Source organism: Trachurus trachurus (genome assembly GCF_905171665.1).
Source record: "Trachurus trachurus genome assembly, chromosome: 6".
In the NCBI taxonomy this organism is placed as follows: Eukaryota; Metazoa; Chordata; class Actinopteri; order Carangiformes; family Carangidae; genus Trachurus; species Trachurus trachurus.
The window spans coordinates 35582995-35654387 of NC_139897.1; the positions used below are offsets into that span (position 1 = coordinate 35582995).

The 71393-nt window shown below is 42.9% G+C and overlaps 4 protein-coding genes across 5 annotated transcripts in view; 1 reads left to right on the forward strand and 3 right to left on the reverse strand.

The window, feature by feature from the left end:
- The window catches only part of hsd17b2 (hydroxysteroid (17-beta) dehydrogenase 2), a gene marked incomplete at both ends in the record, with an annotated part of 8374 nt that extends 3744 nt beyond the window's left edge, over positions 1 to 4630 (forward strand). Inside the window, 4 exons of the mRNA XM_083974442.1 lie at positions 1 to 113; positions 664 to 849; positions 3848 to 3985; positions 4227 to 4630. The exon at positions 1 to 113 is cut by the window's left edge and continues 100 nt beyond it. Coding sequence (XP_083830568.1) covers positions 1 to 113; positions 664 to 849; positions 3848 to 3985; positions 4227 to 4630 — 841 coding nt within the window. The remainder of the gene's footprint in view (positions 114 to 663; positions 850 to 3847; positions 3986 to 4226) is intronic.
- Positions 4631 to 13756: 9126 nt separating this feature from the next.
- On the reverse strand, positions 13757 to 17271 carry mphosph6 (M-phase phosphoprotein 6). Its single transcript, XM_083974169.1, has 5 exons — positions 17115 to 17271; positions 16277 to 16389; positions 15466 to 15556; positions 15267 to 15370; positions 13757 to 14084 (listed from the first exon to the last, which is right to left on the reverse strand). The coding sequence occupies exons 1-5, from the start codon at positions 17160 to 17162 to the stop codon at positions 13934 to 13936; spliced, it is 507 nt and encodes a 168-aa protein (XP_083830295.1). The 5' UTR covers positions 17163 to 17271; the 3' UTR covers positions 13757 to 13933.
- Positions 17272 to 21043: 3772 nt separating this feature from the next.
- snx20 (sorting nexin 20) lies at positions 21044 to 26857 on the reverse strand (the record flags this gene model as incomplete). The annotated part of the gene is made up of 4 exons (XM_083973731.1): positions 26763 to 26857; positions 25762 to 25904; positions 22726 to 23070; positions 21044 to 21370 (listed from the first exon to the last, which is right to left on the reverse strand). Exons 1-4 carry the CDS (start codon positions 26806 to 26808, stop codon positions 21044 to 21046), a joined length of 861 nt encoding a protein of 286 aa, XP_083829857.1. The 5' UTR covers positions 26809 to 26857.
- Positions 26858 to 32295: 5438 nt separating this feature from the next.
- rbl2 (retinoblastoma-like 2 (p130)) lies at positions 32296 to 59432 on the reverse strand. Of its 2 annotated transcripts, none has more exons than XM_083974159.1 (22): positions 59009 to 59432; positions 57454 to 57584; positions 55926 to 56126; positions 54747 to 54811; positions 53789 to 53917; positions 50531 to 50691; positions 48974 to 49038; positions 47724 to 47895; positions 46381 to 46544; positions 45192 to 45304; positions 44999 to 45102; positions 43106 to 43243; positions 42307 to 42465; positions 41963 to 42068; positions 40942 to 41193; positions 39314 to 39516; positions 38106 to 38282; positions 36769 to 36840; positions 36590 to 36671; positions 35095 to 35321; positions 33641 to 33805; positions 32296 to 32773 (listed from the first exon to the last, which is right to left on the reverse strand). In XM_083974159.1, exons 1-22 carry the CDS (start codon positions 59177 to 59179, stop codon positions 32600 to 32602), a joined length of 3231 nt encoding a protein of 1076 aa, XP_083830285.1. In that variant the 5' UTR covers positions 59180 to 59432; the 3' UTR covers positions 32296 to 32599. The 2 variants fall into 2 exon arrangements, with proteins under 2 accessions (XP_083830285.1, XP_083830284.1); XM_083974158.1 differs by having other exon boundaries at positions 35095 to 35324.
- Between the last annotated feature and the right edge of the window lie 11961 nt (positions 59433 to 71393).

Below are 71393 nucleotides of genomic sequence, written 5' to 3' on the forward strand. Positions count from 1 at the left end.
GCGGCTCAGAGAGCGAGGAGGAGACAACCTGCAGGTGCTGCAGCTGGACGTGACGGACGGCGTCCAGGTGGAGCAGGTGCACCGCTACGTCAGCGCTCAGGTGGGACACACAGGTGAGTGTCCACCGCCGCCGCTCCCCCCTACTCCCTGATGTCACTTCCTGTAAGAACAACCAAAAATGTGAGCACCAACTATGTTGTCCATTGAGTATTTGTCATGTGTTTTCCTATATGTAGTAACCAGATAGTTATAGTGATTCGTTTAATGAATCCTGTTCATTAATACTATGTATTGCTGAAGCCCTATGATGGCAGCACTAAGAACTGATTATATTATGAGCACTAACTACCTTGTGCCACCGCAAATGTGTGTTATGGCCTCACAAATGTATATTTATTAATGTGAATTGAATGTGTCTTTGGTCTTTTGGTGCTATCGCAAATGTGTGTATTGTCTTACAAATGTAAATTTATTAATATGTCTTATAAGGTTGCCTTTTATCATCAGGCAGAGGGACTGGCGATGAAAACTAGCTTTTTTAGCTAACACGGGTGCATTTACATTTGTTTTTTACAATGTTTTATTAATGTACATTGTCCCTTGTCAATAAGTTAAACTGAAACTGAACGACGCTGTAACCATGGTAACCGTGGCGACCAACAGGTCTGTGGGGGCTGGTGAACAACGCCGGCGTGCTCCACTGTCCGGCGGACGCAGAGCTCCTACCCCTGGCGGCGAGCCGGCGCTGCATGGAGGTCAACTTCCTGTCAGCTGTTCACCTGTGTCAGCTGTTCCTCCCTCTGCTGAGACGCTCCAGAGGACGCATCGTCAACGTGTCCAGTCTGGCAGGTACGGACCGGACCATCACAGGTGGTTCTGATTCCTGCCCTCTCTTCCTATGAACCAGTCTGCCATCCAGTCCTCCCATTAAGCTGGTCTGCCCTCTCTTCCCATGAACCAGTCTGCCATCCAGTCCTCCCATTAAGCTGGTCTGTCCTCTATGAACCAGTCTGCCATCCAGTCCTCCCATTAAGCTGGTCTGCCCTCCCTTCCCATGAACCAGTCTGCCATCCAGTCCTCCCATTAAGATAGTCTGCCCTCCCTTCCCATGAACCAGTCTGCCATCCAGTCCTCCCATTAAGCTGGTCTGCCCTCTCTTCCTATGAACCAGTCTGCCATCCAGTCCTCCCATTAAGCTGGTCTGCCCTCTCTTCCCATGAACCAGTCTGCCATCCAGTCCTCCCATTAAGCTGGTCTGTCCTCTATGAACCAGTCTGCCATCCAGTCCTCCCATTAAGCTGGTCTATCCTCTCTTCCTATGAACCAGTCTGCCATCCAGTCCTCCCATTAAGCTGGTCTGCTCTCTCTTCCTATGAACCAGTCTGCCATCCAGTCCTCCCATTAAGCTGGTCTGCCCTCCCCTCCCATGAACCAATCTGCCATCCAGTCCTCCCATTTCGCTGGTCTGCCCTCCCTTCCCATGAACCAGTCTGCCATCCAGTCCTCCCATTAAGCTGGTCTGCCCTCCCTTCCTATGAACCAGTCTGCCATCCAGTCCTCCCATTAAGCTGGTCTGCCCTCCCTTCCTATGAACCAGTCTGCCACCCAGTCCTCCCATTAAGCTGGTCTGCCCTCCCTTCCTATGAACCAGTCTGCCATCCAGTCCTCCCATTAAGCTGGTCTGCCCTCCCTTCCTATGAACCAGTCTGCCATCCAGTCCTCCCATTAAGCTGGTCTGCCCTCTCTTCCCATGAACCAGTCTGCCATCCAGTCCTCCCATTAAGCTGGTCTGTCCTCTATGAACCAGTCTGCCATCCAGTCCTCCCATTAAGCTGGTCTGCCCTCTCTTCCCATGAACCAGTCTGCCATCCAGTCCTCCCATTAAGCTGGTCTGCCCTCCCTTCCTATGAACCAGTCTGCCATCCAGTCCTCCCATTAAGCTGGTCTGCCCTCTCTTCCCATGAACCAGTCTGCCATCCAGTCCTCCCATTAAGCTGGTCTGTCCTCTATGAACCAGTCTGCCATCCAGTCCTCCCATTAAGCTGGTCTGCCCTCTCTTCCCATGAACCAGTCTGCCATCCAGTCCTCCCATTAAGCTGGTCTGCCCTCCCTTCCCATGAACCAGTCTGCCATCCAGTCCTCCCATTAAGCTGGTCTGCCCTCCCTTCCTATGAACCAGTCTGCCATCCAGTCCTCCCATTAAGCTGGTCTGCCCTCCCTTCCTATGAACCAGTCTGCCATCCAGTCCTCCCATTAAGCTGGTCTGCCCTCCCTTCCTATGAACCAGTCTGCCACCCAGTCCTCCCATTAAGCTGGTCTGCCCTCCCTTCCTATGAACCAGTCTGCCACCCAGTCCTCCCATTAAGCTGGTCTGCCCTCCCTTCCTATGAACCAGTCTGCCATCCAGTCCTCCCATTAAGCTGGTCTGCCCTCCCTTCCTATGAACCAGTCTGCCATCCAGTCCTCCCATTAAGCTGGTCTGCCCTCCCTTCCCATGAACCAGTCTGCCACCCAGTCCTCCCATTAAGCTGGTCTGCCCTCTCTTCCTATGAACCAGTCTGCCATCCAGTCCTCCCATTAAGCTGGTCTGCCCTCTCTTCCTATGAACCAGTCTGCCATCCAGTCCTCCCATTAAGCTGGTCTATCCTCTCTTCCCATGAACCAATCTGCCACCCAGTCCTCCCATTAAGCTGGTCTGCCCTCTCTTCCTATGAACCAGTCTGCCATCCAGTCCTCCCATTAAGCTGGTCTGTCCTCTCTTCCTATGAACCAGTCTGCCATCCAGTCCTCCCATTAAGCTGGTCTATCCTCTCTTCCTATGAACCAGTCTGCCATCCAGTCCTCCCATTAAGCTGGTCTATCCTCTCTTCCTATGAACCAGTCTGCCATCCAGTCCTCCCATTAAGCTGGTCTGCTCTCTCTTCCTATGAACCAGTCTGCCATCCAGTCCTCCCATTAAGCTGGTCTGCCCTCCCCTCCCATGAACCAATCTGCCATCCAGTCCTCCCATTAAGCTGGTCTGCCCTCTCTTCCTATGAACCAGTCTGCCATCCAGTCCTCCCATTAAGCTGGTCTGCCCTCCCCTCCCATGAACCAGTCTGCCATCCAGTCCTCCCATTAAGCTGGTCTGCCCTCTCTTCCTATGAACCAGTCTGCCATCCAGTCCTCCCATTAAACTGGTCTGCCCTCTCTTCCTATGAACCAGTCTGCCATCCAGTCCTCCCATTAAACTGGTCTGCCCTCTCTTCCTATGAACCAGTCTGCCATCCAGTCCTCCCATTAAGCTGGTCTGCCCTCTCTTCCTATGAACCAGTCTGCCATCCAGTCCTCCCATTAAGCTGGTCTGTCCTCTATGAACCAGTCTGCCATCCAGTCCTCCCATTAAGCTGGTCTGCCCTCTCTTCCCATGAACCAGTCTGCCATCCAGTCCTCCCATTAAGCTGGTCTGCTCTCCCTTCCTATGAACCAGTCTGCCATCCAGTCCTCCCATTAAGCTGGTCTGTCCTCTCTTCCCATGAACCAGTCTGCCATCCAGTCCTCCCATTAAGCTGGTCTGTCCTCTCTTCCTATGAACCAGTCTGCCATCCAGTCCTCCCATTGAGCTGGTCTGCCCTCTCTTCCTATGAACCAGTCTGCCATCCAGTCCTCCCATTAAGCTGGTCTGCCCTCTCTTCCCATGAACCAGTCTGCCATCCAGTCCTCCCATTAAGCTGGTCTGTCCTCTCTTCCCATGAACCAGTCTGCCATCCAGTTATGATGGGATGTAAAGCCCTTTGAGACAAACTGGTGGTAAAAACGGACTATACTAATAAAATTGCCTTCCCTTGTTCTCCTGGTTCTGCTGCAGGTGCGGTCCCGATGCCTCGGTTCTCGGGCTACGCGGCGTCTAAAGCGGCGTTGACTCGGTATTCGGAGGTTCTGCGGATGGAGGCGGCGGCGTGGGGCGTCGACGTGTCCGTGATCCAACCAACCGGCTTCAGAACAGGTGGGCGTGGCCTCACTGATGACATCATCCAGCTGTCAGTTTATATGTTTATGTTTACTGAGATCCCCATTAGCATCTGCATATAAGTATCTAATCACGATTAATGGAAGTTCATTTTTAAATAATCTTCTTTTAGAGCTTTTTTGAAAGCATATATACTGTTTTGTTGTTAAATATAACTTGGTAGTGAGTTCCATTCAGTCGCCTGGATGATGTCATCACCTCTGTCTCGTCCTCTCAGGCATCTTTGGGACCAGCGAAGACATCCGTCGCCATAGAGACGAGCTCCTGGCGGCCGTCTCCATGGAGACCAGAGAGGACTACGGCGAGGCGTACATCCTGTCGCTCCCCGGCGCTCTGTCCCAGATGTCCCGTCAGTCGGCGGCGGACCTGTCCCCGGTGCTGGACGCCATGACCCACGCTCTGCTGGCGCCGCGGCCGCGGGCGCTCTACTGCCCCGGCGCCATGGGGCAACTGCTGCCGCTGCTGCACCGGCTCTGCCCCGCCGCCGCCTTCACCGCCATCATCACCGCCGCCCTGAAGGACAGAGAGGCTGAGGGACAGGGACACGCCCCCCCGGGACCGAGGGCCACGGGGAACTCCTCGGCCCTCAAAGGTCAAACTGTGATGTCATCGATCATGTGACTCAGAGCTGCTGCTGCTGAAGGTCAACAGAGCTGAATTTCACAATAAAGTTTGTTTTTAAAGGAGTTAATGTCTTTAAAGCTCCTTCAGAATAAAAGTATACGTTTGTATTAAAGTTCCTTCAAAATAAAAATATACGATTGTATTAAAGCTCCTTCAAAATAAAAGTCGATGTTCGTATCAAAGCTCCTTCAAAATAAAAGTTGATGTTTGTATTAACCTCTTCATGCAGAGGCCATTTTTGGCAATTTCCGCCTGTTTTTGTATCACTGCAATTAAAGCTTAATAGCCACAGAAGTACTAATCCCACAACTATGGTTTATGGCTTAAATGAAAGACAACCTTTGTCCCTTTACATCTATATCTATAAAATATTGAATTGAGTCATTCCATAAAAAAATGGGCTTCTGGAATTGCTATTTTTTTTTGAAAAAAAAAAAAACGAGTTTGAAATTTTTGGTGAAAAGGTGATATATCAAAATCCTAATTATAAAACAGGTTGAATTTTACATATATGGTTCACACACTCCCTGTCCACATGTGTACCAAATTTTAGGTTGATATGTAAAACTACTGAGGCACTATAGAGTTTTTCCAAACAGTGTCCCTTGGCGATGTACAGTGTGCAAAACCTGTCCAAAATTGTCCAATTTGGCTAAAATGCACACTGCAAGATTTAAGTGAGATTTTTTTTTTTCCAACAGATAACCTATTGGGGCCAATCACACACTTGATGGGTTTTAGGAACACCAGTTACATAAGTAAAATGCCATTTGAAAATTTTATTTCTGGGGATGAATATTTAGTGTCCAAAACCCATCCAAACATGAATTTACCTATTTTCGCCTGTATTATATTGTTATTTTCCTTTAAAACTCCAGAAGTAAACATCCCACAACCATCAGTGATGGCTTAAATTAACAAGGACATTTGAAATAGTTCATTTTGTCTTTTATTATTATTTTTAATTAAACTTGGGGCAGTAAAAACACACTTTTTGTGTCGACTTGTATTGCTTACATGTTGACACTAGGGGGAGAGGGAACCACATGAACCAGCTGGGTGCAGGCTTAAGCTTTGCCCAATCAGGGATCATTATATATCAGGTCACACCTTAGAGTCTCTGCTATTGGACCAAAAAGTTTTCACCCCCGTGACTTTGATTGACAGGCGACGAGAGATGCGCAAAGCGGGTGCGCAGTCTGCCGGAGAATGCGAGTAGTATTAGAACTGCGGAGTTACGTAAAACGCCGTGGAATATCTGGTCACGATGGATAAAATCAATCAATGGATTATTTTCGAGCACATGTTCAGCTTTTAAAAAAGGGTAAGCTTGTAATTTTATTCAGTGTTTTAGTGGGTCTATTATTGATTATTGTCCGTCTTTTTCGGCACTCGAAAATGACTTCCGGGTTTGTTTTTGTTGAGTGAGCAGGCTGGTTTAAACCTTTGATGGGGTAAAAACTGCATTTTTGTGCTTTGCTTTTGTTTATATGACAGAAAACGATTTTTTGGTGGTGAAAGAAGAGGTGTACAGATGGTACATATATGTTTAAATCACCTTCGTTGTTGACGTGACGTCACTTGCGGGCTGCCGTAGTCTGATATTGTTTGAGACATTTTCAGTGACTGTGAAAAAACCGTAGCACCTAGAAACTTCATTTTTTTTTCTACCTGTTGCTGAAAGTGTCCTTAAAAGGTCTGTGGTGGAGTTTTAATTACAGCATGCCTACTTTTCGTTATATTAAGGACGCCGTTCGTGTGTTATTGATTTGGGACGCCGGCGTCCCAACCACTAGGGGGCCTGCGTGAACAGGTTAAAGTTCCTTCAGAATAAAGGTCGATGTTTGTATCAAAGCTCCTTCAGAATAAAAGTAGATGTTTGTATCAAAACTCCTTCAGAATAAAAGTAGATGTTTGTATTAAAGTTCCTTCAGAATAAAGGTCGATGTTTGTATCAAAGCTCCTTCAAAATAAAAGTATACGATTGTATGAAAGCTCCTTCAGAATAAAAGTAGATGTTTGTATTAAAGTTCCTTCAGAATAAAGGTCAATATTTGTATCAAAGCTCCTTCAAAATAAAAGTATACGATTGTATTAAAGCTCCTTCAAAATAAAGGTAGATGTTTGTATCAAAGCTCCTTCAAAATAAAAGTTGATGTTTGTATTAAAGCAACTTCAGAATAAAGGTAGATGTTTGTATTAAAGTTCCTTCAAAATAAAAGTATACGATTGTATTAAAGTTCCTTCAGAATAAAGGTAGACGTTTGTATCAAAGCTCCTTCAAAATAAAGGTAGAAGTTTTTATTAAAGTTCCTTCAGAATAAAGGTAGATGTTTGTATTAAAGTTCCTTCAAAATAAAAGTATACGATTGTATTAAAGTTCCTTCAGAATAAAGGTAGACGTTTGTATCAAAGCTCCTTCAAAATAAAGGTGGAAGTTTTTATTAAAGTTCCTTCAGAATAAAGGTAGATGTTTGTATTAAAGTTCCTTCAAAATAAAGGTAAATGTTTGTGTTAAAGCTCCTTCAAAATAAAAGTATACGATTGTATTAAAGTTACTTCAAAATGAAGTAAGATGTTTGTATTAAAGTTCCTTCAAAATAAAGGTAGATGTGTGCCTTAAAGCTCCTTCAGAATAAAGGTACATGTTTGTATTAAAGTTCCTTCAAAATAAAAGTATACATTTGTATGAAAGCTCCTTCAAAATAAAGGTAAATATTTGTATCAAAGCTCCTTCAAAATAAAAGTAGATGTTTGTATAAAGGTTCCTTCAGAATAAAGCTAGATGTTTGTGTTAAAGCTCCTTCAAAATAAAGGTAGATGTTTGTGTTAAAGCTCCTTCAGAATAAAGGTAGATGTTTGTGTTAAAGCTCCTTCAGAATAAAGGTAGATGTTTGTGTTAAAGCTCCTTCAAAATAAAGGTAGATGTTTGTGTTAAAGCTCCTTCAAAATAAAGGTAAATGTTTGTATTAAAGCTCCTTCAAAATAAAAGTTGATGTTTGTATTAAAGCAACTTCAGAATAAAGGTAGATGTTTGTATTAAAGTTCCTTCAAAATAAAAGTATACGATTGTATTAAAGTTCCTTCAGAATAAAGGTAGACGTTTGTATCAAAGCTCCTTCAAAATAAAGGTAGAAGTTTTTATTAAAGTTCCTTCAGAATAAAGGTAGACGTTTGTGTTAAAGCTCCTTCAAAATAAAAGTATACGATTGTATTAAAGTTACTTCAAAATAAAGGTAGATGTTTGTGTTAAAGCTCCTTCAGAATAAAGGTAGATGTTTGTGTTAAAGCTCCTTCAAAATAAAGGAAGATGTTTGTATTAAAGTTCCTTCAAAATAAAAGTCGATTTTTGTATTAAAGTTCCTTCAGAATAAAAGTATACGATTGTATTAAAGCTCCTTCAAAATAAAGGTAAATGTTTGTATTAAAGTTCCTTCAAAATAAAGGTAGATGTGTGCCTTAAAGCTCCTTCAGAATAAAGGTAGATGTTTGTATTAAAGTTCCTTCAAAATAAAAGTATACGATTGTATTAAAGCTCCTTCAAAATAAAGGTAAATGTTTGTATTAAAGTTCCTTCAAAATAAAGGTAGATGTGTGCCTTAAAGCTCCTTCAGAATAAAGGTAGATGTTTGTATTAAAGTTCCTTCAAAATAAAAGTGTACATTTGTATGAAAGCTCCTTCAAAATAAAGGTAAATATTTGTATCAAAGCTCCTTCAAAATAAAAGTAGATGTTTGTATAAAGGTTCCTTCAGAATAAAGCTAGATGTTTGTGTTAAAGCTCCTTCAAAATAAAAGTATACGATTGTATTAAAGTTACTTCAAAATAAAGGTAGATGTTTGTGTTAAAGCTCCTTCAGAATAAAGGTAGATGTTTGTGTTAAAGCTCCTTCAAAATAAAGGAAGATGTTTGTATTAAAGTTCCTTCAAAATAAAAGTCGATTTTTGTATTAAAGTTCCTTCAGAATAAAAGTATACGATTGTATTAAAGCTCCTTCAAAATAAAGGTAAATGTTTGTATTAAAGTTCCTTCAAAATAAAGGTAGATGTGTGCCTTAAAGCTCCTTCAGAATAAAGGTAGATGTTTGTATTAAAGTTCCTTCAAAATAAAAGTATACGATTGTATTAAAGTTCCTTCAGAATAAAGGTAGACGTTTGTATCAAAGCTCCTTCAAAATAAAGGTAGAAGTTTTTATTAAAGTTCCTTCAGAATAAAGGTAGACGTTTGTGTTAAAGCTCCTTCAAAATAAAGTAGATGTTTGTATTAAAGCTACTTCAAAATAAAGGTAGATGTTTGTGTTAAAGCTCCTTCAGAATAAAGGTAGATGTTTGTGTTAAAGCTCCTTCAAAATAAAGGAAGATGTTTGTATTAAAGTTCCTTCAAAATAAAAGTAGATTTTTGTATTAAAGCTCCTTCAGAATAAAGTATACGATTGTATTAAAGCTCCTTCAAAATAAAGGTAATGTTTGTATTAAAGTTCCTTCAAAATAAAGGTAGATGTGTGCCTTAAAGTTCCTTCAGAATAAAGGTAGATGTTTGTATTAAAGTTCCTTCAAAATAAAAGTATACGATTGTATTAAAGCTCCTTCAAAATAAAGGTAAATGTTTGTATTAAAGTTCCTTCAAAATAAAGGTAGATGTGTGCCTTAAAGCTCCTTCAGAATAAAGGTAGATGTTTGTATTAAAGTTCCTTCAAAATAAAGTATACATTTGTATGAAAGCTCCTTCAAAATAAAGGTAAATATTTGTATCAAAGCTCCTTCAAAATAAAAGTAGATGTTTGTATAAAGGTTCCTTCAGAATAAAGCTAGATGTTTGTGTTAAAGCTCCTTCAAAATAAAAGTATACGATTGTATTAAAGTTACTTCAAAATAAAGGTAGATGTTTGTGTTAAAGCTCCTTCAGAATAAAGGTAGATGTTTGTGTTAAAGCTCCTTCAAAATAAAGGAAGATGTTTGTATTAAAGTTCCTTCAAAATAAAAGTCGATTTTTGTATTAAAGTTCCTTCAGAATAAAAGTATACGATTGTATTAAAGCTCCTTCAAAATAAAGGTAAATGTTTGTATTAAAGTTCCTTCAAAATAAAGGTAGATGTGTGCCTTAGAGCTCCTTCAGAATAAAGGTAGATGTTCGTATTAAAGTTCCTTCAAAATAAAAGTATACGATTGTATTAAAGCTCCTTCAAAATAAAGGTAAATGTTTGTATTAAAGTTCCTTCAAAATAAAGGTAGTTGTGTGCCTTAAAGCTCCTTCAGAATAAAGGTAGATGTTTGTATTAAAGATCCTTCAAAATAAAAGTATACATTTGTATGAAAGCTCCTTCAAAATAAAGGTAAATATTTGTATCAAAGCTCCTTCAAAATAAAAGTAGATGTTTGTATAAAGGTTCCTTCAGAATAAAGCTAGATGTTTGTGTTAAAGCTCCTTCAAAATAAAGGTAGATGTTTGTGTTAAAGGTCCTTCAGAATAAAGGTAGATGTTTGTGTTAAAGCTCCTTCAAAATAAAGGTAGATGTTTGTGTTAAAGCTCCTTCAGAATAAAGGTAGATGTTTGTGTTAAAGCTCCTTCAGAATAAAGGTAGATGTTTGTGTTAAAGCTCCTTCAGAATAAAGGTAGACGTTTGTATAAAAGTTCCTTCAAAATAAAAGTAGACGTTTGTGTTAAAGCTCCTTCAGAATAAAAGTAGACTTTTGTGTTAAAGCCCCTTCAGAATAAAGGTAGATGTTTGTATTAAAGCTCCTTCAGAATAAAGGTAGATGTTTGTATTAAAGCTCCTTCAAAATAAAGGTAGATGTTTGTATTAAAGTTCCTTCAGAATAAAGGTAGACGTTTGTATCAAAGTTCCTTCAAAATAAAAGTAGACGTTTGTGTTAAAGTTCCTTCAAAATAAAGGTAGACGTTTGTGTTAAAGTTCCTTCAAAATAAAGGTAGATGTTTGTTTTAAAGCTCCTTCAAAATAAAGGTAGATGTATGTGTTAAAGCTCCTTCAGAATAAAAGTAGATGTTTGTATTAAAGTTCCTTCAGAATAAAGGTCGATGTTTGTATCAAAGCTCCTTCAAAATAAAAGTATACGATTGTATGAAAGCTCCTTCAGAATAAAAGTAGATGTTTGTATTAAAGTTCCTTCAGAATAAAGGACAATATTTGTATCAAAGCTCCTTCAAAATAAAAGTATACGATTGTATTAAAGCTCCTTCAAAATAAAGGTAGATGTTTGTATCAAAGCTCCTTCAAAATAAAAGTTGATGTTTGTATTAAAGCAACTTCAGAATAAAGGTAGATGTTTGTATTAAAGTTCCTTCAAAATAAAAGTATACGATTGTATTAAAGTTCCTTCAGAATAAAGGTAGACGTTTGTATCAAAGCTCCTTCAAAATAAAGGTAGAAGTTTTTATTAAAGTTCCTTCAGAATAAAGGTAGATGTTTGTATTAAAGTTCCTTATAAATAAAAGTATACGATTGTATTAAAGTTCCTTCAGAATAAAGGTAGACGTTTGTATCAAAGCTCCTTCAAAATAAAGGTGGAAGTTTTTATTAAAGTTCCTTCAGAATAAAGGTAGATGTTTGTATTAAAGTTCCTTCAAAATAAAGGTAAATGTTTGTGTTCAAGCTCCTTCAAAATAAAAGTATACGATTGTATTAAAGTTACTTCAAAATGAAGTAAGATGTTTGTATTAAAGTTCCTTCAAAATAAAAGTCGATGTTTGTATTAAAGTTCCTTCAGAATAAAAGTATACGATTGTATTAAAGCTCCTTCAAAATAAAGGTAAATGTTTGTATTAAAGCTCCTTCAAAATAAAGGTAGATGTGTGCTTAAAGCTCCTTCAGAATAAAGGTAGATGTTTGTATTAAAGCTCCTTCAAAATAAAGGTAGATGTTTGTATTAAAGCTCCTTCAAAATAAAGGTAGATGTTTGTATTAAAGCTCCTTCAAAATAAAGGTAGATGTGTGCTTAAAGCTCCTTCAGAATAAAGGTAGATGTTTGTATTAAAGCTCCTTCAAAATAAAGGTAGATGTTTGTATGAAAGCTCCTTCAAAATAAAGGTAGATGTTTGTATAAAGCTCCTTCAAAATAAAGTAGATGTTTGTATAAAGCTCCTTCAGAATAAAGGTAGATGTTTGTGTTAAAGCTCCTTCAAAATAAAGGTAGATGTTTGTGTTAAAGCTCCTTCAGAATAAAGGTAGATGTTTGTGTTAAAGCTCCTTCAGAATAAAGGTAGATGTTTGTGTTAAAGCTCCTTCAAAATAAAGGTAGATGTTTGTGTTAAAGCTCCTTCAAAATGAAGGTAAATGTTTGTATTAAAGCTCCTTCAAAATAAAAGTTGATGTTTGTATTAAAGCAACTTCAGAATAAAGGTAGATGTTTGTATTAAAGTTCCTTCAAAATAAAAGTATACGATTGTATTAAAGTTCCTTCAGAATAAAGGTAGACGTTTGTATCAAAGCTCCTTCAAAATAAAGGTAGAAGTTTTTATTAAAGTTCCTTCAGAATAAAGGTAGACGTTTGTGTTAAAGCTCCTTCAAAATAAAGTATACGATTGTATTAAAGTTACTTCAAAATAAAGGTAGATGTTTGTGTTAAAGCTCCTTCAGAATAAAGGTAGATGTTTGTGTTAAAGCTCCTTCAAAATAAAGGAAGATGTTTGTATTAAAGTTCCTTCAAAATAAAGTCGATTTTTGTATTAAAGTTCCTTCAGAATAAAAGTATACGATTGTATTAAAGCTCCTTCAAAATAAAGGTAAATGTTTGTATTAAAGTTCCTTCAAAATAAAGGTAGATGTGTGCCTTAAAGCTCCTTCAGAATAAAGGTAGATGTTTGTATTAAAGTTCCTTCAAAATAAAAGTATACGATTGTATTAAAGCTCCTTCAAAATAAAGGTAAATGTTTGTATTAAAGTTCCTTCAAAATAAAGGTAGATGTGTGCCTTAAAGCTCCTTCAGAATAAAGGTAGATGTTTGTATTAAAGTTCCTTCAAAATAAAAGTATACATTTGTATGAAAGCTCCTTCAAAATAAAGGTAAATATTTGTATCAAAGCTCCTTCAAAATAAAAGTAGATGTTTGTATAAAGGTTTCTTCAGAATAAAGCTAGATGTTTGCGTTAAAGCTCCTTCAAAATAAAGGTAGATGTTTGTGTTAAAGCTCCTTCAGAATAAAGGTAGATGTTTGTGTTAAAGCTCCTTCAGAATAAAGGTAGATGTTTGTGTTAAAGCTCCTTCAAAATAAAGGTAGATGTTTGTGTTAAAGCTCCTTCAGAATAAAGGTAGATGTTTGTGTTAAAGCTCCTTCAGTATAAAGGTAGATGTTTGTGTTAAAGCTCCTTCAGAATAAAGGTAGATGTTTGTGTTAAAGCTCCTTCAGAATAAAGGTAGATGTTTGTATTAAAGCTCCTTCAAAATAAAGGTAGATGTTTGTGTTAAAGCTCCTTCAGAATAAAGGTAGATGTTTGTGTTAAAGCTCCTTCAGAATAAAGGTAGATGTTTGTATTAAAGCTCCTTCAGAATAAAGGTAGATGTTTGTATTAAAGCTCCTTCAAAATAAAGGTAGATGTTTGTATTAAAGCTCCTTCAGAATAAAGGTAGATGTTTGTATAAAGCTCCTTCAAAATAAAGGTAGATGTTTGTATTAAAGCTCCTTCAAAATAAAGGTAGATGTTTGTATTAAAGCTCCTTCAAAATAAAGGTAGATGTTTGTATCAAAGCTCCTTCAAAATAAAGGTAGATGTTTGTATTAAAGTTCCTTCAAAATAAAGGTAGATGTTTGTATCAAAGTTCCTTCAAAATAAAGGTAGACGTTTGTGTTAAAGTTCCTTCAAAATAAAGGTAGACGTTTGTGTTAAAGTTCCTTCAAAATAAAGGTAGACGTTTGTGTTAAAGCTCCTTCAAAATAAAGGTAGATGTTTGTGTTAAAGCTCCTTCAAAATAAAGGTAGATGTTTGTGTTAAAGCTCCTTCAAAATAAAGGTAGATGTTTGTGTTAACTTTGTGATGTCACAACTAAGCCCCGCCCCCTCACCACCACCTGGACCCACCATCCATCCAACAACAACTGGCAGGATTTTACCTTTACCAGAGATCTAGTGGGTTTTTATTGGATCAATGAGTTGACACATGACACCGCTGGACACTGAGGTGCGTTTAATGACTCACTGTAAAACTCTGTAAAACTCAGCGTCTCATTGGTAAAAACAGGATGTATAACATCCACTCAGCTTCATCTGTACGAGCTGCTGCTGCAGCCGCACACGCAACAAAAACTACACAAAAACAGCAAAAAGATGAAGGTATAAAAATCAGAGTTCAGTCCTGTGGCTTCAGAAAAGCTCTCTTTGGTTCTGTCGAGTCCTGGTTCTGGTTCTGGTTCTGGTTCTGGTTCTGGTCTTGGTCCAGCGTCGCTCGGTCGCGCTTCTTCACAAACTTCTTCTTCATGCTGCCGACCAGACTCTCGTACCTGGAGACGGAGGACACACAGGAAGTGACATCAGCAGGAGAGGACGCTACAGTCCAGTTTGTCCCTCCCGGTGTGGAAAACAACATGGCTGCTTCCACATAAATTTGCTATCTCCAATAAAATCAAAGAAGTTCAATATAAAATTATACATAACATTTACCCCACTAACAAATTTGTGTCAAAATTTGTCAATATTGATGCTAATTGTGTATTTTGTGATGCCGAAGTGGAAACAATTAGGCACTTTTTTTTTTTTTTAATTAATTTTTGCCAGATTTTTAGGAAAAAAATTGAAGCTTACATCACATCACATTCCAACATACCAATTAATTTGATTTTTTTTTATTTTTTTTTTATTTAAAGGTTTATTTGAAATGGGACCTCACATATTCATGAACATACAAAAAAAACAACAATTAATTGCAGTAAATATGTCGGATTTAGCTGGGAGCTAATTTCCATCCGTAATCCCATGACACATAATTAAATACAATTACACTCAGACATTTGAAAACGATAAACATTTAAAACGATAGACAATAACCTCCGTAGGGTGTTTAGCAGCAGTTACAATTACAGTGTTGCAAATTACTCAGCAGGTGACAATGCTAGGCGACGCATTGCCACCTGCAGAGAGAAAAAAATAAAAAATAAAAAGAATAATAATAATAATAATAAATAAATAAAATAAAATAAAAATAGATAGATAATAATGCTAAAGATATACTGTTATACTATAATAATAAAGATAGCAAAATGCAACACTTAATTAATTTGATTATTCTAATTGCAAAATTCCACATAGGCCTACATAAAACCAAGTTTTCCAAAGGTCGACCTTTCTTTCCTGTTTTTGAAGTTGATTTCAAGAACTATTTTGAATGTATTAAAAGAATTGATAATAAGAAATGTATACACACTGTTGACATAACTGAAGAAATATTTGGAGAAACGTAGGCTAAATCTCTTGCCCTTTTCTTCCTTCTTTTTATTTAATTTCATTTATTTTATTATTATGTTTATGTTACTTATATAATGACTTACGCACTTCATCCACTTTATGTCTCATACTGTATTTTTTTTTTTTTTTCTTGATGCCAGACTTTTTGTATTGTCCATGGTCGATGTTCTGACTGTGATTGGAACGTTTAAATAAAGTTTGTCCCTCTCGAGGACCCTTACCTCAGAGCCATCTCCTCATCGGTGACGTCCATCTTCATCCTGCTCTGCTCCTCCTCTTCCTCCTTCTCCTCTTCGTCTTTGGGATTCAACAGCGCCATCAGTTTCTGACAAAACAAACACACACGTTGCCGTCGGTTACGCTGATGATGATGATGTCACAGGTCTGGTCACGTGACCCCCCCAGAGGAGACACACCCACCTCCACGTCGGGGTTGAAGCCTCTGAAGGAGATGCGTCCGAAGTTGAGCTGCTCACAGGGAACGAAGCTCTTCTCCTCCAGCACCAGCGTCCTGACAACCACCACAACAACAACTAAATAAATTTTTTTTTGAGAAGTGTTTTAACTTTTTTTGAGAAATATTACCACTTTTTTTTCCTGAAATTTCACAAAAACTTTTTGAAAAATTCGCATCAATGGCCCTAATGTCAACGTACATTTTACTAAGAAAGTAACTTTATTAAAGGGATAGTTCAACATTTAGTCAAATCGGCCCATCACCATAATCCCTATAGTCATAGCAGTAGATTTGTTACCTTTAATTGTCGGTGCAAGCTGTTTTTAGAACGGCGGAGCAGAGCCGTGAGCTGCTCAGAGCTACGCTACAGAGGCTCATTATGGGATTTCTTGGTTTCCCTCATCAAACTCATCAAATACACAATCCAACAACTCCACAACGCTCTGGTGGACAAGTTGTGAGCTGCACATTCACCACGCTATGAGATAATAACACAACGTTACCACACAGAGTTGTTTTAGAGGGAAATTCATGTAAAACCACTGATGCACGTTGCCTTCAGGGACCTTTTCCTTCAACAGTCTCTGTATTTCCCTCTAAAACAACTCTGTCTGGTAATATTGTGTTATTATCTCATAGCGTGGTGAATGTGCAGCTCACAATTTTGTTTTCAAAATGGGGGTCCATGGTCTAATCTGTGTCAGTTTAAGGTCGTTGATGTAAAGGTTTGAGAGCCGCGGCTCTAGAGGTGAATAAAGTTTTCTCTGGACTCACTCTTTAGCAGCGAGCTCGGGCAGGTCCAGGTACCAGTGCTCGTCACTGATGATCCTCCTCTCGTCCTCCTCCAGCTGCTTCTTGGTCTCCGCATCCAGACCTCGCTGCATGAACTACACACACACACACACACACACACACACACACACACACACACACACACACACACACACACACACACACACACACACACACACACACAGAGGAGATGATTGGTGAATTCAGATTTAGATTCAGATTTCTTTGTCCTTTACAGGAAACTAGTTTTCACCTCCCCGTACAAAAACACACAACCTCAAGATACATAAATACACACATTACATCACCCACCCATACACATTAAACAGGAACACACATTAACAACACAATCTGTTTAGTTCTGTTATAGAAAGTACGGGTTTAGGGGGTGACTGGGGTCTTGGGTGATGGTGAGTGCTCTGCGTGTTATGGCTATGGTGTTGAGGTCAGAGAGGATGGAGGGGGGGGGGGGCAATGATTTTGGCAGCTCTATGTGTGATTTGTGTCAGTCTTTTTGTGTTGGGGGATGACAACATGTTGAAAAAGCATGAGGAGCAGTAATGACTGATTTTGGGTGAACTATCCCTTTAAATGAGCCGGATGGGACCGTTTCTCCAGATCTATAGATCCTATAGAGCTTTAATGAGACCACAGCTCCTCTATAGCAGCGCTCATAGGGAGATGGTCATGCTGCTGATCGTGGGTTCGATTCCCATGTTGACGGAGAAGGAAGCAGCAGCAGCTCAGTTAGTTAGCTCTGGAGCTAACACACACACACACACACACACACACACACACACACACACACACACACGCCTACCTTCATGCGCAGCAGGTTCTTGGACAGTCTCACTGACTCTTTGTCCATGTTTCTGTCCCGGTTTGTCCCTCTGAGTCTCGGTGTCTCAGTGTCTCTTTCAACGTGGAGCAACAACACGAGTCAGACCGGAGCAGCCGAGCACCGAGCGGAGCTAGCAGCTAACAGCTAGTTAGCAGCTAGCCGCTAACAGGCCGGCTAATCTACCGCTGACATCATCGATGAGCTTCCTCTTCCTCCTCTCTACCTCCCCCTGCGGCCTGGAGCTGCTCTTACTTACAGTAATAATAGTTCTTGGTTGAAAGCTGCAGTGAAAGTTAGTTATCAGGCGACTGAGTGAAGTGAAGGACTGAACACAGTGAAGTTAGTCACTAAACACCCTGACGAAGACCGTCTGGTCCAAACCGGTCTGCGTCTCATATTTTAATAAGAGTGAGATATGCCCTCATTTTTTCATGGTTTTTCCTCAGTGGATGTGAGGGTCTAAGGACAGAGGATGTTGTTATCATGGGATGTAAAGCCCTTTCAGACAAACTTTTGGTAAAAACTGCAATTGCCTTGCCTTGCCTTGCCTAATTAAAATAAAGGCTTTTTAAAGAACATTCCTTGGCTCGTCGGAGCGCCTGAAGTAGCCTAAGCTGTTTTGCTTTTGCTCTTTTTACTTTGAAGTTAGTTTTTAGTTGGATATTTGACAGACATTCGCTCCTACTCAATATATTAAAAATTCATAGAAAATATAAGATGTGTTTAAATGCAATAACAACAGGTGTGTGTCATAGAGCAGCTTAGCTCTACCATCCTGTGTTGGTTTAGAGTCAACAGGTCACATGACCTGGGAGTTATTGAGCTCTAATGCGCATAGCCTATTTACTGTATAAAATATTGGCCTATTAAAACTTCATGTGACCTGTTGACTCAACACCAACACAGGATGGTAGAGCTAAGCTGCTCTATGACACACACCTGTTATTGCATTTGAACACATGTAATATTTTATATGAATTTTTTATGTATTGAGAAGGAGCGAATGTCTGTCAAATATCCAACTTCAAACTAACTTCACTGCGTTTAGGACTGAAGCTGTCAGTGTCAGAGCTGAGTTACACTGAAGGAACTCCTCTAAGAATAAACCATAGAAGAAATATCCCAGTTAAATGGTCAGAGGGAGTGAATTTCAACTGTATTTTGACAATAAATTACAAAATAATACTAAATATAAAGGCCTACATTAGGAATCCTTACACACGGTGTCAAAATATGGGGTGGCCTAATTCTAATACTTTAGTTTTAGCCTCAAAAACATTAAACATTTTTGTATCTAGTGGAATTTTAAACAGGTTAATTCATCTATTAAAAGCATGAAACATAGGCTACAAAAGATGTTTCCTAATAGAGAGGGAGGTTATATGATTCAAACTGATTCATCTGCTTTTATTTTCTGAGCTGAAACAACAAAGACAGAAACAGGAAGTGTTAGATAATATTTATTGATTATGATAATATTATATTATATCTCTATATGATCAGAGAGAAACACTCAATCACTTCACTGATTTCTACATAGAAACAACAAGACAGAGTTCAACACAGGTTCAAACTGTGTGTGTGTGTGTGTGTGTGTGTGTGTGCGTGTGTGTGTGTGTGTGTGTGTGAGTGTGTGTGTGTAGTCAATCAGTTCTTCATCCTGTTCCTCGTTGTCGTCGTTGTGTTGAAACATGTTGAGACAGTTTGAGTTGATCAACGAGCAGCAGCAGCAGCTTCCTCTGCAGCATGACACAGCACAACACACACACACACACACACACACACACACACACACACACACACACACACACACACACACACACACACACACACACACACACACACACACACACACACACACACACTTTCTTTTTCTATGGATGGTTGTATTGTTCTTCTATTGTATGATTTGTCTATTTGTCTTATATTGGGATTGCTGCTGAATTCCCGTCTGCACAACAGATTTACCGTCTGGTCCTATTAAAGGTATAGTACGTATCTAGCGGTGCGGTTGCATCTGAACGTATTCTTGATGTTGCATTCAGGTGAAATGGGGTAGACGTCAGACAGACAACAGACGCTGCATGTACACTGCAAAAACTCAAAATCTGTCCAAGAATATTTGTCTTATTTCCTGTCAAAATGTCTCATTTTAATCTCTTTCCACTTAAAATAAGACTCGTCAACTAAAAATGAACTTGTTTTTAGATCATTTTCACTTGTTTCAAACTAATTTTCACTTGAAATAAGTAGAAAAATCTGCCAGTGAAAGTAAGTTTCTTGTGCTTGTAATAAGAAAGAAAAACTTGCTCCACTATCAGATTTTTCTACTTATTTCAAGTGAAAATCTGCTTGAAAGAAGTAAAAAGTGTCTAAAAACAAGCTGCTTTTTATGTGATGAGTCTTAGAAATAAGACAAATAGCCTATTCTTGGTAAGATTTTGAGTTTTTGCAGTGTAACAGGATAAACAAGCGTCTATGTAAACAAGTGGCCTGACAACATGTTGTCATGGTGATGTGGTATTGTGACAACATGTTGTCATGGTGATGTGGTATTGTTTTAGTAAAATGACATCCGGTTGGTTTGCCGACGGCCGTCTGCCTGACTGCACCTGAATGCAACACCAGTGCCTCCGTCCTTCCTCACACTACACAGTGGTGACAGTTTTAACAGGCCGTTTCCGTGGTTACCTACGGTCACGATGCAACATGGCCGCCTCGGTTCGGTTTCCGTGGTTACCTACGGTCACGATGCAACATGGCCGCCTCGGTTCGGTGCGTCGCCCACTTATGTATTTGTAACGACTTGTAACAACTCATTCTAAGGAACCAGAAAGCTTTCATTTGTAGCAGCTGAGATTCACCTTCAGTCAAATACATATTTATGAAAGACAGGTTTGATTGTTTTGTGAACAACTTTTTTATTGCTTTTAAAGGGAAACAAGTAGCCCGATAGAGGTAAAAGGTACATTGCAACATAGTAAAAAGTAAAAAATAAATAAATAAAAGAATTTTAAAAAAGACAGGAAAAAATGGAATCTCTATTAAACTCTTACAGGGCATGAGAGACCATGTTTTAACAACAAATGCAAATACAAAATAGTTAGAGAGAATAGTATCAGCTCCAGCACCGTGCATTCTTGCCACTGAAAGCTCCATATTTATTATGTCAATGTCAATGTGTTAAACCAATGGGGCTTGGTAACTGTATGTGGAGGTTTCCAGCGTAAAGCCAGCATCTTTTTGGCAGCAGTGATGCCCGTTAGGAGAATACGTCTTTTCCAGCATGTCAACTTTAACGAGGTGGTATCATTTAGGAGTAACACAATGGGAGAACAACGACTTCCAGTACATAAAGTAGAGCAAACTTCACCCCAAACAAACTTCCCAGTACATATGTAGATATGAGCCTAGAAGTCCATCTGAGATGAAAGACAGATTTGATTTTTGATAATAAAAAGCCCAATAAGTTACACACTTGGGCTTTAAAGGGACAACGAGGAGTTTTGTTAAAGTGAAGTGTTTCCACACTACATTTATGAGCCTCCGCACCGTGAAATTCTTTGACCGGTGCAAGACAGACTCATGTTTTCATTCATCAAGAATTAAAGTCAGAGGTTGGAAGACGATCACATACCGTCGTAGTTCCCACCATAAACGGAGATTCGGCGGCGTTATTCTCATGACTCGCCACGAAACCGAAAGTAAAGAAACGCTGGTCGGCTCGCCCAGCATTTCCACCACCACTAATAATAACAAAATAACCATAGAGACAAAACCATAGATTTATCTAAAATGGACCATTAACAAGTGGTAACGGAGATTCATCCACATTAATATCAGACTTTTTTATAACCAAATAGAAACTCCTGGTTGTCCCTTTACAGAGACTGTGAGCCTTGGACCAATCAGAGGAAGTCCTGCACCACCAGCTCCTTCAGCGTGCGGGCCGTGACCTCTCCTCGCTCGGCGTCCCTCAGCAGCCGCAGCTCGTCCTGTATCTGGGCGACGGGCCGTCCCAGCTGGTAGCCCAGCTCCAGCTGCAGCTCCAGCAGCGCGGCGCGGTGCCGCCGCAGCCCGTAGCGCCGCGCCGCCGGCAGCGCCCGCTGGGCCGCCGCCACCGCCTCCTCCGGCTGCTCCAGGTCGCGGTGGCACACGGCCACGGCACACAGGGCGGGGACCAGCAGCGTGGGCCGCTGCCATGGCAACAGCTTCTCCTGGATCTCCACAACCAGCTGCACACAGACACACACTTCATCAGCTGTTTCATCAACGTGTGTTTTCAAAAGCAAAGCATCTGGACTCATGTAGCTTTATATAAGGACATTGAAGAAAATCTAGACGATTATACAGTTTTTCTTCTACAACTAATCCTGTTACTTGGGAAATTTCATATTCACAAGAAAAAATGGACAAACTGTAAACCAAATGCTGATGTTTATTTTTTAGAACTGCAGCAATATGCTGCTAAAATAAATAAAAGACTATAAAAATAAGAAGCTATCAGAACAAACCAAGTTCTTGAAAGCTTCAATGTGAGTAATTATTGTTTCAATTTTTTTTCTTTTTTAAATTTTGCCACTTTTCCTAGAATTTTTTTGACAAATTTTACCAGTTTCTTCTCAAATTTTCTGTAATACTTTTTACATTTTTTTAAAATAAATTTTACCCATTTTGTATTATTGTTTGCCCCCCTTTTTTCTTTCTTTTTTTTCTTTTTTGAAATGTTACCACATTTTTGTAATATATATATATATATATATATATATATATATATATATATATATATATATATATATATATATATATATATATATATATTTTTTTTTTTGTTTTTTTTACCACTTTTTCTGGAATATTTGAGTAATTTTACCAGTTTCTTCTCAATACATTTTTTTTATTTTTTAGTATTTACTATGTACTATTTTGACTTTTTTAAAATGTATTATTGTTTGACTTTTTTTTTGGGGGGGGGGGGGGTTACCACTTTTACTAGTATTTCTTTGAGAAATTTTACCAGTTTCTTCTAAAATTTTTAAAACCTTTTTTTTTTTTTTTTTGAATTTTACCATTTTTCTGAGAAATTTTACCAGATTTAAAAACAAAAAAATGTTTTACCACTTTTTTCTAAACCATTTTCAACTTTTTTTTGAGAAATTGTACCACTTTTCCTCCAGAAATTTCTCTATAATCTTTCAAAAATGTACGCCTAATTTAAACGTACATTGATTGTTTGTGTATTTCTGCTGTTTCTGGGTTTATTTTATTTTATTTTATTATTATTTATCATTTATTATGACATTTAGTTTGTTTTTAGGAAGGGGCGGGGGGATTATGTGTGCATATTATGATCCGTACCGGTTATGTTTGTTGTTCAGATCAGATCAGATGAACTTTATTGTCCCCAGAAGAGGAAATTCGTCTTGGGCAAAAGTGCACCGTGTAGCAACAAGACATGTAAGCAGCAATAAGCAGTGACAGTGTTGTTGTTGTTGTTGTTGTTTGTTGTTGATATGTAGGCTATGTGTGTATGTTTGTATCTATATTATTATTACATTTTGATATGTATGTGTGTATATATGATCGGTACCTTGAGCTGCTGCAGCGCGGCGTTGAACTGCCCGGCCCTCAGCAGCCCGTGGCCTCGCCGCTGCTCCGCCGCCGTGAAGAAGGCGGAGAACAGCGGCGAGCGGCGGACGCAGCGCAGCGCGTAGAGCCGGGCCAGGTAGTCCTGCAGGGAGCGCCGGCGCTCCGAGATGACCTCGGCGCTGAAGTTTCCCGTCAGGTGTTTCCGTGGCAACAGCACCTCCTCCAGCTCCTCCACGAACTCCTCCTGCAGCCGCTGGTGCAGCTGCAGGAAGTCGCTGTAGCGGCGCTCCACGGAAACACGGTGCTGGTCAAAGCTCCCTGAACGCATCACCACCACCTCGTACACCTACACACACACACACACACACACACACACACACACACACACACACACACACACACACACACACACACACACACACACACACACACACACACACACACACAGGCTCTGAGCCTCTCTTCTGATTGGCTGACTGTTTCCTAAACTGGTCCAATCCACCACTTTCCGGAGAATGCCGCTGGGTGTGGCCATGACGCTCCATTCCACCGTTACTGTATTGTTGACAGCATAGCCTGGTTGATAGACATCGGCCGTGACGACTTTATTTATAATCATCACCTCATTTTAATGAGAACAATACGGACGAGGTTTTAGCTTTATGTCACATTTTCACGTCACTATATCACCGCTGTGACTACTCTGATGTTTATGAAGTCTATAAAACCAATTGTTGAACAAACATTTTAGATTAGCTGGGCTAACCGTTAGCTGTTAGCCGTTAGCAGTATCTTAAAGGTTGACTATGTAGAAATACAAGAACAACAACAGAAAAAGAATTCCAGCAGTCGATTGCCAGACCGTTACTAGGTAAAACGGGCCGTTGCTAGGGACTCCGCTCTGATCAGAGGACACAGAGGAGGAGAACTAAGCAGGATATTTACCTTATGTTTCATTTTCACCGTCATTAACAGCATAATAAATGACTTGTAGCTTGTTACAGGGACAGTGGAGGCTCTCTGCCTTCACACCGCTGCTGCTCAGAGCCTCAGAGCCTCCGCTGTCACTGCTCTCCTCAAGTTGGAAAAAAAAAAAAAAAGGAGCTCCGTGGCACCGAAAGTCCGCGACGATAAACGTGTTTATGACAGAGAAGACTACACAAATACACCCATCCTAACATGTATATGATAATCCATTGATCCACCGATTGATTATTAAAAAGGCTTGGTTGGAAACAAACGCATAGGACCGGGAGGAGGCAGGAAAACAGCTGAGAACTGAGCCACATGTCGGCTACAGGCAGGTACGAATGTAAACAGAACGTTGACAGAAAGTCAGTTGTCGAGCCCGTCAAAAAAAATTTAAAATAATAATTCAGACTAAAAAAAATTTTTTTGTGGAAAAGCAATACTTTCATTCTGTACCCCTCTAAAGGCCCCATGGATGTATTATTTTTGAAAAAATATAGCTTTTAATAAATATTCTACATATTCAACCTTTAAATAACTCAATAAACGGCCCATGAAATAAATATTTTCTCCAGCGGATATCCTGGACCTAGTTGCTGTTAGCTGTCAGCAGCAGCAAAGCTAACAGCTAAGATAACCATGACTAATTACAAAAACGTGCACACAGAAATAGTAATGTTTGTTCAATAATTAGTTTTATAGACTTAACAAACATCAGATTTAGTCTAAACGGTTTTGGCGGCCCGGAGCCCCCACATGTGGTACCTACACCGGTGGCTAACGCTACCAGTTAGCCGCTAACGCTACCAGTTAGCCGCTCGCTAGAATGCTACTAAAACCCACTTCCGTTGTGGTGTGACGCAATGGATCATGGGAAAATAAAGTGGTGGATAGAATCAGAGCAGATTTCAGAATAAAACACTCAGAGAAACTAAATCCTACAGGTTGTTGGATGGTGTTGTCCAGGTGCTGGGGAGGGAACCGTGTTTCTAATCCTTAACGATTCTGGATCAATTCATAATTTTCAAAAATAGGCTAGTTTTTTTTATGAACTCTCTGCGTCCTGACAGGCTTCCGTACCGCGCTACAGTGAGCCAATCGGATCGTGAGACACCCAACGATTCCCAGCCCTATCCACCTTCTTCCCAACGTCAAAAACGTAGCCTGTTTTGCCGGTTTTTTGCTCTTCCGGTGGAATTTTTATGTTTACGTTTCCATGGTTTCGGTAGTCGCTGTAAATGCATGGATTTTTTTTCATTTTTTTTCAATGAAAGTCTGTAAAACGCATGGATCATCACAGCAGCTTTTAACAGTGGATATCACACAAACTGACATCCGTGTTAAAGCAGTACTAAAGAACTTTCAGTTTTGGTTGAGTTTGGCGGCGCCTGTGGACCAAAGCGGTAGTGTTTTGCCTGAAGGAAGACTCCATTTCCCATGAACACTAGCATGAAGCCCCGTAAATATCCTGCATTAAAATTAACAAAAGACATCAAAACTAAGTTTCTGTTTCCAGTGGATCATTTCAAAGTGAAAACACAAACATAATCCATTGCTAAAGTGCCGTTTTGCCTGTTCCCTCCTTGTTGTGACTCGCAAAAGTGAAAGTGAAGGAAGACTCCATTTCCCATGAACACTAGCGTGAGAGCAGGGTTCCTACCATGCTCCTCAAAGCTGCTTAGTGCCAGAGAAAGAGATACAGACCATAATGATACAGACCCCCTCAGGCCATGACAGAGGTGTCATTCAACTTGTTGTAAGTCGATGTATCATCACAAAAGTTATGAAAATATTTTATGAAGGTTGAAAAGTTCCTTAGTGCTGCTTTAAAAGCCAGCATTAATAGACCCATGCGTTTACCGTAACTACGACAACGACTGAAAACCATGGAAACGTAAAGGTACAATTCCACCGGAAATGTAAAACCAGCTTCTGGTTTTGACCATATGTGGATTGGATGGAAGGTCCAGGTGGTGGTGGGCGGGGCTTTGCTGTGACATCACAAAGTGACAGGAAGTCCTGACGGCTGTGTGTGTGTTTAGTGTGTGTGTGTGTGTGTGTGTCTCACCACGTGTTTGGACAGCGTCTCCTCGACGACGCGGCTGCTCGGGATCTCGAACAGGAGTCGGACCGGTCGCTCTCGCTGCTTCACGGCCTTCAGGTTCTGCTGCAGCTGATTGGTCGTTAGGCTGGAGCAGCTGGGGGCTTCGTCTGCACACACACACACACACACACACACACACACACACACACACACACACACACACACACACACACACACACACACACGCATCAGAAGGTGTGTTTTACAGTGATGTCACCAGGTCACTGCACTGCAAAAACTCTAAATCTTACCAAGAATATTTGTCTTATTTCTAGTCAAAACAAATCTCATTCTACTTAAAATAAGACTCATCACATTAAAAGCAGCTTGTTTTTAGACACTTTTTACTACTTTCAAGCAGATTTTCACTTGAAATAAGTAGAAAAATCTGATAGTGGAGCAAGTTTTTCTTTCTTATTACAAACACAAAAAACTTGCTTTCACTGGCAGATTTTTCTACTTATTTCAAGTTTTCAATTCAGTTTTATTTGATAGAGAGGGACAGTACCAGTTCTAGCTACCAAGCTAATTTCCATTGCCAGTCCCCCTATGCTCAAATAGAAACAAACAGGTTAAGAAAAGTACAAGTAGCCTACAATATACTCCTTATTTTTTTAAAGAAAAGAAAAAACAGAGAAAATAATACGATCACATTCACATTATAACACATTTACAACACATTACAATCGTGGTTCACAGTAGGCACAGGTAAAGTGTTAAGGTGGTGGTTAAAGTGCTAGAGTTAATAATTAAAGTGCTAGGTTTCTAGGACAAAGGAGGAGTAAATAAGTGAAAGTTTGTTTGAAACAAGTGAAAATGATCTAAAAACAAGTTCATTTTCAGGTGATGAGTCTTATTTTAAGTGGAAAGAGATTAGTTTTGACTAGAAATGAGACATTTTGACAAGAAATAAGACAAATATTCTTGGACAGGTGTTTAGTTTCTGCAGTGTATGAAGTTCTTACCTGCGGTCCAGGTTCTGTCGGTGCTGGTCTGAGGTTCTGGCTCCATGGCAACGGATCAGCTGGTCCCCTCCTCCTCCTTACTGTGAGTGCTGCTGGTCCTGGTCCTGCTGGTCCTGGTCCTGCTGGTCCTGGTCCTGCTGGTCCTGGTCCTGCTGGTCCTGAGCTCACAACTCGGTCGGTGCTGAGACAACAGGAAGTTTCGGAGCAGCTCGGAGCAGAAGAGGGAAGTGAAACTGAGCTGAGCCGAGACGGGGAAGTTGGTTTCATGGCTGCTGTTGCTCCGGGCGGGCGGAGCTTAGAGTCAATGGGGTGGGGGGTGGGGGGGGTGGGGGTTTATTCAATACATCTTTATTGACAGAAATATATTCAATACAAAGGCAGTTATTATTAATGTACCTTCAAACAAACAATTGAACAACAGCCAGGGGGCTAGGAGGCTATAGGCTATTAAATAAATACAGAGAACAAAGAGCACAAATCATATGTTTTCATAGCTTTCTTATTATTCGAGTCACAGATGCTTTGCATGTACTGTTCCATTTCCTTTTGGAATGCCACAAAACAGGGTTTAGAGTGACTAAATTTAGCTTTGTGTATGTGCTATTTCCCTAATATTATTATCAAGTTTATGACATACAGTTCTTTCTGTTTCTTACTTTTGACGTCGTGGACACCAAAAAGTACATTGTTCCAATCTAAAGAAAGATCTGAGTCAATCTTCAATGTGATGTAACGCATTACTTCTTTCCAGTAGGTGGCAGTAGAGTTGGGGGAAGTGAAGTCTCACCTCAGACTCAGCTGTGACAGGTGTGTCAGCTACACTGGACAGGAAACTCTTCAAAATAAGAGCAGGGATCAGGGAACCATGAAACATTTATTTTGAAATCTGAAGGAAGTGAGTTTGTAAAGACAGAGGAGAAACACTGAGATGAAGATGATGAATGTGACAGAATCACACACACACACACACACACACACACACATAGTAACACACACACACACACACACACGCACACACACACACACACACACACACACACACACACACACACACATTCACACACAGTAACAACACTCCCATATGGTCTAGCGGTCAGGATTCCTGGTTTTCACCCAGGCGGCCCGGGTTCGACTCCCGGTGTGGGAATCAACCTTTAACCGAACAGAACCAGAGGAACCGACCGGCGCCGTCGACTGAAACCACAACACGCTCAGAACCTGAAGAGTCGGTTCTCATGGTAACCAAGAAACAGTTGGTTCTTCCCTGTGGATGGTGACGTCATCAGTGGGCGTGTCTTATTCTAGTTCTGTGACATCATCAGTGGGCGTGTCTTATTCTATCTAGGCTGTGACGTCATCAGTGGGCGTGTCTTATTCTAGACTGTGACATCATCAGTGGGCGTGTCTTATAGACCGAATCTCCTTGTTTACATTCTACTTCCTGGTAGAAAACCAGCTATGTGAATGAGATCAATAGTAACGAACGAGAGTTTAGCTATATATCATATTTTTCACGCCCTATCACCGTTTAGACAAATCTGAAATGATTGAAGAAACATTACTATTTCTGTGTGTGTTTTGTGTTGCTATGTGTTGTATTTATTCAGTTTGGGGGAATCACAGTGTCTAGAAAGCATCAGTGGCTCAGCTGACAGGGACAGCTAACGGTAGCTAAGCTAACGGTAGCTAAGCTAACGGTAGCTAAGCTAACAGCAGGACGTCAGCTGTTAAAACCCTCCCGTTGTGGGACACGACATGAAACTACTCCAGTTAGCTCAGTCATGTTGGAACTCAGATATCCGCTGGAGAAAATATTTTTTCATGGAGCGTTTATTGAGTCACTGAGTTATTAAAGTTAAACAGGTAGCTAACCGTTAGCCCGGCTAATCTATGATAACCATGACTAATTACAAAAATGTGCACACGTAAATAGTAATGTTTGTCCAATCATTGGTTTTATAAACTTTACAAACATCAGATTAGTCTAAACGGTGATATAGTGACATGAAAAAGTAGATAAATATAGCGAAACTCTCGTCCGTCACTATTGTTCTCATGCTGGTTTTCTACCAGGAAGTAGTTGTAAACAACAAGGAGATTCGTCCTATACTAGTTCTGTGACATCATCAGTGGGCGTGTCTTATTCTAGTTCTGTGACATCATCAGTGGGCGTGTCTTATTCTATCTAGGGTGTGACATCATCAGTGTGTGTGTGTGTGTTCTTGTTCTTACTACGTTGTGAGGACGAGTTTTTCACCAACAGAGTGAGGACATTTTTTATAAGTGAGGACATTTTGGCCGGTCCTCGGTCCTGTGTGTGTGTGTGTGTGTGTGTGTGTGTGTGTGTGTGTGTGTGTGTGTGTGTGTGTGTGTGTGTGTGTGTGTGTGTGTGTGTGTGTGTGTGTGTGTTCCCGCCCCCTTGTGGTCACACACTGAAACATCAGGTCACTTTAAAAAGTTTTATTACATCTTTTTTTTGTGTGTTTTTTTTACAATCAAGAAAATCTAGTAAAAGTCAAACTGTTGCTTGTAAAGAAACCAACAGGTGTCGGGTATAAAAGGCACTTTAACTTTAACTTTAACTTTAACTTACATCCTCCATAAAATAACTCTCTTCTCTTTGTACAGGTATTTACAGACAAACACACGGCACAACGTCATCTGCTGTTGCCACGACGACAACGACGATGATGATGATGACGATGATGATAAAGATTCAATCATTAGACATAATCCATCGGAGCCCTTTGACCGGTGTCGTCATGACGATGAAGCTTGTTAACTACAGAAACTAAACGACTGCGTTTTGTTTGTTAGTTAGTTCAGTAAAAACAGGAAGTAAAGGACGACGACAACAACAACAACAACACAACTCAGGTGACTTCCTGTGTCAGAGGAAACGGACGGAATGAAAAGACACACACGCGCGCGCACGCACACACACACACACACACACACACACACACACACACACACACACACACACACACACACACACACACACACACACACACACACACACACACACACACACACGGAGCAGAAGATGACGTTGGATCTTCTTCATCACTTCAGACCTGGAGACTTAACAACAATCTTTCTATAAAAGGAAACTTCATTTTACAGAACTTCAAAATAAAAGTCCTGATGTGTTGTTTAACCTTCCTCTGGTGTTCGGGTCGGCACCGACCGGTTTTTAGGTTTTTAATGTGTTAAAATATCACATTAATGTGTTTATTGCATCACGGCTTTTTGAATTAGGAGCCGTCCACATGAACCCGGGTATTTTTGAAACCGTGTGTTTCTCTTCACGGTTTGTTCTTTCATCCACACGTACTGTAACCGCAGTTGTCGGCTCCTGAAGCCGGAGTTTTTTGTAACCTGAGTCCAGGGTGAACTGTTTCTAAAACTCCGGTTTCAGCTTCATGTGTGGACAGGAAAACCGGACCGCCCCCCCTTAGTTACTGTTGCTAGCACGTCAAGCTTCTCGACACTGACCCATAGATCATCATGTGCTGACCGCTCAGACGCTGAGTGGACTATTATGGCTACTGTGAATATCAATAATCACTAAACATGCGGACACTATAATACAAAATCGTGTGGTCACCATATGTAAACATAATGTTGATATGGTGAAAATCGGCTTTTATCAAATTGTAAATTGCGGTCACTTCCCCACTGTTTTGCTTCCTCCCGTCCTTACATTTGTTTTCAGTGAAGCCTTTCAGAATCAATCAGTGGATCGATGGATTATCGTTACCATGTGTGTGTTTGTGTGTTTTCGTATCCGTCATAAACAAGAGATTAGGGGCGAGGTGTTAGTAGCGCGGATCTGGATGATGAGAATATTCACAGACTCTGGTTAAAATGATGACATTTGTCTTGTTAGGGCTGCGGTATACTCGCTGCTTGATCGAACGTACGCGTACACGTCGCGTCGCGTCTGTGCCGGTCTGTGCATATACCTGTTGCAGTTCTACACAGCCAAAACGCACAATACCGGCGGTCTTGGTTTGACTCCCTGATGAAGGTTTGATGCCGAAACGCGTCATAGTCATTTTCAAAACCAGATTAATTGAAGGCATTTTTATTAACTCAAGAGAGTGCCTTGGAGTTTTTCTTTGTTTTTCCACATCCCTTGGATCCCTCTCCAAAGAGCACCTCTAGATTTGAGAAAGAAGTCCACGTAGCGCTACTTGCTTTGAACATTTTTTGACTGGCGGTCTCCACTTGGGGCAGACAACAGAAATATGACCCAGAAATTGTGAGAAGCCGCATCGATCTGTCACCAACTATACTGACAGGCGCCTGTCACTATGTAATAGCATGAAAACATTGAGTTTCACACCAGGGGCCTCATTTATCAACCGTGCGTAGAAAAGGTTCTAAATTCTGTCGTAGGAATGAAATTTAGAATGTGTGTAAGTACAAAAAAAATCTGTATTTATCAAACGTGCGGACACCGGTCGTACGCACACTAGTAAGTAATCAGTGATGATAAATCCCACCTGTTCCTAACTACCATGGTTTGGGTCGTTTGCATTCAGAAACGCCCCCAATTGACCATATATGGTAGCAACAATCCCTTTAATAATGCGTGAATGGATTTTTTTCCCCCCACACCAAAATCATGGCAAAGAGGGCGGAGAAGAGGAGTTTCTCTGATACCGAGATTGAGGCACTTGTAGGAGAAGTTGAATCAAACCAAAAAATACTGTTTGGACACTAAATGCTGCAGGTGTGACCAACAATTAGTAATTTAGCAGACATTTTGAATGATTGGTGTGACAAGCTATAAAAGTATGCAGGTAGATTTGTGTCGTTATTATTCAATCAAAAGATATATTTTCAATTAAAAAAAAAAAATTTATTATTGAAGTGGAGGTTTTTTTATTGAAAATATATTTTTTGATTGAATAATAACGACACAAATCTACCTTCATATAAAAGACAGCTATTTTATTTCTCAGTGATCTTTCCTCTGACCAACAGAATTAACAGTAGTTGTTACTTTCTCCTACGCAGCATTTTTTCTTTTGAGAATTTTTTTTAAATGAGGAAACAGGGAACATGTGTGAAGTTTGAGATTGCTGAACACTGTGACTCCTCCACTGGGTTTTATTTGTCGTTTCACTGTTCTACCACTAGGTTTTGTGTGTACGCTAAACATGGTCAGAGTTGTGCTTCAATTTACGCACGTTTCTAGGCACAAGTACAAGTTGATAAATTCCATACTTTGCGTGGGAATGTTCCTACACACACATTTGTGCGTACGCACGGTTGATAAATGAGGCCCCAGGTCTGTCAGCCTCTCTTCAGAAGTTTCCACCATCGCTCCGACAGTGACTTGTCTGTTCTGGTCTGATCTCATCACCGTGTTCATTCACCAGCGCCTCTAGTGGTCATGTCAATATTGCAACTCGTGCACGCGTCGCGTTGCGGCACCTCACATCGAGAGGTGGTCACGGCCGACGCATCGAACGAACGCAGGTAACGCGTGGCAGCCATGATCGCGTTGTTTGCAGCAAGTACATCACGGCCCTTAGAGTCGATTCTAACGATAAGAACTAAACTGAAAACCAACAATCCACGGACGAGGAAGCAACAACGTGACAACAGAAGAGAAACTAATGAGATGATAAATAACTGTTTCTACTGTTTCTGCTGCCGGTTGAAGACTTGAACCGACCTGAACAAAACGAAGGTTCAACCAGTTTCCTGTCGCTCTGTCATGTGACCATTATTATTATTATTACAACTTGTATAAAATGTGACATCACACACTCTGAACTCTGGAGTGTGTGTCTCAGTGTGTGTGTCTCAGTGTGTGTGTGTCAGTGTGAGGAGCTGCGGTCGTTGGCGACGTCCTGTAGCCGGCGCAGCAGAGCCGAGTGGTTGTCGGGGCAACAGAGCCTCTTGGGCGAGGTCTGGTCGTCCAGCGCCAGGCTGCGCTTCCTGCTGGGGGGGGTCTCCCCGGTGCGGATCATACTGTTGATCTCCTGCAGCCGCTAGAGGGGGGGATGAGAGAGTGTTAGGGGTGGAGCTACAGACAGTGCTCTAGTCGGATTCGGATTCAGGCTTTAAAAAGAAATTTGTATTTGGGAAGAAACCGGAAGCGGGCGCACCGACTACAGCTGGGCTAGGCGGCTAACTTCCGCTTTAGCTCTCGGCTAACTACAACGGGAATAAAATGATTTAATCGTCTAGTCCAGTTGTTTTCAAACTTTTTTTTTACAGTAAGGACCCTAAATTGACACAAATTAGGCCACAGACCCCCATTGGACGAAATTTTGAAGCAAACAAAATTAGGGCGAATGGCGTGAATTTGTGGAAAAGTTGTAGAGAAATTTCTGGAAAAAATTGTAAGATTTCTCCAAAAACATCTAAACATTTCTAGGAAGAAGTGGTAAAAATTCTCAAAAAAAAAAAAAATTCTTTTAAAAAAAAGTGGTAAAATTTCTCGTAAAAAATGTTCAAAATAAAAATAAAAAAGTAAAAATGTTCTAGAAAAAAGTGGTAAAATTTCTAAAACAAAAAAAGTTTTTAAAAAAATCTAGAAAAAGTGGTAAAAAAAAACAAAAAACTTAAAAAAAAAGTGGTAAAATTTCTAAAACAAAAAAGTTAACCCCACGTTGAGAACCACTGTTCTAGACTGACCAAACGTAATCGGACTGAATGGATCAGATTCTGGTAGTGAAACGAGTCGTTTCGCGGGGTTGTGACACTCCACTGTTTTATAGCCGCTAGCTTCTTTTCCCATTATTGTCTATGAGAAAAATGCTAAGTTGTTGAACGGTGACCCTGGAGGTATCGGTGAGCACTTCCTGTCTACTGTGATGCAATGCATGCTGGGAGTTGCTGTGTGTGTGTCTCACGTTGGGGGGGCTGCTGCAGATGTAGTAGTGGATCTTGTCCCGGGGGGTGGGGGGCGAGGGGGCGTGGCCTCCCGTCTGGTGGGGGGAGATGTAGATGGAGTGTTTACTGGACAGGAGCATCCGCCGGGGGGAGCCCATCCTGAGGGAGGGGTAGGGGGACTCCACCTGCACACACACACACACACACACACACACACACACACACACACACACACACACACACACACACACACACACACACACACACACACACACACACACACACACACACACACACACACACACACACACACACACACACACACACACACACGTTAAATGTCAAGTCCCGCCCTCCATGGTTACTGTTGCTAGGTTGGACAAACAACGGTCACGGAAGGGTTAACTAACTCCCATTGGAAACCATTGGAAATGAGGCAGATTTAAATTGCTAGTAAGGAAAATTTGAATGAACTTATACATCAGAAAAATTATGTCGTGATAGAAGACAGACGTGGCTAAAGAGCGAACTGAACGGCGTTACACGACTTTAATGAAAAGTGGTGAAAAATCATTGTTTTGGTCACTAGTTAGCTAGTAGCTAACGGCGCTAGCTAACGTTAGCTACTAGCTAACTCTTAATCTCCACCGATCTCCAGTTTCTCCTTGTAAAACTTCACAAAGTTCAAAAGACATTAGCAACAGTAATGTTACGTTGGCTAGATAACTTTGAAGATATAGGCTAAGTATGTTTATTGATGTCTTGGGTTTGGAGAATGGGATAAAATTGACTCTGGGAATACGTTACGGATATCGTGAGTCGCTATTGCAGGAACCTCAGGAACATTTTAACTATATTGAAAAATTATAAAGTAGTTTTTGCTGAACAAATGTCTGTCTACCTATCTAGTTTCATAGGGTTTCATCCCAGGGTCGTCCAACCTTAGAACGATGCACAACACGTGACATGGGGAGAAGCGCTCTGATTGGTGGAACAGCAGACCAATAGAAGGCCAACAAAGGGTCAATTCCGGCCATTTTTGACCCCTAAACCGTTGTCCTGATGGTCACCCAGTGTTGGGGGCAAAAAACGCGACTAAACTTGATGCAGGCAAACCAGAGTTACACCATAGTAACTCTGGTTTAGTCACATTTTTTGCCCCCAACACTGGGTGACCATCAGGACAACGATTTAGGGGTCAAAAATGGCCGGAATTCTCCTTTAACTGACTCAAACTTAAAGTCTTATCACCATTTTATACAGAATGTAAAACTGACATGTTCGGTATCAGAAGCCTAAAACAATCACCTGACCAAGAGATTATCTTAATGTTGTTATCAATTTACATTTAATATTGTAAATATTGTGTGTGTGTGTGTGTGTGTGTGTGTGTGTGTGTGTGTGTGTGTGTGTGTGTGTGTGTGTGTGTGTGTGTGTGTGTGTGTGTGTGTGTGTGTGTGTGTGTGAGACTCACCCCGGCCGGGGGGGAGGAGGGGGAGTATCTGAGGGCGAAGAGTCTCATCTGTTTGATGTAGACGTTGTTGTAGAAGTGGATCAGGTCTCCTCGCTCCTCCTCCTCACCGGGGGAGGAGGGGGAGGAGGAGGGGGGGAGGGGCTTGTTGGGGGTGGGGGGGGCGCTGCCGGGCCGGGGGGTCGGTAACGTGGAGCTGGACCGGACCGGAACAGGACTGATGTCTTCACCTGCTGGAGGAGGAGGAGGAGGAGGAGCAGCTGTGATTCATGCTCCTACCTGAGCTTTTATTGTGAAAAACCCACCAGACAGGAAGTCCCCACAGAGCAGCTGATTGGCTGATTGATTAACTTGAAGATGTGGCATATTCTCTTCAATCTGGTAGAATCTGATATTGGTTCTGCTAAAATTTACAGAGTTGTTGGGCTTTTTATTTTGCTGTCAATCCAGAAAAGCTCTGTGAAACCAAGGCAACGTGCAGTATCTGCAAAGAGTAACTCTACTCCCTACATCCTATAATTTACTCTATGATTCCACTGGAGTAAAACCAAGCCAAAGTGCAGTATCTGTAGCTAAAACGGTCAAAATTGGTCAGAAAGACAAACTACAAACTACATCAGTCCACCTTTATCTAATCAATTATAGACTTGGTAGTTATTCATCATTTGATGCTTAAAGGACAATTCCAGGCAAATTCACCTCAGGCTGTATGTTCCTAACATTTTAGGTCTAACAGAAGGAATCTGAAGGTTTTCAGTTTAATTCTCCTGTTTTGCGGTAGTTGTGTCTGTCCCCGCGTCGCCACGGCAGCGATGAATGGGAGCGGATTGAAGTTCTGCTGCTTAGGCTGTTTCCATCCCTCAAAGCCACAGACAGCGTCAGATGGAGACTCAAACATGCAGCCAGAAGTTTATTCACTTCAACAAGCCGACATGTTTGTAAAACTAGATCTAATTCAAAGTCTGGCGGAGTCGAGACCCAAGTTGACGCTCGGTGTGTTCAGGTGCAGTGGGAAGCTCCCGTTTGTGTTGACGCTCGGTGTGTTCAGGTGCAGTGGGAAGCTCCCGTTTGTGTCAGAAACACAGGAATATCAACTCTGGACTTGCTTCAAGTAAATAAACTTCTGGCTGCATGTTTGAGTCGCCATCTGACGCTGTCTGTGGCTTTGAGGGATGGAAACAGCCTAAGCAGCGGAACTTACATCCGCTCCCATTCATCGTTGCCGTGGCGACGCAGGGACAGAACACAACTACCACAAAACAGGAGACATTAAACTGAAAACCTTCAGATTCCTTCTGTTAGACCTAAAGTGTTAGGAACATACAGCCTGAGTTTAATTTGCCCAGAATTGTCCTTTAAACCTGACAATGAAAAACACAAAAAGCTGTTTTTCTCAGTTTGGCATTTTTACAGATACTGCACTTTGCCTTTTAGGGCAGCGTTGATCAGTTTATTGATCAGTTTATTGATCAGTTTATTGATCAGTGTGGTGCGTCACCTGGATCCAGAGCGGCGTCAGGAGGGTCGTTGCCGCCGGAGACACGCCTCCTCCTCCCGGAGATCAACACACTCCTGTACACCTGCAACACACACACACACACACAGTGAGACGGCTGTGTGTGTGTGTGTGTGTGTGTGTGTGTGTGTGTGTGTGTGCTTCCTGTGGGCGGGGCTTACGTTGCTGCTGGCCTGAGGCTGCGTGCGGTAACACTTCATGATGTTCTGGAAGGATCGGTCCTCTTTGGTCACCTGACACACACAGAACAGTACACACACCTTTACTTCAACACACACACACTAATTTTGACAAGACAGGGCTCCAAATGTTTTTTGCTTGGTCGACTATTTGACTAGCCTATAAATCTCTCTGCCCCCTAGCAGCAGCAGCAGATCTCTTTGCTCCGTAGGTGGGTCTAGAAACGAGCCATAGGAACTTTTTGAGTCTCGAACACCGTTTGTGTTGACCAATCACAGCGCTCTATCTGTTTAGAGAGTCGTTGGGCAGCTTAACGCCATGACGACATACTTGCGACGGTGAAAAACATGACAAGAAGAAGATGGCTTTGGCAAAGGAATCGTTTGAATCGGCGTTGGCATCAACTTTGAAAGAATTAAACTTGTCATTTCCTTTAAAAGTTGAGCCAGAAACTGCACTGAAGTCGTTCATTTAGAAGAAGGATGTAAAGTTTAATCTACCGACGTCATCCTGCTCTTTGCTCTGATTGGTCGTAGCGCTACCCTATTGGTGCAGAGGCAGTTTGAAAGACAGCCTTCATCCCGCCCCCTGGATTGAGCCGAGGTCTACCGCTCGTTGACACACTAGACATGTTGATGATGTAGTCTGGATGGTCAGGCTAACATTTGGGGGGCAGCCCGATTAAATTCTGTGCAAAAAGATGTTGAAGCACAGTCATGTTAGATACTTGACAGTGTGAAACAGTTTGGGTTCTGGTTTTTTTGGGGTTTTTTTTAAATCGTGGTATCAAATTAGTATCGAGAATCGTGGAAATTCACAGGTATTGGTATCGACTACTGAAATTGTGGTATCGTGACAACCCTACACTGCAAAAACTCAAATATCTTACCAAGAATATTTGTCTTATTTCTAGTCAAAACAAATCTCATTCTACTTAAAATAAGACTCATCACATAAAAAGCAGCTTGTTTTTAGACACTTTTTACTTCTTTCAAGCAGATTTTCACTTGAAATAAGTAGAAAAATCTGATAGTGGAGCAAGTTTTTCTTTCTTATTACAAGCACAAAAAACTTGTTTTCACTGGCAGATTTTTCTACTTATTTCAAGTGAAAATTAGTTTGAAACAAGTGAAAATGATCTAAAAACAAGTTCATTTTTAGGTGATGAAGTGGAAAAAGATTAGTTTTGACTAGAAATGAGACATTTTGACAAGAAATAAGATACATTTTCTTACAAAGATTTTGAGTTTTTGCAGTGTATCTGTGACACACACACACACACACACACACACACACACACACAGACACACACACCTACCTTGGCCATGACGTACACAGCGCACATGAGCAGCTGGTCCAGGTGTCGGTCCTTCAGCAGCTCGGTGCAGTGAACCACCGAATACTCGAAGCAGGTCCAGATCTTCCTCCGCAGCTCTGACTGGATGTCCAGCTTCACACACAGGTCTCTGAGACGCACACTGGAGAGGTGGTACACCTGCACACAGGAAGTAACACAACACTAACACACAGGAAGTAACACAACACTAACACACAGGAAGTAACACAACACTTCCTGCAGTTCTATTTTTGCAGCGGCCAGTGTTAAATCGTGTCAAGCTCAACAGAGCAGATTGCACCAGACAGGAAGTCCGACACAGAATCAACAAAATAAACTTCCGCCCCCTTTCAAAGTAAAACACAATGCGCTGGTCAAATAGCCAATCACAGCTCGTCATCAACATTACATAATCCAGGGGCACGTACAGTAGTTCAACAGCCATTGATCAGAGGGTCTCGGAGTGACGGCAAGATCTAGGGATCTCCCGTGAACGGCGAGCAAGGCAGCGCTGCCTGACGCTGCACTGCCACCAACAAGTTGCCGTGTGTGGTGTGTTCATGTGCAGTGGGAAGCTCCCGTTTGTGTCATAAACACAGGAATATCAACTCTGGACTTGCTTCAAGTGTACATTTTTTTCCACAGACAGCGTCAGATGGAGACTCAAACATGCACCCAGAAGTTTATTCACTTGAAGCAAGTCCAGAGTTGATATTCCTGTGTTTCTGACACAAACGGGAGCTTCCCACTGCACCTGAACACACCGAGCGTCAACTTGGGTCTCGACTCTGCCAGACTTTGAATTAGATCTAGTTTTACAAACATGTCGGCTTGTTGAAGTAAATAAACTTCTGGCTGCATGTTTGAGTCTCCATCTGACGCTGTCTGTGGCTTTGAGGGATGGAAACAACCTAAGCAGCAGAACTTCAATCCGCTCCCATTCATCGCTGCCGTGGCGACGCGGGGACAGACCATAACTACCACAAAACAGGAGCCATTAAACTGAAAACCTTCAGATTCCTTCTGTTAGACCTAAAATGTTAGGAACATACAGCCTGAGGTGAATTTGGCCGGAATTGTCCTTTAACCTGTTAGCTTCTTCCCTAACCTCTAACAAATCAGTGTGTCAGGTGTTGTAAGAAGACAGGTGAACAGGTGAGACAGGTGAGACAGTTGTTCAGGACTCGTACCTTCCTGAAGAACAGCGACAGCGAGCCTTTCTTCAGGGGACTTCCTGCTGGTTTGGCGGCGGCCGGTTTGGAGGCAGCTGATTGGATGGTGAGGGCGCCGGTCAGAGCGTGGGCGGACAGCGGCTGCAGCGTGGCCCCGCCCCCTCCGGTCACACTCACCTGGACGGGGATGAAGGTGATTCCTCCGCTCTCATTGGCTATACCTGCAGAGGGGGAGGGGCTTGTTACTAGGGCTGAGGGACGATATGCTTTTCTCCCGATTCGATTCTTCTACGATTTTTTTGGATGGTGATTCGATTTAAATTGTGATTCTACGATATTGCCGATTCTCTCTATTTTTAGTCTTTAGCATTTTTAACATTTATCTGCACACAAATACTGTAGGAGCCTATAAATTAACATACTCCATTATAAAGTGAACTTAAACCCTTTTCAAAACCTGGACTCTCTGGATGTAAAAAAGGCGAACAAATGCACATTGCACAATATTTAAAGGCCCATGCTGTGCACTTTTCTCTGGGTTTATTTCCCTAACAAGATGTATCATTGGTTTTGAGTAGCTGTGATCTGCTTCATATGGTTTCTACTGCCCCTTTCTGTTGCCTCTTTCTGTTGCCTCTTTCTGGAGCTCTCCTCTGATTGGCTCACTGTTTTTGAGTGACATGTGGTCGGGCCAATCACAGGCAAGTAACTGAAACCTAAGCTGCATTCATAAAGATTGAAAAAAAAAAAACTGGTCACGGTGGGCGGAGTTACCTTGTGTGTGACATCACAGAAAGGAGGAAGTGCTATCTGCTCGTCTTAAAGGGACAGTTCCTACAAATGGGCGGTGTGTGTTTCTCCGTTTATGACCAGTTTGATGCATGGGGCAGTATATACGTCTATCTATATACATCTATATCATCTATATACGAGGCCCAGAGACCTCCCCATGCACCAAAAAATAACCAAAATCAAATTTTTCATGCCATGGGGCCTTTAAACAAAAAAATAAAGAAAAATCGATTTTTGAAAAAGAAAAAAAATGATTTAAAGCAGAAGTAAGTGATATATTTGTGTTAATATAAGTCTTAAATAGTTGTATCTTCCGACAGCAATCACTTCTATAGAGTGTTTGGTCTGAAACACGGGTCTGTCAGTCACTCTGCTCTGCTCTGAGCCCAGGAGAAAACTTTCCTTGTATCCTACAACCTTTATCCAATGAGGAGAGAGAACGGCATGCAGGGCTGTGTGTGCAGCCAAGGAACGCCGTGAATGTGGTGACGTAGCGACGAGGACTGTTATGGTGCGTTCAAGGAAACTCGTATTTTTCCGACCGTGAAGTGGTACCAGTTCGATCTGGTACGAGTTCACGGGTCGGAAGTTACGAGTGGCCGTTATAGTGACTTTCACCGGTAAAACAGGTCGGAGAAACACGAGTGGGTTGCCTGGAACGCTACAAAGTCGTAAGTTGTGACTTGAAGCTGTAATTTACGATTTCAAAAGCCTGCCTGGAACGCAGCATTAGCCAAAACGACCGGATCGCTTACTTCTGCTTTAAAAATCGTCAAAAAAGCGATATTTATGTGAATGGATGTGTCCTCCCGCCCCGACTTGTTACTGGTCCTGTCCGTCTCGTCTCGTCTCACCTTGCACGGGTATGGTGACCGTCTGCCCGTTGTTGGCGGTGACGGTGGCGGTTGCCATGGTGACCACGGTCTGCCCGGCTGGGATGGCGGTGACCAGGCTGGCCTGTCGGGTCTTGGTTGCCGTGGCGGCGCTGGTGGGCGTGGCCTCTCCTCCGTCCACCGGGTCCATGAAGAGGCGGCGGCGAGCGGCGGCGGCGGCGGTGGGGGAGGAGCTGTAACGGTCCAGCAGCGTGGTGGGGGAGGGGGGCACTCCTGAGGGGGGGGGGGGGGGGTCATTAATAGTGACTGAGATAATTTAACCCTCCTGTTCCCTTCCTCCATCCTTCCTTCCTTCCTTCCCTTCGTCCTTACTTCTTCCTTCCTTTTTGACCCAATCTGTTCCTTCCCTCCTTCTATCTTTCCTTCCCTTTTCCCTTCCTTCCTTCCCTTCGTCCATCCTTCTTCTTCCTTCCTCTTTTGATCCAACTGACCTGATCTGTTCCCTCCCTCCATCTTTTTTTCCTTCCCTTTTTCCTTCCTTTTCCCCTTCCTTCTTTCCTCCCTTCCTTCCTTCTTCTTTCCTTGAATGAATCTGTTCCCTCCCTCCATCTTTCTTTCCTTCCCTTTTCCCTTCCTTCTTTCCCTTCTTCCTTCCTTCTTCTTTCCTTGAATGAATCTGTTCCCTCCCTCCATCTTTCTTCCCTTCCTTCTTTCCACAATCCTTTTTCCCTTCCTTCTTTCCCTTCATCCTTACTTCTTCCTTCCCTTTTGACCATATCTATTCCTTCCCTCCATCTTTCTTTCCTTCCTTTTTCCCTTCCATCTTTCCTTTCACCCTTCCTTCCTTCCTTCCTTCCTTCCTTGACCCAGGAGGGTTAACATCATCTTCAGTAATTAAAGTTCAATGCTTTTATGCTAATGAGGTGTTTGGCTCCGCCCCCTGAGAGACTGCACTAATACAGCGGGGCTTTTATTTTGAAAATATAGGGAAGCGTAACACTGGTGTACACACACACACACACACACACACACACACACACACCTTTGATGGTGCTGCTGGTGGTGAGTTCAGGTCCGTGGGTCACGGGAGTGTTGGTGCTTCCTGTGCTGCTGTCGTCGTTCTGCTCCAGGTACTGAGGAGGCATCACCTGAACACAACACACACACTCTGTCACTGTGAGTCTGTGAATACATTTGTACAAATTACACCTTTGCGATACACGTTTGTATCGATACGTCTCAAAAACCACCTCATGAGAGCGTAAAAACCTTTTAGCGATATTTGAGAGTTTCCATTACCAGTTTTTAATTTCGATATTTAGGTTTTGCGCATTTCAAGAGGTAATGGAAACGCACCTACTGTGAGTGTGTGGTGCGTTCACTGACCTCCTTGCAGGTGGGGACCTTGGCCGCTCTCAGCCCGTCCCAGAGCGGAGAGCCGCTGGTCCAGGCCAGACTCTCCAGAACCGACTCCTCCACCTGGTTCAGGTGCTTCACCACCTCCCGGAACAAACTCTGCTCCGACCGCACCAGCACCTCGATCACCTAGACACCATCAATAATCAATACCATCAGTCGTATGGACCACTTGCACAACGTAGTGTGACGTACTTCCCCTTTAAGAAGTTACAGTCCGCTCACTTCTGGCGGCCATCGTTACCATAGCGTTGCTGTATTTAGATTAGCTACATGTAACACTTTACACCTGATATAACTCTCTCATTCTACATTCATAGTTATGTTTGTACATGTTGTTAATAGTCAGTTCAGTTTGTATTTTTATATATAGTAGTCGAAGCAGTTTCTATCATTTAATCATTGATCGCATTTTACCGTTAGCCGCTTGGCTAACTTAGCATACTGGCTAAATGAAAATTAGAGGCTAAATAAAATGACCTTGTAGAAGCGTTTAATAGTATTGATACCTTATAGAAGTGGTCAACAGTATTGATAGAAAGCGATCAACAGTATTGATACCTTATAGAAGTGGTCAACAGTATTGATAGAAAGCGATCAACAGTATTGATACCTTATAGAAGTGGTCAACAGTATTGATAGAAAGTGATCAACAGTATTGATACCTTATAGAAGTGGTCAACAGTATTGATAAAAAGCGATCAACAGTATTGATACCTTATAGAAGCGATCAGTAGTACTGATAGAAAGCGATCAGTAGTATTGATACCTTGTAGAAGTGGTAGGCCGGCAGCTGGAAGACGTTGATGACGTTGGGGAAGTCTCCTGGAGGTCGGTAGGAGAAGGTGACGATCTCCAGGCAACAGGCCAGAAGAGAACGGTGGAAGACGTCCTGCTCTAGGATACACTGACACACACACACACACACACACACACACACACACACACACACACACACACACACACACACACACACACACACACACACACACACACACACACACACACACACACACACACACACACACAGTCAGTGGCTGTATTCAAAACCGCAAAAATAATTTAACCAGCCGGTGGTAAACCTCTAAAAACCTGCGGGTAAGTTAAAGCAGATATCAGTGGAATGTTTTTGTTAATATAAGTCCTAAATAGTCCTATTTTCCGTCAGCAATCACTTACATGAAGTATTTCAGCCTAAACACGAGTCTCTCCGTCACTCTGCTCTGCTGTAACCCGAGGAGAAAATTTTCCTTGTGGGATACAAGTGTTATCCAATGAGGAGAGAGAACGGCATGAAGGGCTGTGTGTGCAGCCAAGGGATGCGCGTGAATGTGGTGACGTAGCACGAGGACCAATTGATGCCTGACAAGGGCGGGGGCTGCTAACTCATGGTGCGTTCAAAGAAACTCGTACTTTGTGTTTTTCCTTCCTGTGAAGTCATACCAGTTCGATCTGGTACGAGTTCACGGGTCGGAAGTTACGAGTGGCCGTTATAGGGAACTTTCACAGACAACAGGATGGTAAAAACACGAGCTACGGGTTACCTGGAACGCTACCAAGTCGTAGTTGTGACTTGAAGCTGTAACTTACGGTTTCAAAAGCCTGCCTTGAACGCAGCATTAGCCGAAACGGCCGTGAAGCTGATATCTGCTTTAATTAGTGATCGTTTTTTCCCCCGGGATGACGACGGAGGTTGGCCGGCCGAGCAGCTCTGCAGACCGGCTGCTGCCTGGTGGAGCTTCACTTCTCCGAAAAACATCGGAGCAAACTTCTAAACAGCCGTCGTTTGGATAAACTGGCCGTATATTTGGGATCTAAACAGCTACTTTCTCACATGAAAACATATTAAAACTTAAAGCAGAAGTAAGTGATATATTTGTGTTAATCTAAGTCTTAAATAGTTGTATCTTCCGACAGCAATCACTTCTATAGAGTGTTTGGTCTGAAACACGGGTCTGTCAGTCACTCTGCTCTGCTCTGAGCCCAGGAGAAAACTTTCCTTGTATCCTACAGTTTTTATCCAATGAGGAGAGAGAACGGCATGCAGGGCTGTGTGTGCAGCCAAGGAACGCCGTGAATGTGGTGACGTAGGGACGAGGACTGTTATGGTGCGTTCAAGGAAACTCGTATTTTTCCGACCTGTGAAGTCGTACCAGTTCGATCTGGTACGAGTTCACGGGTCAGAAGTTACGAGTGGCCGTTATAGTGACTTTCACCGGTAAAACAGGTCGGAAAAACACGAGTGGGTTGCCTGGAACGCTACAAAGTCGTAAGTCGTGACTTGAAGCTGTAATTTACGATTTCAAAAGCCTGCCTGGAACGCAGCATTAGCGAAAACGACCGGACCACTCACTTCTGCTTTAATAAAGTTCCATAATAACAGCGCTAGAGCGGGAAATAAAACAGCTTTTAGCCTGTTTTACAGCTACCGCTGCCGGTTGCTGTGAAATGCATTCTGGGAAACTTGTATACTGTTACTGCGGTGTGAACGGTGTCGGTCTGCTGAAGTAGCAGACTGAATCCTACATTCAGTATGCAGTATACAGTACATACTAACGCAGTATGTAGTAGGCAGTATGGTAGTATGTGGTTTCGAAAACAGTCAGTGACAGGTCGTGTTTGGGAGGAGTCAGAGGTCAGAGGTCAGAGGTCAGAGACTCACAGACAGGTCGGCGTCTCCCAGGATCATCTTCTCCCTCTCGATGATGGACTCCAGGATCCGGTAGTAGAGCGCCTCGGCCAGGTGGAAGTACTTCACCGCCATGTCTGTGATGTCATCGACCAGCAGGAAGTGAGAGGAGATAAAACACACACACACGTCGTGCTGCAGACTAGAGTGTGTCCTGTCCACCTACCTCTCCCCATCCCGCTCCTCTCTGCTCCCACGCTGTCATGATGCTGAGAGAACAGGTCAAACATGTCCCGCAGGCGCTGGCTGATGACATCACTGGGGTCTCTGGCACACGCCCTGAGACACACAAAGATGGCCTCACTTTTTGCTAATTTCATTCACTACCTTTTACAACTGCGCAGACACCGTGTGTGATACAGAATACATTCTCAATGTCTTCGTTCTTATAAAATGTGAAATTATAATTTCAACTCCACTTTGCACTCAGTTCCTTCAGGACAGTCTTGGTAAAAGTCCTTGGATTGTTTCCAACATCTCGCTTGATCTTTCTGACCAGCTGAGGTGACACTGTCATCCTTTGAGGGTTTTCACTGTCTTAAAGGTTTGGTACTTCTTGATGATAAGGATGTGAGCACTGATGTTGTTATCGTTGTCCAAATGTGTATTTATTATGTATGTATTTATGGACAATTAGTATGTGTATAGAATGTGTTCTACCCTACGTGGTACAATATTTTATTCCACTGTTGTTCTTTTTAAAGGTTGCCTTGTACAATCTGGCAGAGGGACAGACGATGAAAACTGGCTTTTTAAGATAATTCGGGTGTATTTAGCCTACATGTGTTTTTTCTACAATGTTTATTAATGTGCATTGTCCCTTTTCAAATAAACTAAACTGAAACTGAAACTTTACGCTGTTGACACTGGCACCTTTCTGGCTTTTACACTGTGTCCTCCTCACTGAGCTCTCTGGTCTTTGCCATAGCAAGTCTTGCGTTGACATGAAAATGACTGAAATGTCACATCAAGTCAACTCTGACAGTCAGAAAACTGGTCAAAAAACCTCCAGAAACATTGAAATAATAATAACCCTTAAAGAGAACCGTTTGTTCCAACATCCTATGGCTGTTTGTCCTGGTATCACCAGGGTATGGAATAATTTTGGACATGGTGATTTTTGTTCAACATTAAAATAAACTCCTTTAACAGTGTAAATTTACTTAAATAAACTGGTCATGGCTCCAGTCCAAAATGTCCTATTTATGTCAAATCTGAGTTGAAATACTGATCTGTAACTGACTAAATGAAGAAATTCCCTGTATTTGCCAGAGGTATGAATCATTTTGGGGCTTGACTGTACATCTGTGGATAATATATGTGTGATTCAAACTGTCTGGTGGACCGGGACCAACCTGAGCGTCTCTGCCAGTTTGGGGCTCGGACCCTGTTTGGTCCCCGACAGCAGCGTGTGCAGACGTCCGACGCTCTTCATGGCCGAGGACACGGGCGACGAGAGGCTGTTGTCCTGGACGAACTTCCTCCCCGTCAGCGGGGTGGACACCTTCAGGGCCGAGGCCTGAAAAAAGAGCGAAATAGACCAACCGTCAGTGTTTTTTCAAACGTCTTCCCCTCAGGCATACTTTCACCTAGAAACTCCATTTAAACTTTATACAGTAGACATAAGTCTTGTGTATTATTGTGTTAATCCACATTTTGATAGGTATTATAGTTTTTGATCAATCCCTGATCAATGACCATGATGACTTTTGAAGAAATTATGAGATTATAATGGGTGTGGGAGAAGTTGTCTGAAATCATATGAAACTTTTCTCTTTCCACGCTGCTCACAGCCACAATTTACACTCTACACACGTGATTTTTTCCAAATTTGTAGACAAACTTGTTCTGTCTCTCACCATGTGCTCAAAATATCAGAGAGACTTACAGAATTTGAATTATCAGCCTCTGAGTTTGGCCATGTCTGTCTCTGCTCCTCATTGACTCCAATACAAAGATTTTCTGAGAGAAGCAGAACGGCCTGATGTTTTAAACTCGCATGTGTCTCCAAAATATTTACTGTAGAAACACCAAATCATACCAAATCGTTCAGGAAGTCCTTATGATGCTCACGGTTTTGGTTTATTCTGATAGGAGTTACCGTTTTGTCACAGTAAGCCTAAATGTGAGACCAGAGCAGAGGCAGAAAATGGCTCTTTTTCTCCACGTTTCTGTCTGCCTCAGCCTGGGGGGCCCCTATCGTCATTGGCAACCAGCTCAAGTTGCTGTGGTAACTTCTGATTCTCAGGCCAGAGCTCGTTAAGCCCCCCTGTGGTCCTATCAAAATTTCCCAGAGGAAATTTTCTAATTAAAGGTGATGAACCTGCTGCGGTTTGCCTTGTCGTACTTTGTTTTACATCTATTGTATTAGTTGCTATTGATGTTACTAACCTATTATTGTTGCTGCTGCACTAACTTATTATTGTTGTTTTATTTAACTGTTTACCCTCCTATGTGCAGCACTTTGGTCGACTGCTGTCGTTTTAAATGTGCTATACAAATAAATGACTTGACTGACTTGACTTGCTATGACTATAGGGGTTATGGAGAGAGGAGGATCTGACTAAATGTTGGACTGTCCCTTTAACTGTTGTATAACTGTGACTGTGGCAGCTGACAGGAAACCCTCTACAGGAGGTGGATGTGGTCTGTGATTTATGATGTGATGTTATATATTTTCAGGCTGCCTGTGTCTCACCGTGAGGCTGGAGTGCAGCCTGTAGGCGGCGCTGTCCCGGTCGCCCCCCCCCTCACACAGACACGGCCCCGGCGTCCCGATGTCCTCGCTCGCCGCCTCGCCGGTGAAGATCCTCTCATCCAGACTCCCCGTGGCCAGGACGTGTTCCTCGTACACCCGGCTCAGAGACAGGCTGCAGGGGGGGGGGTTGTACTTTACTTGAGTAATAGATTACTTTGGTACTTATTACTCTACTTGAATACATTTCCAAGACAAATATTAGTACTTTTACTGGAGTTAATTAGTAGTACGGCTGAAAAGTACTGGTTACTTTCAGGTCTTTTTCTAAAATCCTATTGGACACAAGTTGTGTTTGTCAGAGAAGGAAACCCTAACCCCTAAAAGCAGCACATCAGTGCAGCTGCTTTCAAAGAGTTCATTCTCACTAACAAGAGTTAAAGGAGAATTCCGGTCATTTTTGACCCTAAATCGTTGTCCTGATGGTCAACAAGGACAAAGTGTTAGTTTCTCTCTGTGATGGGATAGTAATGTCTTTCTGGGATGTTTCAGAGTTGGGCTATCTGAGGTGAGTGGCTAAATGCAAAAACACAAAGTTTCTACTGTTTCTACTCTACACTATATGAGTTCAGTGGTGTCTCTAAGGATTCCAGTCATGTACCAGAGATATCTGATTGTTTTCTGAGTGGTTGTTGTGGTTGAAAGAATTGCCCCCATGGGTTAGCGTTGTGGCTAATATCCCTAGCGCCGGGTAGCCATGGTAACTCCGGTTTGCATCAATTTTAGTCGCCAACCAACACTGGGTGACCATCAGGACAACGATTTAGGGGTCAAAAATGACCGGAATTCTCCTTTAAAAGGTCCTTAAATTCATTTAGAAAAAATTATAGTAATTCACCGATGTGAAGAATAAGACATTTACTCTTACTCTTACTTTTACTTTAAGTACCTTTAAAAGCAAGTACTTTTTTTACTCTTACTGCAGTAACATGTCGACTGAGCTACTTTTACTTGTAACAGAGTAAATCTTGACCAGTAGTATTTGTACTCTTACTCAAGTACTGGGGTCGAGTTACTCTGTCCATCTGTGGTTGTCATGGAAACAGAGAGACAACTAAAGACACACACACACACACACACACACACACACACACACACACACACACACACACACACACACACACACACACACACACACACACACACACACACACACACACACACACATGACGACAACAGAGCTGAAGACTCACAAACTGTCTCCAAAGTTCATGGGGTCCAGGAAGCCGGTGAGACTGTCCTCCTTCCCTCGGAGGATCTGTGGAGACACGACGAGACACGACTCATCACGGTGGGCGCGGCTTAGAGGAGGGGCGGGGCTTAGATAAGGGGGTGGGGCTTATGCTGCGTTCAAGACTCGGACTCGGAAGTCAGAATAAAACGAGCTCCGAGTTGTAAAAAAAAAATGAAGTGAACGGCGTTGAACTCTGAAATTACAGGTCGTACAAACTCAGGCATCACATCAGAGCTCCGACTTTCTGACTTGACGTCACGACAACATCAAAACATGGCGTCATGCCCTCGTCTTAAACGGTTAGAATTTAGACATTTTAAGTTATTTGTTGAGGTTTGAATTCATATTTTAGTGTATTATTGCAGTAGCCTCTATGAAATACGTTTATATGAAGCTGTGATTGTTGTACGGTGTGAAATTGTGGTTCCTCGTATGTGACAGAAATAAGGTTTAACTGTTATCAAGGCTGTAACATTATATGTGCACTCTCTGCAGCGTCTCCTCTCCTCCAGAATAAACATCATTTACTGCTGCATTGATTTTTACTATTCAGCTCTGAGCCACAATACGACAAACTTCCTTCAGGTATCCAGGTTTTTCTCTTCCGAGTTCCTGCAGCGTGAACACAATGATGTTGGAAGTCGGAAATTTCCGAGTTGGGAATTCCGACCTCCAAATTGTTTTGAACGCAGCATTACGCCGGGTTCACACCGGACGCAGAAGCGCCGCGATCGCTCACGCCCTGCAGCGTTCGTTTCGGCGTCTGTTCTATTTTGTGCGAGAGCTGTGAGGGATCGCGTCAATCTTGGCAGGAAGTCACACATGAAACAACGAGAGAATCCGACCAATTTTCAAAATAAATCACTTTTCAAAATAAAATACAGCGATTGACAAATGCGACCGTATTTATATTTGTCAGACTCTCAACAGAGAGCGAGAGAGATGAAAACACACACACACACAGGATAGGGAGACACGGAGTGGGCTGGCTGCAGGGGGGGAAACAGGGAAAGAGCGAGAGAGAGGAGGCAGAGACGAGTTGTTGTCAAGTGAAGGACGACGTGAAAGTAATCTTGGAAGTGGAGAAGTACAGGGAGTTGTTTGACCCACAGCGCACGGCGTTATAATGAGGTTATTTACTTATCCATGACGTAAAAAATAGCTCCGAATGTGAGTAAACAACAGCTGAAGCGCTTGCGACCGCCGCGGAGAAATTAGCATCTGGTGTGAACAGGAGGGACGCGGCTCGCGCGCGATTTTTTGAACCCAGTGTTGGTCTGACTGACAGCTGGCTGGGCCAATCACAGCCTGAGGCCGGCTGAGGGGGGATGAGCCAATAGAAACAGGTCTGGTCCTGCAGCCAGTCAGAGGAGCAGGTGGTTGTTTCCCATGATGCCTCACAGTAACAGGTAGTTATTATTTCCCATGATGCCTCACAGTAACAGGTGTTTATTATTTCCCATGATGCCTTGCAGCAACAGGTGGTTATTTCCCATGATGCCTTGCAGCGACCCACCCTCTTGTGGAAGAGCTTCTTGATGAAAGGTTTCCAGAAGTGTTCTTTCACTCCTTTGGCCTCCAGCACCAGACCCTCGTGCAGCTCACACAGCTGCTGGATGAAGCAGTGAGGACCGGACGACGGACGGAAGTCTTTGCTGCTGAAGTCCTCAGGCAGACCTGGGGGGGAGGAGGGGGGGGGGGGCAGGTTACCATGACGACCGGTGATGGGAATAATGGCGTGATAAATAAACAGCGTTACTCACGGTGCTACTTTTTACAGTAACAGTAATCCACAAAGTTACTGTTTCCCTGTTATAACTCTGTTACCGTTACTGACAATAAAATGTGACGTTACTCGAGTCAAGAAGTCACTAAATAATAAAATAATACACCTGTTAAAGGGATAGTTCAACATTTAGTCAAACTGGCCCATCACCATAACGCCTATAGTAATAGCAGTAGGTTCGTTACCTTTAATTGTCGGTGCAAGCTGTTTTTAGAACGGCGGAGCAGAGCCGTGAGCTGCTCAGAGCTACGCTACGGAGGCTCATTATGGGATTTCTTGGTTTCCCTCATCAAACTCATCAAATACACAATCCAACAACTCCACAACGCTCTGGTGGACAAGTTGTGAGCTGCACAATCACCACGCTATGAGATAATAACACAACGTTACCACACAGAGTTGTTTTAGAGGGAAATACAGAGACTGTTGATGAAAAACTGTCCCTGAAGGCAACGTGCATCAGTGGTTTTACATGAATTTCCCTCTAAAACAACTCTGTGTGGTAACGTTGTGTTATTATCTCATAGCGTGGTGAATGTGCAGCTCACAACTTGTCCACCAGAGCGTTGTGGAGTTGTTGGATTGTGTATTTGATGAGTTTGATGAGGCTTGTACAATTAACTCATTGAGTGCCAACCACGTAATTTCTCGTTTTTCGTTCCCATGCGTTGAGTGCCAAAAACGAGATTTTTCGTTTTTTGCTTTTTTTTAAAATTATGAAAATAGACACTTTAATACACATTATATGTAAATTTGGGGACTCTACGACGAGGAGAACTGAAATAGATGACGATCAAAGTCACATGACAGCTCATGATCTGGAAGTTTTTATCATAACTCGGCTTCTGCAAACGGAGTTCTGCATGCAGATGCAGCAGCTGCTGCAGCGCAGCTGCTCTGCTCTCACCCGCGAGGCTGCAGCAGCTGGGAGCTGAACCAGGAAGCTCTCAGCCCACAGTCCCGCCCGGTCTTCACCTCGAGCAACACCGTGTCCTCCCCAAAGTCCCCCCGCGGTAAAATATGATGGTCTCTGGGCCAAAGCAGGCCACCGGCACCGACCCGAACCACAGCAGGACCGCGACCACCGGCGGGACCGGTCTTCCCGCGGCGCTGTGGCCGACTGACCCTCACGCTCCGCGGGGAGAAGCTGTGACACGGCACGGTGCGTCTGTGTTATTGTTGTTTAGTGGCGCCCCCCCCCGCCCCCGATGGTGGTTTTGTGAATAGAACAACCATTGTTGTATATATTTATCTTATACGAGCCCTTTGATCCAGAAATGCGAGTGTGAGAAGAGCGACAGGCACAAACAGCGCACCTTTCATAAAAGACGCTCTATCTCCTTTTCTAGAAAAAAAGGAGGGATTTTGGTGAAACCCAGCCATGTTTAGCTTGACTTTTCTCAGGAACGGAGGCACGTAGAAACAAACGGTTTGTGGTCATTTGAAGCATTAAGTTAAACCTTTCAATTGAGCTACAGTATGTGTTGGTGGCAATAATATAAGAATACACTATGGCTCTACATAAAAAGTCAAAAATGGTCTAAATTGCCGGTACACTTGACTAAAACTTTGGAAAGGAGCGCGGCACTCAATGAGTTAAAGGTAATGAACCTACTGCTATGACTGTAGGGATTATGGCAATGGGCCAATTTGCCAAAATGTTGAACTATCCCTTTAAAGTGTAGGATGTTATATAGATTACACATTGTTTTTCAGTTCATCAACTGGTCGAAAAAAGGTCACAGTGAGTTGGTTAGTTCCAGAGCGATAGATATTATTGCTCTGATAAACGGAGGTTAATAAAGGGGCAGGTCAGAGTAATTTAACATATTAGAGCATTTTATAAAAAAAAAAAAAAAGTAATACAATAGTTACTTTTCCTGGTAATTATTTCCCTCCATATTGTAATAATTAAGTTACTAACCCTAACCTTTGGGGGAATGTAACTAGTAACTATAACTAATTGCTTTTCTACAGTAACGAGCCCAACGGTGACCATGACAACCAGTGACTGACAGGACGATGTAAACTTCCACATCTACCAACTGTAACGGTGTGATGTCACTTCCTGTGTGGGAGCAGAGACTTCCTGCAGCCGACAGGAGCAGGAAGCTGCTCTTCCATGTTGGCTCGGACTGATAAACAGCTTCCTGCAGGCTCACGCTCTGATAACGGCGAGAGGGGCGGAGCCTACGCCTCTCTGAATGACGGGAGGTTTGTAGTGGATGTTAAACACTCGGCATGGCGAGCTGCTCACGCTGTAGGAGAGCGTTAAGTAACAGCCCAGTCATTTTATGAAAAAAGGTTGAACAAACTGCAACAGAATCAAACTCAACTGGTTTTGTATCCTCAACATGTCCTGAGTGAGGGGAAAAAAGCCCAGAAGAATCCCATTAGGGGAAAGTTTAGAAAAAGACCCAAATATAGCCCATTCATACACCTATTCATTATGTTTCTCATGTGTATAGGGTAACATTTTTAACCTTTAGATATCTCCATGAAAATCCCTGAGTTGATTACTGACATTAAGACAAACTAAAAATGTATTACAAGTTTTTTGAAATTCTTTGTTAACATGAGTAAATTTGCATAAATTCCACTGTTTTGACGGCACATGTATATATAAAGGTGCTGTGGTGGTACTAGCATGGAAATTGGAATGAGTTGACTCATCAAAAATTACTGGACTATAACTGTATGAATGTCATCACAGCACCAGGCGCCACTTAAAGGAGAAGCAGCGTTTTTTACAAAAATAATTTTATAATACATTTTTTATTTATTTGGGGGCGGGACTAGATAAGCTTTTGCTTCTCCTGCTTTCCCTTTCGGCCATGTGTATTGTATTATTTGAACTAAGATGAAGTGTGATGATGATGATTTAAATTGACATGCCGGAAATAAACAAATTGATTGATTGAAACACACAGGAATCGGCTGCAGGTTTCAGGATACAAGTGTAACAGCCCCCCCCTCCTCCCTCTGTACCTGTGAAGTCGGGGTTGAGCAGGTCTCTCCGGGCGTGGCACAGCAGAGCGTTGGTGAAGACCAGGTCCAGAGCGCAGAGCAGCAGGTGGTAGGAGTTCACCAGGTCGTCGCTGATCATCGGGAAGTTCCCTGAGGAGGAGCAGGAGGAATATGAGGAGGAACAGGAGCAGCATTTCTACTGCAGATATTAGACTTGTGGCCAATTCCAATTCCTATCTTAACCCTCAAGCTCAACCCTAAATTTTAGTAGCCCTCAAAACCAAGTGTTAAAGGACAACTCCTGGCAAATTCACCTCAGGCTGTATGTTCCTATCATTCTAGGTCTAATAGAAGGAAACTGAAGGTTTCCAGTTTAATGTTTCCTGTTTTGCGGTAGTTGTGTCTGTCCCCGCATCGCCACGGCAACAATGAATGGGAGCGGATTGAAGTTCTGCTGCTTAGGCTGTTTCCATCCCTCAAAGCCATCTGACGTTGTCTGTGGAAAGAAATGTACACTTGAAGCAAGTAAAGAGTTGATATTCCTGTGTTTATGACACAAACGGGAGCTTCCCACTGCACCTGAACACACCGAGCGTCAACACAACCGGGAGCTTCCCACTGCACCTGAACACACCGAGCATCAACTTGGGTCTCGACTCCGCCAGACTTTGAATTAGATCTAGTTTTACAAACATGTCGGCTTGCTGAAGTAAATAAACTTCTTGGTGCATGTTTGAGTCTCCATCTGACGCTGTCTGTGGCTTTGAGGGATGGAAACAGCCTAAGCAGCAGAACTTCAATCCGCTCCCATTCATCGCTGCCGTGGCGACGTGGGGACAGACCATAACTACCGCAAAACTGGAGACATTAAACTAAAAAACCTTCAGATTCCTTCTGTTAGACCTAAAATGTTAGGAACATACAGCCTGAGGTGAATTTACGTCTGAATCAGGGCCCACGTTGTCTAATAAATCTTCACCTTTAGCGTGGACGAACAGGACCCAGCAGAAGTTGAAGACCTCGGGGACGGTGCAGGGATGACGCCTGCAGACAGAGTCAGAATAAGAGTCAGAATAAGGTCACACAGGTCAGAGGTTTCATCCCGTCAGTCGCTTTCTTGGTCTCTTGATTTTTTTTTTTCATTTCTCCTTTATTTATTCAGGGAAGGTCAATTGAGAGTGAGCTCTCTTTTTCAATGACGCCCTGATTACAAAAACACAATTATACAGTATACAAGGTCATGATTCACAATTACATACAGGTTGTAAAACATTCGATAATACGTTTTTAAAACTATCTAAGGAAATAAGATGATCCAGTTTCAGACAGTTTTGTAGATTATTCCACTTTTGGGAGCATAAAACTGAAAGGCTGAAAGGTCTTCCCTAACTCTGTCCTGATACTGGGAATTTGTAAAACCAAGGTGTCCTGTGAACGAGTGTGTAAGTTACAGATTCTAAGTGAGATTAAGCTGGTAAGATAAACAGGTAAAATTTCAAGTAAGGCTTTGTAAATAAAAACCATGTAATGTTGTTCCCTCCTTACTATGAAGGATGGCCAGCCAACCTTATTATAAAGAACACAGTGATGGGTTCGGAACACATCTCCAGTAATAAAACGAAGAGAGGAGTTGTAAGAGCCATTCTGGGCTTTTATTTTGGTATGTATTTGTGTTTTATTTTTGTAACTTCCGCTCACACAGGAAGTGAGGTGGGGCATACGGTCACGGGGCTTATTTATTTAAACTGAGCTGAACTATCGGCAGGTGTTGCTGATTGGGAAGCAAACAATTCTTTGACCGTGACATGCTGTGCTGTGACATGAAGACCTGTTCCACTGGTTTGTACGAATAAATCCCTTTTTTATGGTAAACTTCGTTGTGGCAATTGGTTTACTGGCACCATGCACGCGTCAACTATAAGCTACTACATCAGCAACAGTGAGTGACTCTCTTTTATGGCAAGAGGAAAAGAAGTCACTACAGGAGTGATAAAGTGCATCCAGGGGTTTCAATGTAGAGAGAGCAGCATGCATGTAAATGACATCACCATAATCAAGTGCAGATAAGAAAATGGCCTGAACAAGTTCTTCTCTACATTCCATTGACAGACAAGATCTATTACGATACCAGAATGGTCTCTCGGTGAGTGGGTCTCACCTCTGCTTGCGGCTGCGGTGGACTCTTGCCGGCTCCTCGGACGGCGCCTTGAACATGGCCTTGAAGATGGGCACGTACTTGTTGAAGACGACGGCGGTGACGGTGAAGTTCCTCTCCAGCTTGTCGGTGCTCTGGCGGAAGTCGTGGTGCAGCTCGGCCATGTCCTGCCACTTCTTCATCTTACTGAAGAACTCAATCAGGCTGTGGGGGGCATCATCATACAGGCGGAAATTAGCAATTGTTGCTATAACCTGGCTCAAAGCATCTCTTCTTGTTTTACAAGATTAATGTTTTTTGTGCATTGTCCCTGTTTTAAATAAATAAATACCGTAAATTAATTAATTCATTCATTTATCAGACCTTCATGTATCCACCACTTTATTTTCCCATGATCCATTGCGTCACACCACAAAGGAAGTCGGTTTTAGTAGCATTCTAGCAAGCGGCTAACTGGTAGCGTTAGCCACCAGTTCTAGCGAGTGGCTAACTGGTAGCGTTAGCCACTGTTCTAGCGAGTGGCTAACTGGTAGCGTTAGCCACCAGTTCTAGCTAGCGGCTAACTGGTAGCGTTAGCCACCAGTTCTAGCTAGCGGCTAACTGGTAGTGTTAGCCACCAGTTCTAGCTAGCGGCTAACTGGTAGCGTTAGCGGCTAACTGGTAGCGTTAGCCACCGGTGTAGGTACCAAATGTGGGGGCTCTGGGCTGCCAAAACCGTTGTGACTGAATCTGATGTTTGTTAAGTCTATAAAACGAATTATTGAACAAACATTACTATTTCTGTGTGCACGTTTTTGTAATTAGTCATGTTTATCTTAGTTGTTAGCTTAGCTGCTGCTGACAGCTAACAGCAGCAGCTAAGCTAACATCAGGACGTCAGCTGTTAAAACCCTCCCGTTGTGGGACACGACATGAAACTACTCCAGTTAGCTCAGTCATGTTGGAACTAGGATATCCACTGGAGAAAATATTTTTTCATGGAGCGTTTATTGAGTTATTTAAGACACTGCTAACTGCTAACGGCTAACAGCTAACGGTTAGCCCAGCCCCAGCTAATCTAAAATGTTTGTTCAACAATTCGTTTTATAGACTTCATAAACATCAGAGTAGTCACAACGGTGATATAGTGACGTGAAAATGTGACATAAAGCTAAAACCTCGTCCGTATTGTTCTCATTAAAATGAGGTGATGATTATAAATAAAGTCGTCACGGCCGATGTCTATCAACCAGTTTATGCTGTCAACAATACAGTAACGGTGGAATGGAGCGTCATGGCCACACCCAGCGTCATTCTCCGGAAAGTGGTGGATAAAGCAACACAGGTGAGGAGGAGGCTGCACAGGTGCATTGTGGGTAGGTACAGGTGCATTGTGGGTACGTACAGGTGCATTGTGGGTACGTACAGGTGCATTGTGGGTACGTACAGGTGCATTGTGGGTAGGTACAGGTGCATTGTGGGTACGTACAGGTGCATTGTGGGTAGGTACAGGTGCATTGTGGGTAGGTACAGGTGCATTGTGGGTATGTACCTCATCTCGGAGCAGCGCAGGATGCGGGTCAGAGAGACGAAGTTTCCCTCCACGGAGCCTTTCCCCACGGTGGGAACGGCCGAGCGGCAGGACACGTAGAGGGCACAGGCCAGCCAGTGCAGCTCACTGCCCTGTTATTACACAGTTATTACACTGTTATTACACAATTATTAAAGGTATTACATAGTTATTAAACAGTTATTAGAGTTATTACACAGTTATATATATATACACTGTACTTTCTGGACTATAAGCTGCTACTTTTTCACCCGCCCCGGTCTGCACCGCAACACAAACGCGCTCCGTAACCTGTAATCTTTTGTTTCTGGCACAACACACACCGTAACATCATATATGTTATGTAACTTTTTCCACCGCTCCATTTATTGATGTTTCACCGGCTTCGTTGTAAACAGATGCACATGGAGGAGAGGAGCGGAACCAGAACAGACTGTCACAGTTCCTACTGTCGTTATGTGGAAATATCTCATGTTACAACATGAAAACATGACGCTTATATTCAAGTGCAGCCTATATATGTATTTTCTTTTAACATTTAGCTGGTGCAGCTTACACTCAGGTGTGCTCTGGATATTCGGAAAGTATGGTAAATTCGCTAACATATGGGATACTTTTTTATTTTTTAATCAGCTAGCTATATATTGGGGGGCGGTGTCCCCCCCCAATATATAGCTAGCTGATATGGTAATTACGGCCCTGGATCTCAGCTGTCAGGGACTATAAATAACCTGAGGTTGATTTAATGAACAGGTTCATTTATCGATCACCTGTCTGACGTATCCGGTTACACACACACACACACACACACACACACACACACACACACACACACACACACACACACACACACACACACACACACAGTCATACTGTTGTTGTTACGATGTAACTAGGTGACAGTTAGCAGTGTGTGTGTGTGTGTGTGTGTGTGTGTGTGTGTGTGTGTGTGTGTGTGTGTGCTCTTGTACAGCTATACATGTGAGGACCAGTGTCAGTTTTAAACCATCAGAGTGAGGACATTTTGGCCGGTCCTCACTTTCTCAGACTCCTTCCGAGGGCTGTTTGAGGGTTAAGACTTAATAATAACTAGGTTATTATTATAATTAGGTTCATATTAGGTCAAGAGAGGTGGTTATGGTTATATATTAGGCATTTGTTTTGGTAAGGCGCTAGGGAACACATTATGTCAATGGGTGTCCTCACAACGACTGCTGTACAAGAGTGTGTGTGTGCCGCCATATTTAAACCCCTCTTTACTCGTGACTCTGTTATTTTCTATTCCACTGGGTCGGTCTCCTCCGGTACCAGCTCCGGTCCGTTAGCACCGACACGGAGCAGCTGGCTGAGTTAACTGAGTTAAGTTGTTTATTTGTCTGTCTGTCTGTTATTGGACTTGGAGTCTGTAAAATAAAGCTATAAGTTATATTAACCCCCCCACGGTGCTAACGGACCGGACTGGTACCGGAGCTGTGGGCTCGTAACGTAACGTAACGTAATGTAACGTAACGTCGCCTAGTACCGTTAAGTTACCTACCTCCAGGGTGAAGTTGGTGCTGATGTTCTGGTAGCTTCTCCACGCTTCGCTGCTCGCCTCCTCGTCCATGTTCAGAGCCCGACACAGGTCCTCGAACCCGGTCCTGGCGGCCCTTTGCGTCGCTGCTGCTGCTGCTGCTGCTGCTGCTGCTGCCTCGTCCTCCTCGCTCATCCTGAGGCTCCACGGAACCAACCGGTACCGACACCGAGACCGATAGACACTGAGCTCCGGTACCGAGCTCCGGACAGCGGGCGGAGGTGGACACAGAGCCCGGGGAGAGACGCTGCTGAGGCGGCTGGCTGCTCTCTGCTCACCGGTACCGAGTTATCACGGCTCGGCTCGGTTCTGTGTTGTTATCACGGCTCGGCTCGGTTCTGTGTTGTTATCTTATCTCGGCTCGGCTCGGCTCGGCGTGGCCATTTAAATGTCCTGTGACTGACAGCTTCTCTCTCCTGTATCTGTTGTTCTGCGTGGACGCTGCCGACGTAAGGACAGCAGGCGCCGACGCAGTGAAACGTCACTTCTCTACGTAACCCAGTCAGCGAATACGAGAATGAGCGTAACTCTCCCCAGCCCACTAAACGTGCGTAGCTGAGCGTAAACCGGTGGCCGACGTCACCACGCACACTACAACTGCTTCCGGTTGTTTCTGTTTTCTGCCATAGACATATAAAGAGTATACATAATGTCTATGTTTTCTGCTGTCCTCACGATACATGTATTAAAACTGATTTAAACCTCAGTTTATTTTGGGTTTCTGATAAATATGTATTGATTATAATAATAAAAAATGTTTATAAGCCTGTCAGTTTCATTCAGAATACCTTATTTAAGTTTGTCTGCGCTCCTCTTTTTCCTATTTATTGATCTAATTCTATTTATTTCATTTTACTATTCTTTTTCATCTCTCAATTCATGTTTGTCTCATTTGTGTTTTACAATTTGGAAATGTCTGATTGTTTGTATGTATTGTATAACTACTGTTGTACTTTGTTCATGTTGAACATATAGGTTACATTCAACAAGATTTTTAAAAAATTGCAACTGTTTATCTCGTATTATTATTTTATTTTGTTCACTACTATTTTTTTTGTCTCTTTAGTCTTTTTTCAAATTTATTTCATTGCTGTATTGCTATTCGGAGATGTCTGATTGTTTGAATAAATCATTTATCTACTATTATACTTTGTTTATTGTTGAACATAAAGATTGATTTAAAAAAAAAAAAAATCAGAACTGGTTTTAACCTGCGACCATAAACACAACTTTAAGACAACTCATTATATACTAATATGATACTAATAAATATAAATATACCAATATATTCATTAATGAAATGGTCAGAGTGGGAGAGAGCCCAAAAATTCCAGATTTTTTCTCTTTCCACACTCCTCCTGGACACAATTTACACTCTACACATGATTTTTTCCTAATTTGTAGACAAACTTGTTCTGTCTCTCATCATCTGCTCAAAATATCAGAGAGACTTACAGAATTTAAACTCTGAGCCTCTAAGTGCGGCCACGTCTGTCTCTGCTCCTCACTGACTCCAATATAAATATTTTCTGAGAGAAGCAGAACGGACTGATGTTTTAAAACTGCCAGCGTCGCCAAAATATTTATTGTAGAAACACCAAATTGTACCAAAAGTTTCAGTAAGTCCTTAGAGCAACGTGATCTGTGTTTTGTTCTGATAGGAGTTACCGTTTTGTCATGCTAAGCCTAATTGTGAGAGCGGTGCAGAGGCAGAAAATGGCTCTTTTTCTCCACGTTTCTGTCTGCCTCAGCCTGCGGGGGCCCCTATCGCCGTGGTAACCACCTCGAGTTGCCGTGGTAACGTCTGAACCTCAGGCCAGAGCTCGTTAACTTCATAAACAATCCACCTGGCGCTCGTTAACATGTTTATAAACATACACAGCTTCAGCCTGGAGCTCCTTCAACACAAACAGGTTTCATCCAGTTCTCAGGTCAGACTTTATTCCTCCTGCTGCTCCCAAAAAGCTCTGTGCTTATTATGGGCTGCTTTTTTAAAACTTTTATACCATTGCTTCAGGCACCTTCATCAGGTTTAGTTCTCTGTCAAACACAACCACAGATGATCATCAGCTCTGTCTTGACCTTAAAGGGACATTTTCTAATTTTGTATGTAACACTAAATAAAGGTTGAAAAAAACAAAAAAACAACACAATTAGCATTAGCTCCTTCTCACAACTTTGTTAAAAAAATAAATAAAGCTGAATTCAAAGTTGTGTAAAAGTTTAAACATCATCAGCTGAAACAGTGGAGACAAGTCCGTTCTTTATTTAATAAAGTTTGGTGGATTTGAACAGTGAAATCATCATCTCATTGAGGTGTGATGTCACTGCACAGGTGAGCTGCTTACTGCTGCACTATGACATCACTCAGCTCACCTGTCTCACCGTCTCCATGACGACGAGAAGTGTCTGTCCTGTGTGTACGTTCATGTTCTTACCCCCAATTCCAATCCGCCCCCTAAAGACTCTGAACCTTCACTGACTAAAGTGACGTCAGCTCTAAGTGACAGAGTGTGAGAGTCTGTGAGGGTCCAGATGCTGTAAACATGAATGGAACAGCACTTACCCACTCTCACGACACGTTACCTTGACAACAAAATGTTTTTAACTCCGCCCTTGGACCGACAAATTTACTGTACTTTCAATACGCACAAGGTGTGTGAGGGAGGCGGACTCAAAACAAAATATTCCTGGATCAGATCTGATCAAATCATCATCAATAATCACAAACTGCACGTTAACACTGACAGTAAACTGCTTCTTTTCTTTTTATTTATTCCTTTTTTTTGGCTCCTGTCCATTAACAATAAAGAGACTGGCGGAGCTCTCTGACTACGTGTGTTAATTTCTTTTTTTTAACACTTGCGTTCCGACGGCATCCCCTGTGTTATGGTTTGACTTCACAACGCTATGAACTGTGGGTAATTCCCCTACCCAAAGTCAGCATCGGTGCTGACTTACGGTAAGGAGGGGGGGGGGGGGGCAGTAAGGGCTCATTCACTGACTCACTGACTTGATGATCTGACAACGGAACAGAACTCACACACTCACGGACTTCCCGTGAACGCACCTCTAAGTCAGTGAGTCCGTGAGGGGTCGGATTGGAATTGGGCCTTAGTGTCAGTTCACCACCGACACACCAGCTGCTCTCTGAATGGTCCACAGACACAGGCTGCTCTCTGATTGGACCACAGACACCGGCTGCTCTCTGATTGGTCCACAGACACCAGCTGCTCTCTGATTGGTCCACAGACACCAGCTGCTCTCTGATTGGTCCACAGACACCAGCTGCTCTCTGATTGGACCACAGACACCGGCTGCTCTCTGATTGGTCCACAGACCCCGGCTGCTCTCTGATTGGTCCACAGACACCAGCTGCTCTCTGATTGGTCCACAGACACCAGCTGCTCTCTGATTGGTCCACAGACACCAGCTGCTCTCTGATTGGTCCACAGACACCGGCTGCTCTCTGATTGGTCCACAGACACCAGCTGCTCTCTGATTGGTCCACAGACCCCGGCTGCTGCTCTCTGATTGGACCAGAGACACAGACACCGGCTGCTCTCTGATTGGTCCACAGACCCCGGCTGCTGCTCTCTGATTGGTCCACAGACCCCGGCTGCTCTCTGATTGGCCGGCCAGCGTGGAGCCTCAGCGCTGCAGCATGGTGAGCAGGTTGTAGGTGATGGTGTCTCTGATGACCTCGGCGGCGCTGTAGGCGTCGGCCTCGAACACGTCGCCGTGCGGCTGCGTGGGCCGGTTGGTCGCCGCGGCGTCGACGCTCCACTCGGGCAGGAAGTCGTCGCCTCGCCGCTCGCACACGTTGTGCAGCACGCAGCACGCGGCCGCCACGCGCGGCGTCACCGCCACGTCCAGCTCGCTCTTCTTCAGCAGGCAGCGCCAGCGGCCCGTCAGCCGGGCGAAGGCCTCGTCCGCCACGCGGCGCGCCGAGCCCAGAGCCGCCGTGAAGCGCCGCCGCTCCGACGACAGCTGCTGCTCGGCGCCGTAGCCCTTCATCAGCCACGGACGCAGGGGGAACGAGGCGTCGCCGATCAGGTGCACCGGGATCTCCACGCCCTCGGACAGCAGAGACCGCTAGAGACACACACAGAGAGAGAGAGAGACACACACACACACAGAGAGAGACACACACACAGAGAGAGACACACACACAATTAAAGTACTAGTAGTAAAAAAAGGAGGAGTAAAAAACTAGTAGTAAAAAAATCAAAGCTTTGAAGCTTCTAATCGATCATGAAGTCCGTCATCGATTGTTTTTTTTTCCCTGTTTGACACCGGTTCTCATCAGCAATTGTTACATTAAAATGAGTAGCTACTTGGCGTCCTGGAAACCTGCCTGGTTGTGGAGATATGCAGTGTTTGTTTGCCCTAATTTTCATTATCTCTGCTACGACCCCCCCCCCCCCCCCCCCCCCCCCCCCCCGGTCAGACGTTACGATCGCCCACCCCCCCGGCCGTCGAAGCTTCGATTAAAATCGATTTTATGTCCGCAAAGCTTCGATTATCAAAATATGATAATCGGGTCAGCCCTATAGTAGACCACAGGCAGATGGAGACACACTGAGACAAATGGACACTGGACAATGAAGGACGTTTCATTAAGGTTAAACATGTGATCCACCTGGTCACCTGTATTCAATTCAATGATGTGTGATGTCATTCTACCTGTGCACTGCAAAAACTCTAAATATTTCCAATATTTGTCTCATTTCTAGTCAAAACTAATCTCTTTCCACTTAAAATAAGACTCATCACCTAAAAATGTACTTGTTTTTAGATCATTTTCACTTGTTTCAAACTAATTTTCAGTATATAAGTAGAAAAATCTGCCAGTGAAAGCAAGTTTTTTGTGCTTGTAATAAGAAAGAAAAACTTGCTCCACTATCAGATTTTTCTACTTATTTCAAGTGAAAATCTGCTTGAAAGAAGTAAAAAGTGTCTAAAAATAAGCTGCTTTTTATGTGATGAGTCTGATTTTAGGTAGAATGAGATTTGTTTTGACTAGAAATAAGACAAATATTCTTGGTAAGATTCAGAGTTTGTGCAGTGTGTGTGTGTGTGTGTGTGTGTGTGTGTGTGTGTGTGTGTGTGTGTGTGTGTGTGTGTGTGTGTGTGATGTCACTGACCTCTGGTGGGAACAGGTATCCGTCGGTCCGGTCCTCGGCCTTCAGGTACAGGTCTGAGCTGGACAGAACCGCGGCGCTGCTGCTGCTGCCGGGCCAGCCGGCGTACACGTTGGTGAAGCTGCCACACACACACACACACACACACACACACACACACACACACTATTACTGTATGCTTCCAGTATGCTGTTGTTGGAAAGATTGTTGAGGAATTTCTGGAATAAAAGTGGTAGGCTACAATTTCTCCTAAAACGTTAAATCATTTCTGGAAAAAAGTGGTGAACAATTTTCTGGAAAAAAAAAGTTATTTAAAATTCTAGAAAAAACTGATAAGATCTAAAAATTAAAAAATAAAAAGTTAAAAAAAAATTCTAGAAAAAAGTGGTAAAATTTTTCAAAAAAATAAGTAAAAAAAAAATAAATAATAGAAAATGTGGCAAAATTTCTATTATATATATATATATATATATATATATATATATAAATATATATATATATATATATATATATATATATATATATATATATATATATATATATATATATATATATATAAAAGAATTATAAAAAATAAAAATAAAATGTTATTTCCTAGAACAAAGTATTAAACAGGGGTATTCCTCCTCCTCCTCCTCCTCCTCCTCCTCCTCACCAGCCGTCGTGGTCCACCGCGGCCTGCAGGATGACCGAGTGCCATCCGCAGCTGTTCCGGTAGTGGTCCGGGTTCTGGCGGGGGGGGGCGATGGGGATGTGAGTGGAGCCGAGCGCGCCCCCGCACTGCGGGTAGCCGCGCTCCCTGAAGGCGCGCAGCGACGCGTCCAGCCGCGCGCCGCTGGGCAGCGACACGAAGCGCTGCAGCAGAAGCTCCACGATGGCGGACGACACCTGGCGAACTATCATACACACGGTGGCGACGCCCACGGCGAACATGTCGGCGATGGTCCGGTACTCGCCGCTGCGCGCGAACCACCACAGCGCGACGGCCAGGCGGCGGCGCGGCGCGATGGGCGCGCGGTAGTTCGTCCGCCGCCGCTTGATGGCGGGGCCGATCAGTTCGAGCAGGAAGTCGAACGTCGCTCGGGACACGCGGAACTGCGCCTTCCACTCGTCGTCGTCGAAGGCTTCGGCCGCAGCCCAGAGGTTCTGACCCGGCAGCCGGTCCCGGACCCAGACCAGGCGGCTGGTCCCGCTCAGGAGGCTCAGCGCCGCGGAGAGAGACGACAGGACGAAGGCTCTTCGCCGCCGCAGGTACTGCCGCCGCCGCGCCGCGCGCTCCAGCAGCTCGCGCCGCCGGTGCCGCTGCAGCGCCGCGGACTGGACCCGGTACAGCTCCAGAACCCGGTTCAGCTCCAGGACCTGGTCCAGCTCCAGAACCCGGTCCAGGCTCAGCAGAGACCGGAGCAGCTCGGTTCGCTCGGTCTCCGGGTTCGGCTCCATCTGCAGCCGCAGGTAAACAAACAACAAACCGCGCGAAGCGAAGCTGCTTCTACTTCCGGGTCACAGAAGCGGTGTTCGGCTCGGTGCTGGACTCGGTGCTGCCGCCTGCTGCTGCTCAGCGGCAACAGTCACAACAGTGACTCCAGTGAAACTTGACCCATTTGTTTTATCATTTTGCCCTAACAGTGAAACTGTTTGGCTCTGGCCTGTTGTGTAAAAACTATGGAGTGATATTTGTAATTTTGTTCTTCTCAATGTTGATGGTGATTTTATTTTGTTTTGGAGTTTGGTTAGACAAGGAAACCAAGGAAAAAGCCAACATAACTTTTATTATCAACCTTATTATTTTAATGGCAAAATTTCATATACACAAATGTAAGTTCATTAAAAAAACACCTTCCTTTACTGCTCTTAGCGGTGAGCTCAAGTAATATATAACCTCCATCAAACTCTCAAGCAACCAGAAAGCGATTACAGTAAGACTATTAATATAGGTAGGTGTGAAAACTTGAACTTTTTTTTTTGTAAACTTGTAAAATCCCCCTGGCGTATAATATAATATACCGTAGATGTGCTTTATAGATTGCATTTTATTCTGAAAGACTGTTTTGTAATGTGAAACAAAGTTTTGAATTTAAAAAAAAGTTTTAAAAAAAGTTAAAAAAAAAAAAAAAAAAAAAAAGCGTCAACATGGCCGCCATCTTGGTCAGGGGTTTCTGACCAGCAGTCAGACCCTGTAGAACACATTTCACTGTATTTATGCATGTGGGTGTGTGTCTGAGCATGTAAGTGTATGTTTAATAGCCTACATTTAAAAAAATATATATGAGGTCCTATCGACCTATCACAGTGAAGCTCCGCTCTCCTCCACAAGATGGAGCCCAACACCTGAGAACCAGAGAGGAGGAGAAGAGGAGAGTTCACCTGGTTCAGACCGGAGGAGGAGGAGGAGGAGGAGGAGGAGGAGGAGAAGAAGAAGAGAAGGAGGAGAAAAGGAGAAGAGGAAGAATAGGGGGAGAGGAGGAGTGGGAGAAGAGGAGGAGGAGACGAGAAGAGGAGGAGGAGGAGGAGGAGAAGAGAAGAGGAGGAGGAAGAGGAGAAGAGGAAGAGAAGGAGGAGAAGTGGAGAAGAAGAGGAAAAGAGAAGGAGAGGAGGAAGAGAGGAAGAATAGGGGGAGAGGAGGAGGGGAAGAAGATGAGAAGAGGAGGAGGAGAAAATGAGGTGTTGATGTTGATCATCACTGGTCATTGATGATTTGACTCAGTTGTTCTCCTCCTCCTCCTCCTCTTCTCATCTTCTCCTCCTCTTCCTCCTCCTCCTCCCCCTCCCCACCTCCTGGGGTTGTGGCTGCAGGCCTTCAGGTCTTCTCCTCCTCCTCTCTCCTCCTCCTCCTCCTCCTCCTCCTCCTCCTCCAGGGGGGTTGTCATGGCGCTGCAGCAGCAGGAGGCTCCGCCCCCACTGAGTCGACAGCTGCTGCTCCGGAGGAATGTTCAGCGTCTTCCTCTTCTCCTCTTCCTCCTCCTCCTTTTCTCATCTTCTTCTCCTCCTCTTCCTCCTCCTCCTCCTCCTCTCATCTTCTTCTCCTCCTCCTCTCATCTTCTTCCTCTTCCTCCTCCTCTTCTTCCTTCTTCTTCCTCCTCTTCCTCCTCCTCCTCTTCCTCCCTCCTCCTCCTCCTCCTCCTCTCCTCCTCCTCCTCCTCCTCCTCCTCCTCCTCTTCCTCCTCCTCCTCTTCCTCCTCCTCCTCCTCCTCCTCCCCCCCCTCCTCTGTGTCTGAGGAGTTCCCAGCATGCACTTGACTGTCTCAGGTGGAGCGTGAGGCCGGGCCGTCTGCTGCGGGGAGGCTCAGACACAGACAAACAGCCCATAATAGTCTGCATCATCTTAAAGGGATAGTTCACCCTAGAATGATATTTCGCTCATTATCTACTCACCCTCATGTTGACTAAGGGCTGGAAGAATTATCAGAGTCCACCGTCCCTTCTCTTAGTTACAGGGGGTCTTGGCGTCGCAGTGCATTTCAATGCAACGGTTGCAAAGGGACACTGGAGCTCTTCGTAAAAAAACACACACAAAAAAACATCCAAATACCTCCATGATGCTCGTATGTAATGTCCGTCTTGTGCTGAAGCCCCAAATTGCGTAATTGTCCCGAAAAAAATTAAATAAGTCTATATTTTAAGCTTGTTTGTAGCGGAAGCTTCTCGTCTTCTTCTTCTTCTCCTCTTCCTGGTCCGTCCAAATCTCGCGTGATTCGCAGTAACCGCACTGACGCCGGCGCAAATCACGCGATATTTGGACGGACCAGGAAACCTGAAACCTTCAGCACAAGACGGACATTACATACGAGCATCATGGAGGTATTTGGATGTTTTTTTGTGTGTGTTTTTTTACGAAGAGCTCCGGTGTCCCTTTGCAACCGTTGCATTGAAATGCACTGCTACGCCAAGACCCCCTGTAACTCAGAGAAGGGACGGTGGACTCTGATAATTCTTCCAGCCCTTAGTCAACATGAGGGTGAGTAGATAATGAGCGAAATATCATTCTAGGGTGAACTATCCCTTTAACAGCCCGTAATAGTCTGTCTGCATCATCTTCCTCATGTGTTTGGGTTTGAGTCAGTGCCGTGTTGTCCCAACTGCACCTGAACGCACCAGATGAAACATGTCTGTTCACCTGAAACAGCAGCTTCTGGATCAATAATCTATAAATAAATGTATCGGCCTAAATCTAATTTTTCATGTCACTATTTCACCGTTTAGACTAATCTGATGTTTGTAAAGTTTATAAAACCAATGATTGGACAAACATTACTATTTCTGTGTGCACATTTTTGTAATTAGTCATAGTTATCATAGATTAGCCGGGCTAACGGTTAGCTACCTGTTTAACTTTAATAACTCAGTGACTCAATAAACGGTCCATGAAAAAATATTTTCTCCAGCGGATATCTGAGTTCCAACATGACTGAGCTAACTGGAGTAGTTTCATGTGGTGTCCCACAACGGGAGGGTTTTAACAGCTGACGTCCTGCTGTTAGCTTAGCTACCGTTAGCTTAGCTACCGCCGTTCGCTTAGCTACCGTTAGCTTAGCTACCGTTAGCTGTCCCTGTCAGCTGAGCCACTGATGCTTTCTAGACACTGTGATTCCCCCAAACTGAATAAATACAACACATAGCAACACAACACACACACACAGAAATAGTAATGTTTCTTCAATCATTTCAGATTTGTCTAAACGGTGATAGGGCGTGAAAAATATGATATATAGCTAAACTCTCGTTTGTTACTATTGATCTCATTCACATTACAGCTGGTTTTCTACCCGGAAGTAGAATGTAAACAAGGAGATTCGGTCTATAGAGCTGCAACTAACGGTTATTTTCATTATCAATTAAACAATTAATCGATTATAGCTTTTATAGATTTACAGCTTTTATGTGAGATTTTTTAACGTGGGTTTTTACGTTGGTGTTTGTATGTCCAACTGTTCAAACCCAAACTGATGACAACTTTCTGCCCCTCATGATAGACAATAAAGTTTTTTTAATTGAATTTAATTAGTAGTTTGGTCGATAATAAAATGTTAAATAATGTCTAAAAACATCAACCAGTGTTTCTCAAACCACCAGACGACATCGTCCTCAAATGTCTTGTTTTGTCCACAAACCAAAGAGAGACTCAGTTTATTGTCATAAAGGAACAAAGAAACCAGAAATATTCACATTGAAGAAGCTGGAATCAGAGAATCTGGAGCTTTTTATTTTATTTAGTAACAACTCAAACTGATTATTAGATTATCAGAATAGTTGACGATTAATTTAATAATCGATTAGCCTACCTATTGTTGCAGCTCTAAGTGGAAACAGACGACCAATCAGATTCCTTCTGTTCAGTGGTGGGAAATAATCAGAGAACGACACACAAGGTTTAATCTGTAATTTATAAAATCAGTTTAATGTTGAGTTCACACACACACACACACACACACACACACACACACACACACACACACACACAGCAGGTGTAGCCGTTAGCGGTGGCTAGGCTAACGGCTCCTCAGGTCACTGGAGGAACAAAATGTCACCATCTGTCTCTGAAACCCCCCGTGTGTGTGTGTGTGTGTGTGTGTGTGTCTGTGTGTGTGTGTGTGTGTGTGTGTGTGTGTCAACAGGAGCTGCCCTGGAGGATTCTGGGAGGAAGACGAAGAGGAGGAAGACGAGGAAGAGGAGGAAGACGAGGAAGAGGAGGATCGGCCTTCACAGCTGAGCTCCGTCTGAACTGATCAATATGATCAATATCCTGTTTCCTCCAATCACAGAGAGGCCTGAATTATTCACACACACACACACACACACACACACACACACACACACACACACACACACACACACACACACACACACACACACACACACACACACCTAGACACACACACACACACACACACACACACACACACACAAATAGGCTACACATACACACACCTAGACACACACACACACACATTTTGATTTAATGGAAGTTAAATAAATTATTAAACAGGAGTTGGTTCAGTGGAAATAAAATAAAATAAAAACAAAACAAAAATAAAATAAGATAAAAAGTCAAATCAGATGATGATATTTCTATACATACAGTATAAATATATTGATCACTTTCTCTCCTCAGAGGAAAATAAACGTTAAACTCAAAATAACAAACTTTGTGTAGAAAAATAAATAAATGAATAAATAAATAAATAAATAAAAACATAAAGTTTGATTCAAACGGAACAAAACCAAAGTCAGCTGATCAGTCGTGTTTTAACCCTCGGACACGTCCATGACCCCTGGACAACATTTAGACAACTTTACTCCCACAATATTACCTACATAATGAGGCTGAGTCTGGACTAAACATGGAAACCACTGTTGCCGTGGGTTTCTACATGTTTAACCCCTTCCTGGCCGGTTGTTTTAGCTGCTAAAACACATGGTTTCTATGGGGCTCTATGGGCTTTAGGGCTGGTGACAGTATTTTCTCATTTACAGAGTGATAATAAGAGATATCCAAAAATAAAACAAGAATTTTGAAAGTAGCTTTATCCATTGTTCAGATTTCGGTTCTGGAAATTAGCGCATATTTCATTAGATATTGCCTCATTTACACATTTAGGGTTAGGGTTAAAATTAACCTGTATTAAAGGGACAACAAGGAGTTTGTATTTGGTTATAAAAAAGTCTCATATTAATGTGGATGAATCTCCGTTACCACTTGTTAATGGTCCATTTTCGATAAATCTATGGTTTTGTCTCTATGGTTATTTTGTTATTATTAGTGGTGGTGGAAATGCTGGGCGAGCCGACCAGCGTTTCTTTACTTTCGGTTTCGTGGCGAGTCATGAGAATAACGCCGCCGAATCTCCGTTTATGGTGGGAACTACGACGGTATGTGATCGTCTTCCAACCTCTGACTTTAATTCTTGATGAATGAAAACATGAGTCTGTCTTGCACCGGTCAAAGAATTTCACGGTGCGGAGGCTCATAAATGTAGTGAGAAAACACTTCGCTTTTACAAAACTCCTCGTTGTCCCTTTAACCATAACATTTGACAAAACTTGTAATACAAAAAATATTTGTCTTAATGTCAGTGATAAACTTGGGAAGTTTCATGGTGATATCTGTTAGTTAAAATGTTTACCTTAAAATACATTAAAAACCCATACACGGAGGTGGACGTTTTTGTCCATTTGAAGGGTCATGGATGTTGTTAAAATGCATTACG

Coding starts and splice junctions, on each gene's coding strand:
- mphosph6 (XM_083974169.1), bottom strand. CDS start 17,162: ATGGACAAAGAGTCAGTGAGACTGTCCAAGAACCTGCTGCGCATGAAG. Junction 16,390..17,114: donor AGAACCTGCTGCGCATGAAG/GTAGGCGTGTGT, acceptor GTGTGTGTGTAG/TTCATGCAGCGAGGTCTGGA. Junction 15,557..16,276: donor CCCGAGCTCGCTGCTAAAGA/GTGAGTCCAGAG, acceptor GGTGGTTGTCAG/GACGCTGGTGCTGGAGGAGA.
- rbl2 (XM_083974158.1), bottom strand. CDS start 59,179: ATGAGCGAGGAGGACGAGGCAGCAGCAGCAGCAGCAGCAGCAGCAGCA. Junction 46,545..47,723: donor GGCTGCACTCCAGCCTCACG/GTGAGACACAGG, acceptor CTCTTTTTTCAG/GCCTCGGCCCTGAAGGTGTC. Junction 39,517..40,941: donor GGTCACCATACCCGTGCAAG/GTGAGACGAGAC, acceptor CCCCCTCTGCAG/GTATAGCCAATGAGAGCGGA.